Source organism: Apodemus sylvaticus, chromosome 1 (genome assembly GCF_947179515.1).
Source record: "Apodemus sylvaticus chromosome 1, mApoSyl1.1, whole genome shotgun sequence".
Lineage (NCBI taxonomy): Eukaryota > Metazoa > Chordata > Mammalia > Rodentia > Muridae > Apodemus > Apodemus sylvaticus.
The window spans coordinates 21,921,262-21,993,350 of record NC_067472.1 but is presented as its reverse complement, the minus strand read 5'-3'; the positions used below and the strand labels follow the sequence as shown (position 1 = coordinate 21,993,350).

Sequence of the window (72,089 nt, the reverse complement as noted above, 5' to 3'; positions counted from 1 at the left end):
TATCTCCCCACGAATCCAGCCTTACAAAGGATAATTGATGGAAAATGCCAACACAAGGAGGGAAAATATACCCTAGAAAAAGCAACAAAGTAATCTTCCAACAAACCTAAAGGAAAATACACACAGAAACATAAAAATAACATCAAAAACAAGAAGAAGCAACAATCACTATTTCCTAATATCTTTTAACAACAATGGACTCAACTCCCCAAAAAAAAGATATAGACTAATAAAATAGTTCTCATGTAAATCTTCAATTTTATCAGAAAATGTTTGCAATTCACCCTTTTAATTAATTTAGTAATTTCTTTTATGTCTACCATTTTATCTGCATTATTTTTCATGATAGTCTTCAATTTTAATGTTTCTATACACTTTCTCTATTTTACCAGAAATGTTTTCAATGTAATTCTTTGATTTTATCACCATTGTTTCTAATTCCACCTTTAATTAATTTAGAAAGAGTTTTTACATCGACAATTCTTTATGTAAAATATTCCATGAAATAGTCACTTTTAACATGTTTGTCTGTTTATTTCTTGAATTTTACCAGAAATATTTTCCATGTAAATCTTCAATGTTATCTGAAAAAATGTTTATACTTCCACCTTCAATCAACTTAGAATTTTCTTTATGCCAATCATTTTATCTATTTTTTTATTTTCTATATTCTTTGTTTACATTCCAAATGATTTTCCATTTCCTGGTTCCCCCCCTCCCCATAAGTCCCATAAGCCCTCTTCCCTCCCTCTGCCCATTCTCCAATCAACCCCCTCCCACTTCTCTGTCCTGGTAATCCCCTACATTGTTGCACTAAGCCCTTCCAGGAACATCTCCTTCCTTCCAGGTCCCTCTCCTTCCTTCTTCTTGAGGATGATTTGATATGTTAATTGTGTCTGGGGTATCCTGAGCTTCTGGGCTAATATCCACTTATCAATGACTGCATTCTATGAGTGTTCTTTTGTGATTGGATTATCTCACTTAGGATGATATTTTCTAGATCCAACCATTTGTCTAAGAATTTCATGAATTCATTGTTTTTAATTATGGAGTAGTATTCCATTGTGTAAATATACCACATTTTCTGCATCCATTCCTCAATTGAGGGATATCTGGGTTCTTTTCAGCTTCTGGCTATTATAAATAAGTCCACTATGAACATAGTGGAGCAAGTGTCCTTATTGCATGCCAGGGAATCCTCTGGGTATATGCCCAAAAGTGGTATAGCAGGGTCTTCTGAAGTATCATGCCCAGTTTTCTGAGGAACTGCCACACTGATAAAAGGGACCTCATAAAATTGCAGTTTCTGTAAGGCAATTGTCAATCGGACAAAATGGCAACCAACAAATTGTGAAAAGATCTTCACCAATCCTACATCCAACAGAGGGCTAATATTCAAGATATACAAAAAACTCAAGAAGTTAGACTCCAGAGAGCCAAATGACCCTAATAAAAATGGGGTACAGAGCTAAACAAAGAATTTTCACCTGAAGAACTTCGAATGGCTGAGAAGCACCTTAAGAAATGTTCAGCATCATTAGTCATTAGGGAAATGCAAATCAAAAAAACCCTGAGATTTCACCTTATACTACTAGTCAGAATGGCTAAGACTAAAATCTCAGGAGACAGCAGGTGTTGGCAAGGATGTGGAGAAAAAGAAACACTCCTCCACTGCTGGTGGGAATGCAAGTTGGTACAACCATTTTATCTATATAATTTCTATGATAATCTTTAACATGTTTTTCTATTTATTTCTACAATTTCATCAGAAATATTTTCCATGTAAATTTTGAAGTTTATCAGAAAATGTTTATAATTCCACTTTTAATCAACTTAGGAATATGTTTATGCCTATCATTATTATATCTATATAAAATTTCCCATGATAATCTTCAATTCTAACATGTTTTTCTATATTTTTCTACAATTTTATTAGAAATATTTTCCATGTAAATCTCAAATTCTATCATAAAAATGTTTCTATCCCATATTTCAACTAATTTAGCAATGTTTTATATGTCTGCCACTTTACTCCTTAGTTTTCTATGAAAATTGTTAATTTTTCCATTTTTATCTGATGTTTTCCATGTAAATCTTTAATTTTATCATAAAGTGTTTTTACTTCCCTTTACTTCTCTTCTCAATAAATAAAAAATTAAAAAATAAATAAAAAATAAAATAAAATTACCACAGTCTTTAAATTTTTCAAAAAAATGATAAAGTATTAACATTGCAATCATGAACAGAATTGTCATAAATATATGTCAACATATATAATAATTTCAAATATCAAAATAAATGATTTACTTATAATTTTGTTTGTAATTTTCAGGATTGTTTAACTATGTGTGTGTGTGTGTGTGTGTGTGTGTGTGTCACAGTGTGTGCGTGTCTCAGTGTAAATACATACACAGGAATGCAAGTGGCCTCATAGGTCATAAGTACTGAAACTTCTGAAGTTGGAGTTACAGGCAGTTAGATGCTACTTGAAAGTAGATGCTGGAAACTGAAATTAAATACTATTATTCTGTTGGTTAAAAAAAGATTACTGAGAATTCTAGTTTATATCTATACAGTTTTTTAAAATAAATTCATTATTTGGTTTGTTGATATCTAGTCTTTTTTAATATATAGTTTAGATCTTAGTGCTTTGTCAGATGTGAAGTTTGTGAAAATCTTTTTCCCATTTAGAAGACTGTCCTTTTGTCCTATTGTCTTTGCCTTAAATAAGCGTTTTACTTTTGTGACTTCTCATTTATTAATTGTCAGTATTTGTGCTGACAATTTCAATGTTCTGTTTAGGAAATTGTCTCCTGTGCCAAGGCATTGAGGGCTATCCCCTACTTTTTCTTCTATCAGGTTTACTTTGTCTGGTTGTATGGTGATGCGGGTCCACATCTCCCCTGCTGCTAGGCAGGGCCTCTTGGGGAAGTAGAACATGGGAAGTTTGTGCTTATCCCACACCACTGCCAGGGCAGGTGTTGGCCTGTAGGGAGCACCAAGACACTGTTCCAGGGTGGGAAAGCACAGTCTGAGATGTGATAAAGCTGGGGCCTAGGGAAGAGCTGAGAACAGACCATGGGACCAAGGGAATGAGGAGCTCCAACATTTTACAATGGAAACTGTACTTAGCTTGGTGGCAGTTGTGACTGGGAGCACAGAGAGGCTTTCTACTAGGGAACTAAGTTCAGGTTCTATAAACAAATACCTTTCCAAGGCTTCCTGAGGCAGAACTTAATGAAAGATACAGTCCATGGTTCTACACTGTTTATTGACTGTTCATTATGCAGAATGGATGTATGCTGTGTGGTACCCACTTCTAAGAGTGGACCTGAGATTAAATAACTTTTTCAGGGGGAATGCCTGGGAAGGGAAGTTCACTGGCTTAGCCCTCTGTACCACTAGGTACCTCATTAGCATGGAGAACTCTGTTCTGAGCTACATGACTATATTTTCTTCTGTGAGGAGTGTGGCACCTGTTCCATGCCAGAAATCTGGCAGGAAGTGGGAAGTCACCTAAGTCTCAGGTGTGTGCACTTGTTCTCCAGGTGTCAATCTGCTCTACATTACCAAGGTTCCTGGAATGTTTTTACCATCAAAAATGGTGAGACATTTGGTACATTTTGTGCTTGAATTTTTGCAGGGTGATAAATATGTATATATTTGCATTCTTCTATGCTATGGCAGCCAGTTAGACCAACAACATTTATTTCCAATGTATGTTTCTGGCTTCTTTATCAAAAGTCAGATAGTCATAGGTATGTGAATTTATGTCTGGGTCTTCAATTTGACTGTACTAATCAGCATGTCTGTTAATATAATTACCAGATGTTTTTTGTTACTATGTCTCTGTATTACAGATTGAAATAAGGGATGGTGAGATCATTGGATTTTTTTTTTATTTTTCAGGATTATTTTAACTATCAGAGGCTTTTTGTTTTCAGTATGAAATTGATAATTGTACTTAAAACGAATGAGAAGAATTGTGTTGGAATTTTGATGGAGATTGCATTGAATTTATAGATTGAGGTTTTTTTGTAGATTGGGTATTTTTACTATGTTATTTCTAGCAATCTGCAAGCATTATGTGACTGTTCACCTGTTATTTAAATGTTAGTAACATTCTTTTATAAATAAGATGCACTTGTGTTTTGGGCATAATAGTTAAGAAATAAAATATCATCTTGGAGCATTATTCTTTAAATGAATATGATGTGTCCTTCCTCATTCCCATTTTTTAATATTTTAAAAGTCTATTTTTTAGATATTATAATGTCTACACAGTCTTGCTTCTTAGGTCTCTTTGCTTGGGAAATATTTTTCCAACCATTTACTCTGAAGCGATGCCTGTCTTTGATGATGAAGTGTGTTTATTGCATGCCCGTGAAGAAGGAGAGGTCCTGCTTTTTCAATCATTCAGTTAGTCTAAGTCTCTTGAGGTAGAATTGAATCAATTAATATTGAGGAATATCATTGACCAATGATTGCTAATTCTTGTTGTATCATTGTTTTGGGTGATAGCGTTCACGGTGTATGTGTGTGTGTGTGTGTGTGTGTGTGTGTGTGTGTGTGTGTATGTGTGTGTGTGTGTGTGTGTGTGTGTGTGTGTGTGTGTGTGTGTGTGGTGTGGTGGGGGTCTTTCCTTATGTTGTTTTGCTGTGTGGAATAATATGTTTTCTATTTTCATGGGTATAGTTAACTTTCTTGTACTGGAGTTTTCTTTCTAGTATCATCTGTAAGATGGGAATTTTACATAGATAAAGTTTGAGTTAAACTCTATCATAGAATATCTTGTTTTCTTTATGGTGACTAAAACGATTTCCTAAATCTAATAGCTTTGACTGACATCTGTGGTTTCTTAGGCTCTGCGGCACATCTGTGTAGCCCCTTCTCCCTTTTAGGGTATCCATTGAGAATTCAGGTATAATTTGCATGTCTATATTTATATGTTATTTGATTACCCCCGCATCTCCTAATATTATTTCTTTGTTCAACACATTTAGTATTTCAATTCTTATGTTGGGAGGAGACTTTCATATCTGGCACAATATACTTCATACCTGCTTCTTTCTTGTATTCTTATAAGAATCTCCTTTTTAAAATAAGAAAAATTCCTTCAGTGATTTAGTTGAAAATATATTGGGGGATCTTTGTACTAATTTCTTCTTCTATGCCTATTATTATTTGGTCAATTAAATTTAGTCTTTTCATAGTACTGCAGAGTTCCTGGATGTTTTATTTCAGGATTTTTTTTAATTTCACCTATTCTTTGACTGATGTACACATTTCTTATATTGTGCTGCCAATGCCTGAAGTTCATTATTCCATCCTAGTCGATGATGCTTTTTATCTGTAACTCCTCTTTACATACCTAGATTGAGAATTTGCTCTCTCTCTCTCTCTCTCTCTCTCTCTCTCTCTCTCTCTCTCTCTCTCTGTCTCTCTCTCTCTCTCTTCTTCAGTGCTTATATTTCCATTTACATCAGCTGTTTTCTCATTTGTTTTTATTTTTGTTTGGCTGTGCTATTCTTTTCTTTTGGTAAGGGATTTATTTCCTCCAATGTTTTGTTTGTCTTTTCCTCAATTTCTTTAAGGAATTACCACTTCTTAAAGGTACTCTGTCTTGTTAATAATGATGATACTGAGGTTTTGTCCTGTACTTTAACTAGGTTAGAGCATTCTGAGCTTTATGCTGTACCCTAATGGTGCTCTAATGGTGAAATAATTCTCTGGCTATTGATTTTTTTTCTTATTCTGGCATCTAGGCACCTGAATTTGGTGTGATTACATATCTAGGTGCAGATTTTCAGGCTTAGTGTGCGTATATATCTAGGTGCTGATTTTCCAGAAATGTAGATACATAGGATTGTTCTAATACAAATTTATACAATCATCCTATTACATAGCTAATATGATTCATTATTATATGCCAATTGTTTTTATCTTTTGGCTACAATGTAATCTAATAAATCATTTTCCAAATCATCTAAAGTCTTTGAAATTGACAGAGAAATGTTAGTTATCTTAATCATAAATGATATGAATGTGCCTGTATTCCAGGTGTTCCCATTCATTTATTCATCTTTACCTCATAAGATTTATGTCAATCTCATTATTTCTCTAGATGAATCATGAATTAATAGTATAATTTACATTTTGAGTTTCTGTGGTCTTTTCTATTCTCTGATTGCACATATATCCCAAATATCCTGATAATCTTCTATAAATATTTTATTCTCATGAATTTAGAAATTAATCACAGTTCAAATTAATGATTTCAGAAATTCATCAATAATAATTTAATGGATCAATAATAACTTAAATGGTAATGAGGTACAAACAAATAAAAATGAAAGTATAGGTAAAATGTTAACCAGAAGCCACCTTGGATTCTCGATATATTTTCAGAGAAAACATCAGTAACTAGTAAAATTCAATAGATTAGGTAAAATAAAATCACATAATGATTAATTCATTTCTATACACCATGTTTAAAAGATAATAACAAAAGAATATTCATTACTCTGTAAAACTCAAAAACTAAATGCAAGCTATATCATTGAAATGATATTATTATGGTTAAAATAAATCAAACATAAATCAAAGTATGCTATAGCTTTTTCTTAAGGTGAAAAAATAAGAATATAAACCACTTTTAATTAATTGTTGATTTTCCTCTCAATAATAAAAATTCCAAAAGGTATTGGTTGAATAAAACTCAAATTGTAAAATATACATGAGGATATAAACAATGAATCTTTATCCAAGTAATCTTTGGAAGTCAAAGCAAATGTCAAATTGGCACTCCAATGTCCCTGCCTGCTTATAGCTGCTTTCACAATTATGAGCCAGGGAAAGCAATGGAAAGTACAGTGTGATGGAGAGGACTGGAACCCCACTGAAGCTGAGAACATCAAATGCATAGAAGTATAGCAGCAAGAAACAAGCTTAACTTGGGGATGAAATAATTTCTGAACTTAGTGTCATAGGTCACTTCATGTACCACACTGTTTGGGGCTAGGTCAATGAATCTCTGAGCCTCATGTGTCATGGCATTTGTGTAGGGAGTGTGACTCCTATCCTGAATACAGGGCCTGTGATGCCTGCCAATCATATGATCAATCTTTTCCTGGACTTTTGCTAAATACAAACAACGACAAATATGGGAATAGGGAAAATGCTGCCTGTATCCCCCATTAATAAACAGCTACCTAGGCCATTAAGAAAGTGGCCCAGAATCAGTTGGAACATACATTTCATGCTGAGGAGTAAGCTTAGATACAAAAGATTGTACTAATACAGATTTATACCATCATCTTTTTTTTTTCCAATCAAGCTGTTAATCTTTAATTTTCACACAAGGCGTTATAAAGGCAAGCAATCAGATATGGGGAGGGGTGAAAGGAGAAAGTCATTGTATTAGGGAACAATCTCAGGTGGCTAGCATTATATCTCAGGAACAGTTTCTCAGAATTGTCTCTCAGGATCTCAGCAAAGATTTGGCAGGTGCAGTAGGAAATTGGCATCATATTTCAATCATGAGGAGGTAAAGTGGAAAGGAGTTGCTATGGTAACCTAACCACAGGTGAGCTTTCTTTGTTCGAGCCCACTTGGGTGAGCTCTGTATATACTGACCATCTAGCTTACTTAATTAATCTTTAAACTAGTACATTTCCTTCTAAAGGCAGCCTAGAGAAAGCAAGCTGGAAATGGCTGAGAGGTGGGGGTTTTTGAGATCTCTGTGAGAATAGCTAAGATTCTTCATTATTATATTCTAATTGGTTTTATCCATGCTATGAAATATGAGATATAATAAATATTGGTAACAATAAAACAGAGTATGATTAATTTAATATCAATAAAAGATTTCAGAAAAAAATTGTTACATTAGTGAAATAATACTGATTTTAAAATTATATATCTGAAGGCCTTTCTACAATTTTATTTTGTCTTATTTTTAACTATCAGTGGGCAGGTTCATCACCAACAACTGCTTAGAGATATATTTGTATTTAAACAATAAATGTCTTGTGTGCTCAATTATACAGAATATTTATTGAGATAATGGTATCAGGAAAGAACATATCAGTTATGGCTATATGGTATTTATAAATAAATATCTGCAAGTAGATAGTAAACACACATATATAACATATATACATGAATACCAACACATGCACAATTCTTATATTACCATATTTGGTGATAAAAACAAATTGTGGAAAGAGTTGCATATATGTAAAAATGATTTCTTATCTCCAGTATGAGTTTGTTTACATTATTGATATACATTTTAATTAATGTGTGCTGTTCACTTTAGTTTGTAATTTTCTCTTTCGTGATTTAGAATTACTTCCAAGTATACAAGTTGATGTATCAACTCCAAGAATAAATGTGCACTTAATGAAGACATGGGAAAACACATTATATCTGTGTTTTGCCTCATTCTCTGTTCATTCAGGCAGCATTCCCCCCCCCCCCCAGTGAATATCAATCTGAGGCTTTCTAATTCTAGTGCCAGAACACTCTCTGTAAGTGTCAAATTTTCTCATAGGCTTTACAGGTATCTGGAGTTAATTGTTTCGTGAAAACTTACTTTAGACAATTGGATGGAAAACCTCATGCAGGGTTTGATAAAGAATACAAATTAGTGAGAAAAATTCACAGTTGATCTATCTTCACATTTTTGCTTTTCAGTGTATAAGACAATCACCAACTGCTCTTGAGAATTCTGGTATAGTGTCAGTATTTTAAGTGTGGATTATAGAAAAACCAAATATCTTTGTGCTTTCGTTCCATTGTTTAAATTCTGATCTTTACATTTTTATTTCTGATTAGTATTTGAAAAAATGTCTATGCAAAACACAGAGATATTTATTGTGCATTACAGTTTGGGTGGGAGATCTAGCAATTGATATTCGTGAAAGAGTGGAGAAAAGAACTCTGATACTCTCTCTTCAACATTTCAGTTTCCCACTATCATCCTGTACATTATCCTTTCCCTGCCAACCATTCAATAATCTTTTACACATGGATTTATGTTTATTTGTTAAAGTAATTCTATGCTTTATGTTTTGGATACTCTCAAGGAAGGATTAAGTAATTAAGGGAATAGCAGGCAGGGCAGCATTTGATTCCCAACCTGGTCTTCTACATGCTCCATTATGTTCATAGCAGCCTTATTTATAATAGCCAGAAGCTGGAAAGAACCCAGATGCACCTCAAAGGAGGAATGGATACAGAAAATGTGGTATATTTACACAATGGAATACTACTCAGCAATTAGAAACAATGAATTCACAAAATTTTTAGGCAAATGGTTTGATCTGGAAAATATCATCCTAAGTGAGGTAATCCAATCACAAAAGAATACACATGGAATGCAATCTCTGATAAGTGGATATTAATTAGCCCAGAAGCCCTGAATACCCAAGGCACAAATTGCATAACAAATGACTCCCATGAAGAAGTATGGAGAGGGTCCTGATCCTGGAAAGGATTGATCTAGCATGGGAAGGGATTATAAGGACAGAGAAAAAGGAGGGATGTGATTGGAGAAGGGATGGAGAGAAGAAGGTTTATGGGACATACGGGGAGGGGGTATCCGGGAAAGGGGAAATCTTTTGGAATGTAAACAAAGAATATAGAAAATAAAAATATTAAAAGAAAAAGAAAAAGAAAAAAAAGAGGGGCAGAAGTAAAAATGGAGCAGAAATTGAGGGAAAGGCTAACTAATGACTGGCCCATCTTGAATACTATGCCATGAGGGAGGGTTCATACCTAAAACTACTAATGATATTTTCATAAATTGTAGACAGGAGCCTAGCATATCTGTCATCTGAGAGGCTTCATGCAGCAACTGAAGAAAACTAATATAGAAACCCAAGACAAGCATTAAGCACAGCCTAGGAAATCCTATGGAAGAGGGGGAAGGAGTATTGAAGAATCCAAAGAGGCCAAGGACACCATGGAAAACCTACAAATTCAACTAATCTTGGCCCATAGGGGCTCACAGAGACTGAACTGCCAACCAGAGAGCATACATGGGATGGACCTAGGCCCTGTGCGCCTATCCAACAGCTGTGCAGCTTGGACATCATTTGGGACTACTAACAGCAGGAGCAGGGGCTCTGGTGCCTGCCTTTGGATCCCTTTCCCCTAATTGGGCTGCTTTGCCTAGCCACAATAGGAGAAGATGTACCTAGTCTTACTGCAACTCTATATACCAAAGGAAGATTGTTATGCATGGGAGGCCTCCCCTTTCCTGAGGAAAAGGGGAGGGGACAAGAGGATGGGGGTAGGAAAGGGGAGAAGAAGGTACTGGGAGGAGAGGAGGGAGGGGAAGCTGCAATCCGAATGTAACATAAATAAATTAATTACTTTTTTAAAGTTTAAACTAAAATAAAAATAAAAATAAAAATAAAAATGTTAGATACAAAGAGGAGCCCTTAGAGATGCTGGAGAGGCATAGTATGCTTTTTCCTATGGTATAGCTATTCTTCAGAAATATGTTTCCCCATCATCTTCCAGGATCTTCTCCCTGGCCCATTACTATTGTCTTATAGTTATATTGTGAAGAATTCTCTAGTTTACTGTTGTCTTCATTTGCTAACCTAAATTAACTAATTTGGTTTCATAATTATGCTATTGTCATTTCAGTGGATATTGACACAGGATGGAAGGTGTGTTTTTTAATGTAGCATAACAGTAATGTTATTTGTAATATGAAACTTTTGGTATATTTGCAAAAATATTGTTCATCAGAACTCTTATGGAACATGATAAAACTCTCTATTCTATAAATTTGGCTTCATAACCTTGACATCAAGGACAATACAATTATAATGAACCAAAAAATTTAAAATGCTTCACAGAATAAAATATTTCCCAGGAAATCACATTAAGTACTGGACTTTATTTTATGTTTTAATGAGCAGAGTTTTCTTTAATCTTACCCAGAATTAGATTCATCACATTAAGAAAGCAACTGCAAGTATTCATCTGCTCTGAAGGCCTGACTTTGGAGAAGAAAACATGGCCCTATGTATGGTAAACCATAGATGACCTGCCAGAAATCTCAAAGGTCTAGCCATAGTGGCTTTTTAAAACAGCTAAGGTCTATTCATTTCAGTGACCATTCTGATTAAAGCCAATGGAACAGAAAGTTAAATGCTGATATTTTGAATGGCAATGCTCAGCACACAATCTGCATCAAACTAGCATCTTCCAGGAATGCTGTGGCTCATCATCTATGTCCTTACCTGTGATATGTGGGTGCTTCATCAAGAGCAGGAGAGCAAATCTCATTGTTGTGCTTAATGTCTCCATCACAGCCAAAAACATATCAGTCACAAATGATGCCAGGTGTTCGAGGGTATAGTTCATCTGATGATTGCCATTTTCCTAAGAATGTGTTGATATAAATAATCTGATTAATATTGTCCTTGCACCATCAACTACAATTCAGTGGATAATATTGGAAAATCTATATTGTTGATAACACAGAATCTAGAATGTTCATCAGTGGCAAAAACTATCATGGCATTTCAGAGATTGTGGTGTAGATGGTCTAAACTTCATTTTTCCACACTTATTTTTCCTTTTTGTCAAAATTGCATTCTTAATATAATGTTCTTGTGTGTGTGTGTTGTGTGTGTGTGTGTGTGTGTGTGTGTGTGTGTGTATTCAATGCATAATAAGTCTACAAAAATATAAAGGAAAGCAAATTTTATTTTATATTCCTATTAAAACACATGTCATAAAGTTTTAGATTTCACCTTATCTGAGCATAAGATGCATTTATTAAAAGAAAGCCTGCACATTAAACTTTGTAAGGGTATTGAAAGGCACTTAACTTTAATGCTTTGCATCTCCTTCACTATATCAACATTGGGTTACAATGAGTTTCTTCATACCCGGGTTCCACAGATCCTTTATATTTTTAAGGCATCTGTAACTAGACTTCCACTTATTTGTTAGGAAGCACAATTTGATTTAGTACAAATAGGAAAGGTGGCGTCATTATGCTAGCTGCTTCAAGTCTGTATAAATAGCTTTCAATTTTTTTCTCAAAGTTTTTTGTGGACTAACAATAGCTACGGACTCTGCAGAAAGTTCACATTTTATAAACAATGTCATGAATCACTCCTAGCAAGATTAGATATGCTCACAGCCAGTGCAACCAGGCCCCACTGTCAACAAGGTTATATCTTTAAATGTTGAGACAGGAGCAGAAATCAAACATAATTGTTTTCTAATTGTCATCTTGATATCTCTAGATGGCCTTCAGTGCATCTAATAGTGTATAACCAACATTAGAGAAAACACTAGCATTCTCTGTATTGATACCAACTAGACAAAAACACTCATCTCCATTTGTAATGCAGTGTCACGTTTTTCTAACTGTAAATGTGGCATTTATGGCTTGAAAACGTCTTCAATAAATGGTGTTGGTCTAACTTGAAGTCTGTATGTAGGAGCATGAGTATAGATCCATATTTATTGTCTTGCACAATGCTCAAGTCCAAGTGGATCAAGGACTTCAACATAAAACTAGATACACTGCATCATTTTTATTAATCATTTTATTTGTTTCAATTTTAAATGTTATCCCCATTTCTAGTCTTTGATCCTCAAATTCTTTACCCCATTCCCCTCTACTTTGTATCTACAAGGGTGGTTTCCCCACACATTCATTCCCTCCCTCCTCACACCTCTGGCATCTCCATACTCTGAGGAATCAAGTTTCCACAAAACCAAGTCCCTCCTCTCTCACTGATGCCAGATGAAGAATTCCTAAGATACAAATGTAGTAAGAGCCATGGACCAGATCCTGTGTACAATTTTGTTGATGGTTTAGTCCCTGAGGCCTCTAAGAGGTCCTGGTGATTGGTACTGTTATTCTTCCAATGGATTTGCAATCCCATTCATGTCCTTCAGCCCTTCCCCTGACTCTTCAGTTATAGTCCCCAGGCACCGTCCAATGGTTGGCTTGAATAACTGCATTGGTCTTAGTTGGGTGCTGGCAGAGACTCTCAAAGGACAGTCTTACTGCAAGCTCATCTTTGAATCATCAATAGTATTGGGGTTTTGTGTCTGTGAAAGGCATGCCTTCCGTGGTGGAGCAGTCTATGCATGGCCTTTCCTTCAGCTTATGCTCCATTTTTGTCCCTGAATTCCCTTTAGACAGGAAATATTCTGGGTTCAAAATTTTGAGATGGACAAGGGGCCACATCCCTCAACTGGGTACCAAGTCTATATACTGGACGTGGTCTCTTCAAGATCAATTTTTCTGTTGTTGGGTATTTTGTTAATATCATCCCTATTGGGTACTGGGAGCCTCTTGTAAGTCTAGCGTCTGGGACTTTCTATTGCTTCCCCAAGTTCCCCAGCACAAACTCCTGTTTATTTTTATTCCTTCTCCTAGCCCTCTGGACTTCTCTCCTGTTTCTTCCCATACCTGGCCCTGCCCCCCTTTTTCCTTCCTCTACCCTCTTCCAGCCAGACATCTCCCTCCTTTTGTCTCCTGTGATTATTTTGTTACCACCTCTAAATGGGCTTGAAGCATCTAAACAGTTGCCATCTATCTTGTTAAGCTTTATATGGTCTTGGAGTTATATGATGGGAATATTGAGCTTTTAATGCAATATCGACTTATCAGTGATTAATCACTACATATGTCCCTCAGGTACTGGGTTATCACACTCAGGATGATATTTCTAGCTCCATCCATCTTCCCTCAGTTTATGAAGTCATTATTTTTAACAGCTTAGTAATATTTCATTGTGTAAGTGTGCCTCCCTTCTTTATACATTCTTCTATAGAGGGACATCTGGCTTATTTCAAGCTTCAGGCTGCATGTGACCCTGTGTTGGAGCATCTTTTCAGTATATGCCCAGTAGTTGTATAGTTGGATCTTCAGATATATCAATTTAAACTTTTCTGAGAAACCACCAGATTGTTTTCCAAAGTGGTTTTAACAGCTTGCAATACCACCAGCAATGAAGGACTGTTCCTCTTTCTCCAAATGCTCACCAGCATGTACTGTCACCAGAGTTTTTAGTGTTAGCCATTCTGATTGGTGTAAGGTGAATCACAGGGGTTTTAGTTTGAATTTTCCTAATGACTAAGGAAATTGAACATTTCGTTAGTTTTTTTTTCTCTCCTCCATTCAAAAATCCTCAATTGGGAATGCTTTGTTTACTTCTTTAACCCATTTTTTAAATGAGTTATTTGATTTTCTGGAGTTTAGCTTCTTTAGTTCTTTTTATAGATTGGATTTTAGCCCTCTATCAGATGTAGGGTTGGTGAACATCTTTTCCTATATGTAGGTGGCTGTTTTGTCCTATTGACAGTGTCCTTTGCCCTACAGAAACTTTACAATTTTATGGGGTCTTATTTGTCATTTGTTGATTTTAAAGCCTGAGCTATTGGTGTTCTGTTAAGGAAATTTTCTCTTGTGGGAATACATTCCAGGCTATATTCCACTTCTGTTTATACTAGATTCAGTGGATGTGATTTTATATAGCAGTTATTAATCCTCTTAGACTTGGATCAATTTGGATTCATATACATGCATGCCACAAGTCATTCCTGCACCATTTGATGAAGATAATTTCTTTTTTCCACTGGATGAGTTGATTCCTTTGTCAAAGATTATGTGTCCATAGGTTCATTTCTAGGTCTTTAATTCTATTCCATTGATCAATCTGTCTGCCTCTGTACCAATATCATGTGTTTTTTCATCACTAGTGCTCATTAGTACAGCTAAGTTCAGTGATGGTGATTCCCCCAGATTTTATTTTGAGAATGGTTTCATTATCCTGGGATATTTTTTCCATATGAAGTTCAGAATTGTTCTTTTCATGTTTGGGAAGAAGTGAATTGGAATTTGGTGGGTATTGCATTGAATCTGTAGATTGCTTTTCGTAACATGCCATTTTTACTATTTTAATCCTACCAAACAATGAGCTTAGGAGATCCTTTCATATTCTGTGGTCTTCTTGGATTTCTTTTTCAAGGAACTGTGGTTCTTGTCACAATCTTTGATTTGATAAAGTTACACCAATGTAGTTTACAGTACTTATAACTACTGTAAAGGTTACTGTTTCCCAGAATTCACTCTCAACCTGTTTATCATTTGAATAAATGAAGGACATTGATTAGTTTGAGTTAATTATTTATCTAGCTACTTTGTTGAATTTATTTATTGTGTGTACCATTTCACTTGTATAACTTTTGGGTTCACTTATGTATACTATCATATCTTCTGCAAATAGTGATATCATTACTCCTTCCTTACAAATTTTACCCATTTGACCTCCTGTTGTTTTCCAATACTTCTAGCTAGAACTTCAAGTACTATATTGAATACATAGGGAGAGAGTGGGCAGCCTTGTTTTGTCCCTGATTTTAGTGGGATTACTTCAAATTTGTCTCCATTTAATTTGGTGTTAGCTGTTGGTTTGCTGTATATTATTTGTGTTACATTTGGGTATGTACTTGAATTCCAGATTTTTCACTTTTAACCTGAAGAGGTCTTGTATCTTGTGGAAGACTTTTTCTAAATCTAGAACATAAACATGAACATGAGGTTTTTTCCTTTAAGCTTATTAATACAGTTGATTATGTTGATAGATTTCTATATATTGAACCATCTCTGCATCCCTGGGATAAAGTCCAATTGATCCTGGTGTATAAATATTTTGATGTGTTCTTAGATGAGGGCAATGAGAATATTATTGAGCTGTTTTTCATTGATATTCATAAGTGAAATCAGTCTGAAGTTCGCTTTATTTGTTGTGTCTTTGTGGGCTGAGATATCAGCATAACTATGGCTTAATAGAATAAATTAAGTAGTAGTCACTCTGCTTCTATTTTGTAGAATAGTTTGAGAAGTGTTGGTATTAGGTATTCTCTAAAGGTCTGAAGGAGTTCTGCACTAAAATTATCTGGCTTTCAGAGGTTTTGGGGTTTTATTGGGCGTTAGACTTTTAATGGATGCATCTCTTTCCTTAGGGGTCAGGGTCTGTTTAGATAATTTATCTGAGAGAACATGGGAAAGGGCCTCAAACTCATTGATCCAGGGAGAAATTTCTTGAACAAAACACCAATGGCTCAAGCTCTAATACCAACAATTGAAAAAAGGGACCTTGTGAAACTGAAAAGCTTCTGGAAGCTTTTATTAGGACAAATCATCAATCTACAGATTGTGGGGAAAAAAATCCTTAATCCAACATTAAACGCAGTGCTAATATCCAAACTATATAAAGAAGTCAAAAGTTAACTTAAGCCTTTCTGCTGGGACAGACTGCTAGCTAGTCTCCCTTGAAGACACCACATCCTAAGGCATCCCAGGAGATCATCTGCACTCAGAGCATTTGGTAAGGACCCTCCCAATGTCCTACAGCTGCCACTGGAAGCTCAGTGAACTCAGAACACATCACCCTCCAAAATACCACCTACTGAACTCTACTCACCTTCCTTCTGGTCCTGTTTCTTGGGACAGAATGTTATGTAGACTGTTCCCCTGAAAACACCACATCCTGAAGCATCCCAAGAGATCTGCTGCACACAGGGCATCTGACACCACATCCTAATGCATCCAAGGAAATATGCTGCACACAAAGCAACTGAGCAACTGATCTCATGCTCATCTGCAACCCTGAAGAAACCTCAGCTTGAAGTTATCCCAGAGTTCCTCTGTACACTGGGCAATTGGGCAACCAATATCACATTCTAGGAACCTCCCAGGGGGTTCACAGCATGCAGGAAAACTGACCAAAAAGAATGAAAGCCACCCTGGAGTACTGTTGCATGCAAGGAACCAGAAACCACAGTCCATAATGCCCCCAAATAACAGCTTCAAGGAGAACAAAAGCTTAAATACTCCTCTGAAGACGCAACAGTCTGAAGGGCCCCCAAGAGATCACTGTAGATGTGGCAGAAGAGCAGCAGCTTCTCTGCACCTCTGGAGACTTCACAGTTGTACGACTGCATAGTAGGTCTGCTACATCCAGGGTTGAAGGCTTATCAGGAGCCCTGAAGCAACCCAGGTACAAAGGAAGTAGGCTGCAGACAGAGACACTCAGACCAGCTAACACTAGGGATAGCAAGATGTCAATCTTGAGAGGAAAACACAAGAAGATAAGCAACAGAATTCAATATACCTGGGCATCATCAGAACTTACTTCTCCCACCACAACAAGCCCTGAATACACCAATACACTTGAAAATCAGGAAGTTGACCTAAAATTCTATCTCATGAAAATAATAGGGCCCTTGAAAGAAGATATAAATAACTCACTGAAAGAAATACAGGAAAACAAATAAATAAGTATAAATCCTTAAATGAGAAAGAAATAAATCCCTTAAGGAAACACAGGAAAACACAATCAAGCAGGTGAAGCAATTGAATGAAACAGTCCAAGACCTAAAAGTAAAAGTAAAATAAAAATAAAGAAAACACAAATGGAGGCACATCTGGAAATAGGAAACTTAGGAAGGTCATGACTTACATATGTAAGCATTACCGACAGAGTACAGAAGATAGAAGAGAGAATGTCAAGTGTAAAAGATACTACAAAAGAGATTGACACAACTGTCAAAAAATCAAAAACATAAAATACTCCTAACCCAAAACATTCAGGAAATTTAGGACACAATGAAAAGACCAAATATAAGAATGACTGGAATAGAGGAGAATGAAGATTCCTAAGTCAAATGACCTGAAAACATCTTAGATAAAATCATAAAAGAAAACTTCCCCAACATAAAGAAAGAGATGTCCATAGAGGTACAAGAAACCAATAGAACACCAAATAAAATGGACCAGAAAAGAAAATTCTCTTGTCACATAATAATCAAAACACTAAATGCACAGAACAAAGAAAGAATATTAAAAGCTGCAAGAAAAAAAGGACATGTAACGTTTAGTGGCAGGCCTACCAGAATTGCATCAAACTTCACAAAAGAGAAAATAAAAGTCAGAAGAGCCGGAAGAGATCATGGATATCCTTAAATAACATGAATTAGATCCCAGACTATTATATCAAGTAAAACTCTCAAACAACATCAATGTATAAGACAAAATATTTCAGGACAAAACCAAATTCAAACAATATCTATCTACAAATCCACCCTACAAAGATTCTAGAAGGAAAACTCCAACATAAGGTAACTACACCAAAGAAAAAACAAGATATTAATCATCTCACAACAAAACAAAAAGAGAATCACTTGCACACAATGATACCTACAACAACAAACATAATAGAAATTAGCAATCATCTCTCTTTAGCACATCGTAATATCAATAGACTCAACTCTCCTATAAAAAGACATAAGCTAACAGACTAAATACCACGTGGTTTTAGTGCAAAATTCTATCAGACATCCTAAGAAGAACTAAAACCAAAACTTCTCAAACTATTTCATAAAATAGAAGCAGAAAGAACACTACCGAATGCATTCTATGAATCCACAGTTATAATGATGCCTAAACCACACAAAGACCCAACAAAGAAATAGAACTTCAGACCAAATTTCCTCATGAACATTGATGCAAAAATACTCAATAAAATTCTTGTAAACCAAATCCAAGAATAAATCAAAATGATCATTGACCATGATCAAATAGGCAGCATCACAGGGACACAGGGATGGTTAAATATTTGGAAATCCATCAACATAATTCACTATAAAAACAAACTAAAGAAAAAAAGAAAAAACCAACATGATCATCTCATTTGATTCTGAAAAAGGCCGCCTTTGACCAAAAAATAAATAAATAAATAAATAAATAAATAAATAAATAAATAAATAAATAAAAATAAAAAAGAAACCCACACACAGAGAGACACACAGACATTAATGCTAAAAGTATTGGAGAGAATAGGAATTCAATGTTTAAATATAAAAGCAATATATAACACAATATCCAAAATATGTAAAGAATTCAAGAAACTACACACCAAAAAAACAAAACAAAACAACCTGATCAAAATATGGGCTATAGTCTGAACACAGACTTCACAACAGAGGAATCCAGTGTAGACTGGAAAGAAATGTTTAAAGTCCTTTCTCATAAGGGAAATGCAAATCAAAACAACCCTGAGATTCTACCTTACACAAATCAGAATGGTTAAGATCAAAAACTTAAGGAACAGCATATGTTAACAAGAATGTGGAGAAAGAGGGATACTCCTGTATTCCTGGTGGAATTGCAAACTAGTACAACCACTCTGGAAATCAATATGGGGTTTCCTCAGAAATTGGGAATAAATATGCCTAAAGACAAAGCTATGCCCCACAGTGCCACAAGGGCACATCTTCCACTATGTTTACAAAACCCTTGATTGTGATAGCTAGAAGCTGGAAAAACCCAAATGTTCCTCAAAGGAAGAATGGATACAGAAGACGTGGTCCAATAACCCCTACTACAACTGTTTTTCTTTTCCTGTTGGCTTGAGAATCTCATAAGTCCAAAGTGGCCATGGGAACTCTGACCTTTCAGTTCAATGAATTGTTTACATTGGCTCCAGGTATGAGCACTCCCTGCTCTGGAACCAAATCTCTAAGCAGAATGTCAGGTTGTTGGAATATAAAAGAAAACTTTCCTTTTCAATCTTTATATCTCCCGCTTGGAGGAATCACAGATAGGGTCACCACTAAAGACACCCTTGAGCATCCTGATTTCAAGGTTTCCAGCTAGTCATAGATATGCCCCCCCCCACTGATTTCCATTCTTTCTCCTAGACCTCTCCCATATCCCACCTGAATCCCATATCCATTCTGTTTCTTATCCCCTCTCCCACGCACTTCTCTTCATCCACCTCTAATAACAATTTTATATCCACTACTGAGTGATATTCATACATACTCCTTTGGGCCCTTCTTATTCCTCAGGTTCCCTGGGACTGTGGCTTGTGGCATGATTATCCTGTACTTTATGACCAATGTATATATCATAGGTGAGTATATACCATATGAGCTTTTTCTGGGTCTAGGTTACCTTACTCAAGATTATATTTTCTACCTACATCCACTTGCCTGAAAACTCCATGATATCCTTGTCTTTAATGGCTGAATAGTATTCCATTGTGTGCATACACCACATTTTCTTTATCCATTCTTCAATTGCAGAATCACAGATAAGGTCTGGAAACCTAGGTTGTTTCCAGTTTCTGGATATTACAAATAAAGCTATTATGAACAAAGCTGAGCAAGTGTCCTTGTCTTATAATAGGATATCATTTGGGTATATTCCCGGGAGTTGTTTAGCAGAGCTATCCCAATTTTGTGATAAACTGCCAAATTTATTTCTGAAGTGGTTGTACTTAACTTCTGCAAGCAGTGGAGGAGTGTTCACCATTTTTCACATCCTCTCCAACATGTGCTGTCCAATTGGGGTTTTTTTGTTTATTATTTTTACTCTTAACCTTTCTGATGGGTGTAAAACCAAAATCTCAGTCATTTTGATTTCCATTTCCCAGATGGCTAAGGAAGTTGAAGATTTCTTTAAGTGCTTAAAGATTTTCTTTAAGTTGCAGTTTTTTTTTTAATTAGAGATTCCTCTGTTAAGAGTTCTATGTTGGCGGCAGCGGCAGTGGCAGTGCAGCAGTAGCTGGTCCAGCTGAAGGGCCATCAGCAGTGGAGCCAGGGCGACACAGGGACCAGTTAGGCCCTGCGCCCACGACCACTGACCTTCGCTGACCAGCCGGGCGGCAAGCAGCTGCAGTTGTGCTGCGCCTTTCCTGCACGGAGGCCACTTCAGAACTCGGCCTCCCACCAGTCAGGAGAGGTGCATCCATCTTGGTTCCGGACTCCGGGGATCGGACAGACTGAGGTACACAAACATAATCCAAGGCCAACACTGCGGTGGTCTGAGCCCGACGGGCATTGGCCTGCACCGAGGCCCTGGGCTTGTCGGGGGGGCCATCGGGGTTGCCAACCCAGCCAGGGGTTTTTTTGCCCAGGCCTGCGCACGCGCCGCCGCCATTTTGCCTGCAGGACAACAGAGAGCTTTGGCGGGCAGACCTGTAACAGGCATAGCCTGAGGCTAACAAAGCGAGGGTCTAGGCCCCAAAAGGCACAGGACTGACCCCAAGGACTGGGCGGCTTGGTGGGCCATCTGTGAGTCAGCCCACCCAGGGGATTGTTAGCACAGCAGACTCTCCCGGTGCTTTCAGGGAGCGCGGGCGCGCACGCCGGCCATCCAGGTCACCGGGCGGACCCAATTAACAGTCATAGCCCTAGGGGAACTTTGCTCGGACCTTGGCCTCCCAGGCTTTTGCCTGGACTCAGGGACTGGGCGGCCAGGCTAACCTTGTGTGCGACAGCCCGGTTGGCGGATCGGCTGCCCAGCGGAGTGAGCGGAACACAGGGGAGATCACAGCAGCATACATCATCGGCACTCCCTGGGGGTGCACATAGGCTCCATCTGGTCCACAGACACAATCTGGGGCAAGGCCTCAGGCTGAAGCCCTCAGCTCTACTCCCTCCGCTTCCGGATCCAGATCAGCCTGGGCGGCAGCACCACATCTCCAAGTCCTGCAAGTGGCTAGCTGGGCTTCCGGGAGGCCAGCTGGGAGAAGTCAGTGTGCTCCAGTGAATCCAGCGGGCCCCAGCGGGAGCCTTCGGGTGCCTGCTTTGGGATTTGAACAGCCTGGGCAGCAGCACCCTGTCTACAAGCAGTGCAGGAGGTAAGCTGTGCACCAGAGGCCAACTGGGAAGGGGCAGCTTACACTGGTGAGTCCAGCACTGACAAGACAAACTAACATCAGTGAGAACTAGATGGCAAAAGGCAAACGCAGGAACGTCACTAACAGAAATCAAGGCAATATGGCAACATCTGAACCCAAATCTCCTCTACCAACATGTCCTGGATACCCCATCACACCAGTAAAACAAGATTTGGATTTAAAATCACTGGTCATGATGCTGGTACAGGAACACATGAAGGACATACTTAAAGAAATTCAGGAGAAAATGGACCAAAAGTTAGAAGCCCTTGCAAGGGAAACACAAAAATCGTTGAAAGAAATCCAGGAGAATACAAAAGCCAACAAGGAGGAAATGCAAAAAACACTTAAAGAAATACAGGAGAACTTTGGTCAACAGGCTGAGGTCATGAAAAACGAAACACAAAAATCTCTTAAAGAAATACAGGAGAACTTTGGTCAACAGGCTGAGGTCATGAAAAAGGAAACACAAAAATCTCTTAAAGAATTACAGGAAAACACAAACATGCAAGTGAAGGAGCTAAGCAAAACCATCCAGGATCTAAAATCAGAAGTAGAAACAACTAAGAAAACTCAAAGGGAGACAACTTTGGAGATAGAAAGCCTTGGGAAGAAATCAGGGGACAGAGATGCAAATTTCAACAACAGAATACAAGAGATAGAAGAAAGAATCTCAGATGCTGAAGATTCCATAGAAACCATGGACTCAACGGTTAAAGAAAATGCAAAATGCAAAAAGCTTGTAACCCAAAATATCCAAGAAATCCAGGACACAATGAGAAGACCAAACCTAAGGATTATAGGCATAGATGAGAGTGAAGATTTACAACTTAAAGGGCCAGCAAATATCTTCAATAAAATTATGGAAGAAAACTTCCCTAACCTAAAGAGAGAGATGCCCATGAATATACAAGAAGCCTACAGAACTCCAAACAGACTGGACCAGAACAGAAATACTTCCCGTCACATAATAATCAAAACACCAAATGTTCTAAACAAAGAAAGAATACTAAAGGCAGTAAGAGAAAAAGGCCAAGTAACATATAAAGGAAGACCTATCAGAATCACAGCAGACTTTTCACCTGAGACTATGAAGGCTAGAAGGTCCTGGGCAGATCTCATGCAGACTCTAAGAGAACACAAATGCCAACCAAAACTACTATATCCAGCAAAACTCTCAATCACCATAGATGGAGAAACTAAGATATTTCATGACAAAACCAAGTTTACCCAATATCTATCCACAAACCCGGCCCTAAAAAGGATAATAGGAGGACAACACCAATACAAGGAGGGAAACTTCACCCTGGAAAAAGCAAGATAGTAACCTTTCATCAAACCCAAAAGAAGATAAACATTCAAATTTAAAAAATAACGGCAAAAATGATAGGAAGTAACAATCACTATTCCTTAATATCTCTTAACATCAATGGACTTAATGCCCCAATAAAAAGACACAGACTAACTGACTGGATACGTAAACAGGACCCTACATTTTGCTGCTTACAGGAAACACACCTCAGGGTCAAAGACAAACACTACCTTAGAGTAAAAGGCTGGAAGACAATTTTACAAGCAAATGGTCTCAGGAAACAAGCTGGAGTAGCCATTTTAATATCAGATAAAATTGACTTTCAACCCAAAGTCATCAAAAGGGACCCTGAGGGACACTTCTTGCTGGTCAAAGGAAAAATACAAAAAGAAGAACTGTCAATCCTGAACATCTATGCCCCAAATGCAAGGGCACCCTCTTTCGTAAAAGAAACTTTATTAAAACTAAAAGCATACATTGCACCTAGCACAATAATTGTGGGTGACTTCAACACTGCACTTTCCTCAATGGACCGATCAGGAAAACAGAAACTAAACAGGGACACAATGAAACTAATTGAAGCTTTGGACCAATTAGATTTAACAGATATATATAGAACATTCTATCCTAAAACAAAAGAATATACCTTTTTCTCAGCACCTCATGGTACCTTCTCCAAAATCGACCATATAATTGGTCACAAGACAGACCTCAACAAATATAAGAAGACAGAACTAATCCCATGCCTCCTATCTGATCACTATGGAGTAAAAGTGGTCTTCAATAGCAACAGAAACAACAGAAAACCCACATACACGTGGAAACTGAACAATACTCTACTCAATGATACCTTGGTCAAGGAAGAAATAAAGAAAGAAATTAAAGACTTTTTAGAACATAATGAAAATGAAAACACAACATACCCAAATCTATGGGACACAATGAAAGCAGTGCTAAGAGGAAAACTCATAACCCTGAGTGCCTCCAAAAAGAAAATGGAGAGAGCATACATTACCAGCTTAATAACACACCTGAAAGCCCTAGACCAAAAAGAAGCTATTTCACCCAGGAGGAGTAGAAGGCAGGAAATCATCAAACTCAGGGCCGAAATCAATCAAGTAGAAACAAAGAGAACCATACAAAAAATCAACAAAACCAGGAGCTAGTTCTTTGAGAAAATCAACAAGATAGATAAACACTTAGCCAGACTGACCAAACGACACAGAGAAAGTATCCAAATTAACAAACTTAGAAATGAAAAGGGAGATATAACAACGGAAACTGAGGAAATCCAAAAAATCATCAGATCCTACTACAAGAGCCTGTACTCAACACAACTGGAGAATCTGGAGGAAATGGACAATTTCCTTGACAGATACCAAATACCAAAATTAAATCAGGACCAACTAGACCATCTAAACAGTCCCATAATGCCTAAAGAAATAGAAGGAGTCATAGAAAGTCTTCCAACCAAAAAAAGCACAGGACCAGATGGCTTCAGTGCAGAATTCTACCAGGCCTTCAAAGAAGAGTTAACACCAATACTCTTCAAACTATTCCACAAAATAGAAACAGAAGGAACACTACCCAATTCCTTCTACGAAGCCACAATTACGCTGATACCAAAGCCACACAAAGATCCAACAAAGAAAGAGAACTTCAGACCAATTTCCCTTATGAACATAGATGCAAAAATACTCAATAAAATTCTTGCCAACCGAATCCACGAACACATCAAAACAATCATCCACCATGATCAAGTAGGCTTTATCCCGGGAATGCAGGGTTGGTTCAATATACGGAAATCCATCAATACAATCCACTACATAAACAAACTCAAAGAACAAAACCACATGGTCATTTCATTGGATGCTGAAAAAGCATTTGACAAAATTCAGCATCCCTTCATGCTTAAAGTCTTGGAGAGAACAGGAATTCAAGGCCCATACCTAAACATAGTAAAAGCAATATACAGCAAACCGGTAGCCAGCATCAAACTAAATGGAGAGAAACTTGAAGCAATCCCACTGAAATCAGGGACCAGACAAGGCTGCCCCCTTTCTCCTTATCTTTTCAATATTGTACTTGAGGTACTAGCTCGGGCAATTCGACAACATAAGGAGGTCAAAGGGATACAAATTGGAAAGAAAGAAGTCAAACTATCATTATTTGCAGACGACATGATCGTCTACCTAAGTGACCCAAAGAACTCCACTAGAGAGCTCCTACAGCTGATAAACAACTTCAGCAAAGTGGCAGGTTATAAAATCAACTCAAGCAAATCAATGGCCTTCCTATACTCAAAGGATAAGCAGGCTGAGAAAGAAATTAGGGAAATGACCCCCTTCACAATAGCCACAAACAGTATAAAATATCTTGGGGTGACTCTTACCAAACATGTGAAAGATCTGTATGACAAGAACTTCAAGACTCTGAAGAAGGAAATGAAAGAAGACCTCAAAAAATGGGAAAACCTCCCATGCTCATGGATCGGTAGAATCAATATAGTTAAAATGGCCATTTTGCCTAAAGCACTATACAGATTCAATGCAATACCCATCAAAATCCCAACTCAATTCTTCACAGAGTTAGAAAGAGCAATTATCAAATTCATCTGGAACAACAAAAAACCCAGGATAGCTAAAACTATTCTCAGCAACAAAAGAAAATCTGGGGGAATCAGTATCCCTGACCTCAAGCAATACTACAGAGCAATAGTGTTAAAAACTGCATGGTATTGGTACAGTGACAGGCAGGAGGATCAATGGAACAGGAAAGAAGATCCAGAAATGAACCCACACACCTATGGCCACTTGATCCTCGACAAAGAGGCTGAAAACATCCAATGGAAAAAAGATAGCCTTTTCAACAAATGGTGCTGGTTCAACTGGAGGTCAGCATGCAGAAGAATGCGAATTGATCCATCCTTGTCTCCTTGTACTAAGATCAAATCCAAAAGGATCAAGGACCTCCACATAAAGCCAGACACTCTGAAGCTAATAGAAAAGAAACTGGGGAAGACCCTTGAGGACATCGGTACAGGGAGAAAGTTTCTGAACAGAACACCAATAGCGTATGCTCTAAGAGCAAGAATTGACAAATGGGACCTCATAAGGTTACAGAGTTTCTGTAAGGCAAAGGACACCATCAAGAGGACAGATCGGCAACCAACAAATTGGGAAAAGATCTTCACCAATCCTACATCAGATAGAGGGCTAATATCCAATATATATAAAGAACTCAAGAAGTTAGACTCCAGAAAACCGAACAACCCTATTAAAAAATGGGGTACAGAGTTAAACAAAGAATTCTCACCTGAAGAACTTCGGATGGCAGAGAAGCATCTTAAAAAATGCTCAACTTCATTAGTCATTAGGGAAATGCAAATCAAAACAACCCTAAGATTTCATCTTACACCAGTCAGAATGGCTAAGATTAAAAATTCAGGAGACAGCAGGTGTTGGAGAGGGTGTGGAGAAAGAGGAACACTCCTCCATTGCTGGTGGGGTTGCAAATTGGTACAACCACTCTGGAAATCAGTCTGGCGGTTCCTCCGAAAACTGGGCACCTCACTTCCAGAAGATCCTGCTACACCACTCCTGGGCATATATCCAGAGGATTCCCCACCATGTAATAAGGATACATGCTCTACTATGTTCATAGCAGCCCTATTTATAATTGCCAGATGCTGGAAAGAACCCAGGTATCCCTCAACAGAAGAGTGGATGCAAAAAATGTGGTATATCTACACAATGGAGTACTATACAGCCATTAGAAACAATGAATTCATGAAATTCTTAGGCAAATGGATGGAGCTAGAGAACATCATACTAAGTGAGGTAACCCAGACTCAAAAGGTGAATCATGGTATGCACTCACTAATAAGTGGTTATTAACCTAGAAAACTGGAATACCCAAAACATAATCCACACATCAAATGAGATACAAGAAGAAAGGAGGAGTGGCCCCTGGTTCTGGAAAGACTCAGTGAAACAGTATTCGGCAAAACCAGAACGGGGAAGTGGGAAGGGGTGGGAGGGAGGACAGGGGAAGAGAAGGGGGCTTACGGGACTATCGGGGAGTGGGGGGGCTAGAAAAGGGGAAATCATTTGAAATGTAAATAAATTATATCGAATAAAAAAAAGAGTTCTATGTTTACCTCTGTGCTCCATTTTTAGTTGGGTTATGAAATTTGTGGGTGTTTAACTTCTTAAGTTCGTTATATATTTTGGATATTAGTTTTCTTTTGAATGTAGGATTAGTGAAGATGTTTTCCATTTTAGGCTGCCCTTTTGTCCCATTGATGGTATCCTTAACTCTGCAAAAGCTTTATAGTGCTGAGACCCAACCCTGGTGGTTCTTCTTGTTTGTTATTCATGAGACAATGGAGGGAAGAATGTTGGTGGGTAAAACTGGGTCTTAGGAGATATTTAGGGTTTCTGTATAATAATAAAATATTTACCTGTCCTATGTCTAAGTCACTATGCTTAAGTAACAGACCTGCGTTCTGTGAGTACTTCTGAGGGGAGAAACTGTCTAGCACCTCATCACAAAACAACAGGGAATAAGTGAAAGGATTTATTTCTAGTTCTTATTACTTTAGTGCTTCAGCTAGAAGCCTTTCTGGCTAAGGTGGTTAACTCTTTGTGAAACAGAGATGAAGGAGAGGGAAAAAGTTAAGATTCTCTGTACAGGTAAATATGCACAGATATATATGCATTCAAACATTCATACACCCTTACTCTGGCCAGGCCTGATCATCTGTCACAATCAATTCCACAGCTATTCATGCCTGTGTACCCATATACACATATACCTACACACAAACATACAGACAAAAAGACATACATATTTGGATGGATGGAAGGAAGGATGGATGGATGGATGGATGGATGGATGGATGGATGGATGGATGGATAGATGGATGGGACAAAGCTAACCATACAAAGCCATTGAACTAAAAACTTTATTTCTTGTTTCTCTTCTTTTTATACATTCTTACACAGAAAGTGCTTTAGAAAATTAGCCCAGACCTTAAATGTTACATAAAATGGGAGTTGCAGAAGGATGTTAATGTTCAGTTCAAAGAAGTCTTTCATATTAGTAAATCTATTAAAAATTAAAAGCAAGATTTTACATAGCCTTGCCTTAACAATGTACCTATCTGTGACTTTATCCTATGCCAAAGCATCTAAGTGCTTTTCTATGAACACAAAATTCTCCCAAGTCTATCTCTCTTTTTGTTGTGATTATGAAAGATCTTTGGATTTATTATGCATCATTTGCTATTCTGATGAGTGCACACATTCTATTCTTGATTCTAGACTTATATTCTTATAGCAACTAAGACCATCCCTAAAATTTTTCTTCCCAAAATTGTTTGAATTGAATTAGGAATATTTCAAAATCATTATCTAGTTGTCTATATAGCATCACTATAAGTCATACATCTTTGTTATATATATTCAGAGATGTGAACAAAAGATGAGATACTACCTGGCAATTGTTGTTGTTGTGTATATATATATATATATATATATATATATATATATATATATATATATATATATTGTGTGTGTGTATATATATATAATATTTATAATAACAAGCATATTAATAGCAGGAATCTTTACTAAAATGGATTTTTCCTGGAGTTTGCCTACTGGAGCAAATCTGTCATAGTTTTTTTTAATCTAAGGTTAACTCATTTCAGGAAGATCACAAGTTAGTTTTTGGCTTCTATTTGTTGGCTCCTGGCAATTCAGGATCATGAAGTAACATTTAATAATTATTAATCTCACTGCGTGAGCGCTTCATGTTATGTACAGGAAATTGTCTCCTGTGCCAATGAGTTCAAGGAATTTACCCCATTTTCTCTCTTATGAGATTTAGTGTGTGCAGTTTATGTTTAAATCTTTCATCAATTTGGAAATAAGTTTTGTGAAGGGTGATAGCTATGGGTCTGTCTACGTTGTTCTACATACCATTATCCAATTAGACTAGCATTGTTTCTTGAAGATACTTTTATTTTTCAACTGTATTGTCAAATGTCAAGTGTCCATAGATGGGTGACTTCATTTCTGTGTCTTCAATTCTGTTCCATTGACCAACCTGTATATTTCTATGCCAAAGCCATGTGTTTTTATTACTACTGCTCCATAGTTTAGCCTCCAATCAGAAATAATCATACTTAAAGAAGTTATTTTATAGTCCAGGACTGTTTATATCTGTCTTGGGGGTATTGTGGAATAGTTTGAAGAATACTGATATTAGCTCTTCTTTAAAAGTCTGGTAGAGTTCTGTGCTAAAACTATCTATTCCTGAGCATTTTTTTTCTTGGGAGACTTTTAATGATGGTTTCTATTTCCTTAGGAAGTTACAGGGCTATTTAGATCATTTACCTGATTTTTTAAGTTTGAATCTGAGTTTATTTTGCATCTCTCAAACAAGGGTTTTTATACATTAGAAAAAAAAACAAATATTACAACTCTTACAAAATGTGTACAGTGAAGCAGTCACAGATACCATCATTATCATTTGTTAAGTACAAGAATCAAGCAAACATTAATCTCTAAAAAATATGTATTCAGTGAATCACAACCAAAACAGGTAACATCATAATTAATAGAAATCATCCAAGTATAACAACTCTGAAAGGCTATAATCAGTGGGGCAGTCATCCAAAGCTAGTGGCATATTTCCAAGAACAGGTTAATAAATCTTTATGATCAAATATTGTTTAACATCTAATGACAGATTTTTTATAAATCTTCAACAAATAAATTTAAACAATTCTAATTATTTTAATATAAGGCTTTCTTTACCATATACCAAAGCCTACCCCTAATGACACACGTGTAGCCATATGAAATTTTGTTATCAGGAAAGTCTTTATCCTTTATAATATTATTCTGTAATTTTGTAAATGATTTATAAATAAAGTGTTGGTTTTCCCAAAGATAAGGTCATGTTAGTGACCCCAACTCAAGGGATAGTTTCTTATCCATTATTGTCACTTGAGATCTTGGCCTATAAGCACTGGTTTGCACTTATTAAACCCTGTTAGTTCACTACATTGGGTCAATGTTGATGCCAAGGCTACAGGAATGATTATTCTTTTCCTTCTTTTTCCAATCATCTTCTGACTGGTCTTTTTCTCCAACTCTACAGCCAAAAGAGATATTTATGAGCTTCAATTTAAAAAATAAAAAAGGGGTCTGTCTGCTGCTGGAGATCCTCTGCCACAAGGCTCCATACCAAGGTGGCACAGAGAGATACATAGCCTCCCAGGGGTGCAGACAGGCCTGTGAGTTCAGGTAGGAACAGCACTACTGCTCAGAGGAACCTTCCTGGAATTCTTAAGGCACAGGAACCTAGGGGTGGCTTGAGACCAGAGCCCTCCAGTTTTTGTCTACAGCTAGAGATGATTCTCTGCCACAGGGTTCAATACCCAGGAGGCACAGGGAGACAGCTAGCCTCCCAAGAGTGCAGAAGGCCTGGAAGGACAGGACCACTACTGCTGCTCAGAGCAACAGGCCTGGAACTTTCAGGACACTGGAACCAATGTGTTGCCTGGGACAGGAGGCTTCTAGTTTCTCTCTGCTCCCAGAGCTTATCCTAGGCCACAGAGCTATGTACACAAATACCTCCAGGAGAGAACTGGTCTCCCAAGAGTGCCTATACACCTTCAAGCACAGAGCTAACCCTGTACCACAGCTCTCCATACCTAAATTCCATGAGGAAAGAACTGGTCTCCCAGGAATACAGATGCACAGGCTTGCAGAACAGACAAGTCATAGTCAAAGACAGCAAGACCAGTTACCACCAGAGATAACCAAAGGCAAGCACAAGAACACAAGCAACAGAAACTATGGCTACATGGCATCATCAGAACCCAGTTGTCCCACCACAACAAGCCGTAGACAACCCAACACACCAGAAAAACAAGACTCTGATTTAAAATCACATCTCATGGTGATGATAGAGGACTTTACAAAGGACATAAAAAGCTCCCTTAAAGAAATACAAGAGAACACAGGTAACAGGAAGAATACCATAAAGAGGAAACACAAAAATCCCTTAAAGACTTACAGGAAAACACAACCAAAGAGGTGAAGAAACTGAACAAAACATTCCAGGATCTAAAAATGGAAATAGAAACAAGAAAGAAATCAAAAATGGAGAGAAGACTGGAGATAGAAAACCTAGGAAAGAGATCAGGAGACATAGATGCAAGTATCACCAAAAGAATACAAGAGATAGAAGAGTGAATCTCAGGTACAGAAGATACTATAGAAAACATTGACACAACAGTCAAGATGCAAAATGCAAAGAGCTCTCAACTCTGAACATCTATTCTCCAAATACAAGGGTACCCACATTCATAAAAGAAGCTTTAATAAAGCTCAAAGCACACATTGCACCTCACACAAAAATTGTGGGGGACTTCAACACCCCACTCTCACCAATGTACAAATCAAGGAAAGACAAAATACACAGAGACACAGAGAAACTAACAGAAGCTATGGGCCAAATAGATTTAACAAATATCTATAGAACATTTCATCTGAAATCAAAGAATATACCTTCTTCTGAGAATCTCATGGTACATTCTCCAAAATTGACCATATAATCAGTCAGAAAACAGACCTCAACAGATGGAAATAAACCCATGCCTCCTATCAGACTACTGTGGATTAAGGCTTGTTTTCAATAGCACCAAAAACAAAAGAAAGCTCACATATATGTGGAAGCTGAACAACACTCTACTCAATGATAACTTGGTCAAGGAAGTAATAAAGAAAGAAATTACACTTTTTAGAATTTAATGAAAATGAAGCCAAAACATAGCCAAATCTACGAGTCATAAAGAAAGCAGTCCTAAGGGGGAAAAACCTCATAGCTCTGAGTGACTCCAAAAGGAAATTGGAGAGAGCATACACAATCAGCTTGACAGCATATCTGAAAGCTCTAGAACAAAGGGAAGCAAATATGCCCCAGAGGAATAAACAGCAAGAAATAATCAAACTCAGGGCTGAAATTAACCAAATAGAAATGAAAAAAAAAGCTATGCAAAGAAACAACCAATCTAGGAGCTGGTTCATTGTGAAATCAACAAGATAAATAAACACTAAGTCAGACTAACCAGGGAGCACAGAGATGGTATCCAAATTAAAAAATTAATCAGAAATTAAAAGGAAGACATAACAGAAACCAAGGAAATCCAAAAAAATTATCAGATTCTACTACAAAACACTTTACTCAACAGAACTGGAAAATCTGGATGAAATGAATGATTTCCTAGACAGATACCATGTACCAAAGTTAAATAAGGATTAGATAAATGATCTAAAAGTTCCCATAACCTTTAATGAAATAGAAGCAGTCATCAATAGTCTCCCAACCAAAAACAAAATCCCAGTGCCAGATGGGTTTAGTGCAGAGTTCTATCAGTCCTTCAAAAATGATGTAATACCAATACTCTCCGAACTATTCCACAAAAGAGATGAATACTATCTAATTCATTATCTGAAGCCACAATTACTCTGATACCTAAACCACACAAATACCCTACAAAGAAGGAGAACTTCAGATGAATTTCCCTTATGAATAACCATGCAAAAATATTCAATAAAATTCTCACAAACAGAATCCAAGAACACATTCAAATGATTATCCATCATGATCAAGTAGGCTTCACCCCAAGGATGCAAGAATGGTTCAACATAATCCACTATACAAACTCAAAGATTAAAAACCAAATGATCATTTCATATGAAGCTGAGAAAACATTTGACCAAATCCAACACCCCTTCATAACAAAAGTCTTAGAAAGATCAGGGAATGAAGGCCCATACCTAAACATAGCAAAAGCAATATACAGCAAAACAGTAGCCAACATCAAGCTAAGTGGAGTGAAACTTGAAGCAATGCCATAAAAACAGTAAATAGACAAGGCTGCCTGTTCTATCCCTACCTATTCAACATTGTACTTGAAGTCCTAGCAAGAGCAATTAGACAACAAAAAGAGGTAACAGGGATACAAAATGGGAAGGAAGTAGTCAAAACATCACTATTTGCATATGATAGTATGCTTAAGTGACGCCAAAAATTCTACCTAAAAACTCCTAAACCTGATAAACAACTTCAGCAATGTGGCTGGATATAAAATTAACTCAAACAAATCAGTTCCCTTTCTGTACTCAAAGGGTATAAAGGCTGAAAAAGAAATTAGAGAAGCAACTCCCTTCATAACAGACATTAATAATATAAAATACCTTGGTGTGACTGTAAATAAACAAGTGAAAAATGTGTATGACAAGAACTTCAAGTCTCTGAAGAAAGAAAGAAGATCTCAGAAAATGGAAAGATCTCCCATGCTCATAGATTGACAGGACTAATACAGCAAAAATGGTCATCTTACTGAAAGCAATCTACAGATTCCATGCAATGCCCATCAAAATTCCAACTCAATTCTTCAAAGAGTTAGAGCAATTCTCAACTTCATCTGGAATAACAAAAAAAAAAAAAAAACAACAAAAAAAAAAACAGGATAGCAAAAACTATTCTCAACAATAAAAGAACTTCTGGGAAAATCACAATCCTAGACCTTAAGCTGTACTACAGAGCAATAGTGATAAAAACTACATGGTATTGGTACAGTAATGGGCAGGTTGATCAAAGGAATAGAATTGAAGACCCAGAAATAAATCCACACACCAGTGGTCACTTGTTCTTTGACAAAGGAACTAAAAATCATCCAGTGGAGAATAGATAGCCTTTTCATCATATGGTAATTGTTTAACTGGTGGTTAGCAGGCAGAGAGATTAAGTAATATTTGATTAGTCAATAATGTCCCAAAGTGAAATGTGTTGCTCTGTAGCTGCACTACAAATATAAACTGCCCACAATCACAGCTGTCCCATTCAGAAGAATCTCCATGGATCCAGTCCTGGTCCTGGTGTTCAGCTTCTCCTGTCTGTTTCTCCTCTTATTATGGAGTCAGAGATCTGGGAGAGGGAAGCTCCCTCCTGGCCCCACTCCTCTTCCAATTATTGGTAATTTACTCCAGATAGATGTGAAGGATATTCACAAATCTTTCACCAATGTAAGTATGTCTTATGCTCCACCACTATTTCAAACAGGAAGATATAAGTCATGCTGCTTTCAATGAAATTTATTACTGGAGACAATACTATTTTAAAATGTTCATTAAGTAGAAAACTATATAATGTGTCTTTTCTGTCTTTTGCCTCTACTCCTGGTAAAGAAATTAATAATGAGCAAGGTTTCAAGTTGAAGAAATGTTATGCCATTGCATTTTATAATATGATCACTGAATTTTAAAGTTATGGTTATTCAAATCCTTATTTTCTGAACATTTTCTATTATTTTGGCTTGAGGTAAACTGTTGAATATTTCATTGAATGCATCAGAAGTTTAGACGTTCCTTGTTCTTAGATGAGCATGTGGTCCTTGAATCTGAAGAACTAATTCATGCCTAATATGAAGTAAAACCAGTGAACATGGGCTCACATAGGAAATGAAAGCAACAAACAGTGCCATAGTATATATGGGAGCTTCCCAATCTATTTTCATAACTTAGAAGACAGTCCCTTGTGCCAAGAACACTTCATGATGATAATGTGTTTTGTCCACAAGTGCTGCATTCTGTGGTGCATTTGCTATGATGCCTGCCTTCTGTAGTTTTGTAACAATTGTTAAGAAATAGGCACTTTATTTCACTAAATTACTAAGATTTTAGGTTACATTATCAGAGGGTTCTGCGGTTTCCACAGAAGTTTCACATCTGATCCTGCAGCAGTCATATGACTACTTATGTCGATTTCTATGTGAAGTGAGCATGAGCATCTATAGTGAATAAGAAGAGTGCCAAGATAATTCTTTTTTTTTTTTTTTGCAATATTGCCCTGGGAATGAATGTAGAATTACCATTCTTCAGTTTCTTTGTGAAATAAGATGAAGAAAACTGCAGAATATCATAGTGTGATATTTTACTGTCATCAGTGTGTCAGCTGACTGAGTGGTTTCTTGCTACACTATACATCATCCACATATGATAATTACTCAAAATTCGAGATATATGCACATAAAACTGAGTCTTTCTTGATAAAAATATTATACCACAGCAATATTACCAGTCTAAAAGGGTATTAAACCATTAAAAATAAGGTGACATTTTCCTAATATTTCCATTTTCTTTCTATTTCTAGTTATCAAAAGTTTATGGCCCTGTGTATACTCTATACTTGGGCAGGAAGCCCACTGTGGTGTTGTATGGCTATGAGGCCGTGAAGGAAGCTCTGGTTGATCATGGGGATGAGTTTTCTGGAAGAGGAATGCTCCCAGTGTTTGAGAGAGCTACTAAAGGAATGGGTAAGTGTAGATGGACTCACCTATGTGCTGCACAGTATTCATGGAGAGCTAGAGGATGGAAAGCAGAGGCCATGCTTGCTCCTGAGGCACAGTTTGGGATTCTATGGCTTCCATCAGGCATCTTCTCTGTCTTCTGTCTCTGGGTTATACTCTCTACTGCATGTTCTTATTTTTTTAGGCATTGTATTTAGCAATGGAAATATATGGAAAGACACAAGGCGTTTCTCACTCAAGACTCTGCGGAATTTAGGCATGGGTAAAAGGAGCATTGAGGACCGTGTACAAGAGGAAGCGCGGTGCCTTGTGGAGGAACTGAGGAAAACCAATGGTAAGTGCAGGTTTAGAATCTGACATTTACTTCCTGATCTAGGTATGGCTTTATGAGTGATGTTGATCCTATCCTATTTAAAGTATTTTTCTAATGAGATGTATAGGTCTCAAGTTAATGTTCCAATGCATTGTCAAGCCATGTGTTCCCCTTAGCATAAATGTGGCATAAAACTTCTAAAGCATCTTAGTATGTTAACAAGGGCAAGGTTTCTTCTATGTATATTTTAATGAATTTTACACTTGTTTCCCATTTTTCAGGCTCACCGTGTGAACCCACATTCATCCTGGGCTGTGCTCCCTGCAATGTCATCTCCTCCATTATTTTCCAGAGTCGTTTTGATTATAAAGATCAGGATTTTCTTAACTTGATGGAAAAAATGGATGAAATAACCAAGGTTCTGAGTACCCCCTGGCTCCAGGTGAAGCCATGATCCTCTCCTTCTGAGAGCACATTTATGCTCTGTCTTACTCACAGGTCGAATTCAACAAGTAGCAAATGGTGAAGTGACCAGACACCACAGTTCTGAGTAACAAATTTTGGAAAGAATATTTGAAACAAGTTCTAAACCTTCTGCTATAGAAATGGAAAATCAGAAGGGCCAATGCCAGGACTGCTTTCACCTGCTAGCTTCCTATCCATTGATTTCACTATTAACTTCCACAGGAATCTTTTGATTAAATACTGTATTCACTTCTAGAAAGCTGGCAAGTCACTCATAGGACATTCTTCTACTGTGTGAATTTATTGACATCCTTTAAAAAAATTACACATATCTTCATCATATTACCAGGAAAGGATATCTTAGTATAGAAAGACTATTCTCTTAAAGGATAAAGAATATGTGTGCCAAAGATAGCTGCCAAGAAGCAGTTACTTCAGAGGTTTGATTCATCAGCTACAATTCTAGTTATCAGGGTAAGAGGAAGAAGTAACAAGGTGCATGATTTCATTCTATGTGGATTATAAACATCCTCCCAGAATTGTCTTAGGCTGAACTGGCCTTTCATACAAACTGCATAGAGAATGTAATGTGGGAAAATCCACATCGGTTTAGTTATATAATTTATTTTAATGCATATACTCTATTTTGCAAAGAGCTGCTTGGTAGAAATAAACTCTTCAAGTACCAAATTTCTTCTGTAAATCAAGTCTCGCAGCCATCTTAACTTCTTCAGTAGAGTATGAGTAGAAGTATTTTACATATGTGGTATTTCAAACATGAGATTAGAGTTTATTGGAGATACTAAAATACTGACATGAGCATACTTTGCACTAAAACGATATGTGAGTGAGAATTTTTTACTATGATCTTTGGTCATTTGTACAGTTATTTCTCCCTCAAATCTCTATATTAAAATAGAAAATTAGAAAAAATAGAGAATTATTGTGTATGAAAAAACTACCTGCTTAGGATTAATTCTGTGCATAATTTGATCTATCAATGTTAATCAGCCATGTGGCATGATATAAGTATACCTTAATTATTTCAGTACAATGTACTCATTTAGTAAACTCTTGGATTTCCCTATAGGTTTGCAATGCATTTCCTGCTCTGATTGATTATCCAGGAAGTCATAACATATTTTTAAAAAATTATGCTAGTATTAAAAATTACATTTTGAAGAAAATAAAAGAACATGAAGAATCATTGGATGTTACAATTCCTCGGGACTTTATAGATTATTTCCTAATTAAAGGAGGGCAGGTAAATAGTTTATATACATTTATACAATTACAAAATTGATCAGGTTCTTTATAGTTCATGAAATACTCACTAATTTCCAATGATGTCTAAAATCATAACAATATCATTTGAAAAGCAATTTAGTATTTAATATTTTGTTTGAGTATGCTTGGAAGAAATAGATGAATATGTTAATTGACACTGATTTTTTAAATTACAAACAAAAAGGAAAATTTAAAACAGTGTTGTGAGTAGAAAAAGAAACACGAAAGGCAGATGAGACAAAATAAATTCCAATTTGGTCACACATCATAAACTGTCCTGTCTTTTAACATGAACATGGATATCATCATCCCACAGTTATGGATCACCAGCATATCCTACATGTTAAAATTGATCGTGACATACTTGAACTGACCTACAGGGAATCTTGAAAGGACTGAATGGTGTAGGGAGAGGTAGGTGTAGCTTGATAAGAGTGGGTAGATGAAAGAGTAAAGCTTTGAGAATAATTTCCAAAAAATTTGGCCCAGTGGGGTTAGAGATGTGAATTATTTGGTATGCTGTCATAATTAAGTATTGGTATTGTGTAATTTAGGAAAAACACAATTTCCATAGAGTTTGTGAGGTACTCTCACTTAAAAAACCAATCAATGATAAATATCCATGTTTATTGATTTTAATCAGTTCTGCTCCCTTTATCTCTTTTTCTGTCTTTTGCTAGCAGTACTGTGTTCACATGCATTCATTCCTGAAATATTTTAACACGATATAAAATGTGAGTTCCTCAACTTGAGTACTTGCTTTTGCCAGACTGCTTAACTATTCTGGATCCTTTACATTTTCATTTGAATTTTAAGATATATTAACACTGTCTACAAAGAGGCCAATGGGTATTCAAACATCAATTGCACTTAATCTCTCAATCATTTTAAAAGTTGTTCCATTTTCAAAACAGAGATAAAACTAGCATGATGCTAATAAGTGTATTTTGAATGCACTGCATTATTATTTAGTGCATTTACAAATATTGCAACTACCAATTATCTAGTTTCAAAATGCTGTATCCTTCTGCAAGACATACCTGTCACAGTTATTAACAACCACTCCCCGAACTCCACCACATTATTAGTGAGAGTTTGAGTGAACTCTATCTTTATAGACTTCCTCTGTCTCTGTGACTGAGTAAACTGACATCTACATCAGCTCTTCATGTATAATAACTTTCTGTCTTTTGCACTTACATAAAATCTTAGATGTTCCTATAAATGTAGTTTGCTTCCATACTTCCTACTTTAGTTACAACAAACTTCATTTACAAGGATGAGAACCACAATGGAGATATTCATCAAATATGTATCTTCCTGTTGTTTTTACATCCAACTTGCCTAAGTAATTTATCAGTGATTATCTGTGCACATGATTTTAACAGAAGTTTTTATTTTATGCATTCATATCTTCAATAAATGGGGTTTTTGATACAAATTGTAATTTCATATTTATCTGTGTAAAGAACAGCTGAAATTTTCAACAGACATTATATAATTTAATAGATGAAACAACCTTGATTTTTAAGTGCCATTTCATGTTTAAGAGAGTTTTGGCTGCACTTGAGGTTGCGCATCCAGACACCTAAGTTCTTTGAGTTGTTATTCTGGTCTATTGGTCAACACTACAATGCTTTCACTTGTGTAGTCTGTAGTAGGTTTCAACATTTCACGAATTTTTTCCAGTTTCATTTGAATCTGTGGATTATATTTCTCAAGTTAACTTTATTCCAGATGGAAGTGAATAATTAGATTACTTTAAGGAATATTTACCTTATTTTAAAACAATTCCAATTCAGATACATGTGCATGAGCAGTTTTCCACCTACTAATGTAGTTTTTGTTTCTTAATATTAGAAATGGTTTGAAGTGTGTACATCTTTAATGTCTTTGATTATGAACTTTATGTCTTTTTTCTAATACTGTGTGATTATTTCTTTGATTTCATTTTAGTTCACTAATTTCTATTGTAGAGAGACATAACTAAGTTTAATTTTTAACCTTCCATTATGCTGACACAATTTATTAGTTTTATGAGTTTTTACTTTTTTTGCTTTCCATGGGATTTTTTATTTATTCTTTGTATGACATTGATGCAGTAAATTTTATTGAGATTAGGCAAAGTTAACATTTGTCTTAACTGAAGAATATTTAGTTCTGTGTCAAATGGAAGTTTCCGTACATGTGCTTTAGGTTTAGATAATTTCTTTTTTTTTTTTAATTTTTTTTATTCGATATAATTTATTTACATTTCAAATGATTTCCCCTTTTCTAGCCCCCCCCCACTCCCCGAAAGTCCCGTAAGCCCCCTTCTCTTCCCCTGTCCTCCCACCCACCCCTTCCCACTTCCCCGTTCTGGTTTTGCTGAATACTGTTTCACTGAGTCTTTCCAGAACCAGGGGCCACTCCTCCTTTCTTCTTGTACCTCATTTGATGTGTGGATTATGTTTTGGGTATTCCAGTTTTCTAGGTTAATATCCACTTATTAGTGAGTGCATACCATGATTCACCTTTTGAGTCTGGGTTACCTCACTGAGTATGATATTCTCTAGCTCCATCCATTTGCCTAAGAATTTCATGAATTCGTTGTTTCTAATGGCTGAATAGTACTCCATTGTGTAGATATACCGCATTTTTTGCATCCACTCTTCTGTTGAGGGATACCTGGGTTCTTTCCAACATCTGGCAATTATAAATAGGGCTGCTATGAACATAGTAGAACATATATCCTTATTACATGGTGGGGAGTCTTCTGGGTATATGCCCAGGAGTGGTATAGCAGGATCTTCTGGAAGTGAGGTGCCCAGTTTTCGGAGGAACCGCCAGACTGATTTCCAGAGTGGTTGTACCAAGATAATTTCTAATGTTCTAAAAGTCATTTATTTCCCAATCAATTAATCTCTTTCTAGACATAATGTATATAATTGAATATTAATTATGGTGAATTTTATACCTTTATTGTAAAAAGGTTCATTAGTCTTTGGGATGTCTGCTTTGTGTTTATTGAAGGTCATTTATTTGATGCATACACATTTACATTTCTATTTTTTTTAATTTGATATATTCTTTATTTACATTTCAAATGATTTCCCTTTTCCTGGCTCCCCACTCCCCAAAAGTGCCATAAGCCCTCTTCCCTCCCCTGTTCCCCCATCCACCCCTTCCCACTTCCCTGTTCTGGTATTGCCCTACACCGTTGCACTGAGCCTTTCCAGAACCTTAATTTAGCACATTTATAAGATCAGCTCTGCTCTTTATTTTGTTTTTTAAACTATCCCAATTAATTCTTTGAGAAGTCAACAACTGTTTTGACTACATTTGTTTCTAACTCATCGCTTCTTTTATTCATTCCTGATCCATGTCCACATTCTTTGCCCAAATTCTTGTCTTATTTCATACTTTTGTTTAATTTTTATTTTAATTTTTGAATTAAACAATGAATGAATTTTAATTTTTGCTGTCAGTTATTCTGGGTGTGGGTCTCTCAATTAGAAAGTGGTTGACCTACCTAAAGCTTCATTCTTTAAGAAAATTAACTCTCCTACCTATAGAAGTCATCAAGTGACCCTCAGTTCAGTGTTGTAGTTCAGACACCCTTCCCTCTCCAGACTGGATTGTTCTTAAGCATGTCTTGTGGAAATAAGCACAGTGAGTAACTATGAGTTCTTGAGGACACTGTTTCTCTCATATACATAAGACACAATAGTAGGAAATTGTGTTAAGGTGATGAAATGACCACATGATTATTATCCTAAAGGATAGATTACATGTGTTTTAGTTCCCTTTCATCTCTGAAATAAAACCGACTTGTTCGTGGTGGATGATCACATTGAGGTGATCTTAAATTCAACTTGAAAATATTTTATTCAAAATTTTTGCAACTTTGTTAATCACAGAGATTGGCTTATAATTTTCTCTTTTTTTTTCCTTTGGTCTTTCTCTGCTTCGGGTTACCAGGACAATATTAGATCCTTACAAACAACTTAAAAATTGTCCTTCCTTGACATTTTATGAAGTAACATGAGAAGCAGTGGTGTTATCTTTTTTTCGAAAGCTCTGGTAGAATTCTGCACTAAAACTAACTCTAGGCTTTTGGAAATTGGAGAAATTTTGATTACTGTTTTTATGCCATTGATTATTACACATCTGTTGACTTTATTCCTTTCATTTTTGTCTAACATTGGTAAGGCATTGCATCCAAAATTCATCATTTTTATGTTTTCCAGTTTAGTGGAATATACATTTTTAGGGTATATCTTTATGAATCTCCATATTTTATAGTGTCTGTTGTTTTGTCTCCTTTTCTTCTCAGATTTTATTAAATTGGACTTCTTTCTTACTTCTGGATATGTTAGCGAAATGTGAATCTTGTTCATTGTTTCCTTTTCAATTTAATTTTTACTTTTTAGATTATAAATCATGGCATTACTCCCAAACTGTTACTCTCACCAAAACCTCACATTCATTTCACTACACTCCTATTTAGATTCATGGTACTATCATCAAATAAGCATCTCCTCTTTTAATCGATCCTCTGTATAGTTTTTGTTCCTTTGTTCACTATTATTTTATTAATTTAAGTCCTGATATTAATTATATCTTACTATCTACCTTTTGGAGGTGGTTTCTTTCCCCCAAGGCTTCAACTGCCTCATTGAGTTATTAATTTATTTCACTTGATTTTTTTATTCGATATATTTTTTTATTTACATTTCAAATGATTTCCCCTTTTCTAGACCCCCACTCCCCGAAAGTCCCATCAGTCCCCTTCCCTCCCCCTATTTTCCCACCCAACCCTTCCCACTTCCCTGTTCTGGTTTTGCTCTATACTGCTTCACTGAGTCTTTCCGGAACAAGGGGACACTCCTCCGTTCTTCTTGTACCTCATTTGATGTGTGGATTATGTTTTGGGTATTCCAGTTTTCTAGGTTAATATCCACTTATTAGTGAGTGCATACCATGATTCATCTTTTGAGTCTGGGTTACCTCACTTAGTATGATGTTCACCTCACTTCCAGAAGATCCTGCCATACCACTCCTGGGCATATACCCAGAAGATTCCCCAGCATGTAATAAAGATACATGTTCCACTATGTTCATAGCAGCCTTATTTATAATTGCCAGAAGCTGGAAAGAACCCAGGTATCCCTCAACAGAAGAGTGGATGCAAAAAATGTGGTATATATACACAATGGAGTACTATTCAGCCATTAGAAACAATGAATTCATGAAATTCTTAGGCAAATGGATGGAGCTAGAGAACATCACTTGATTTTTATATAGCCATTTATAGCTATAATAATTCCTTTTATGAATTATAACTATATTTCTTCCTCTCACCCTTTCTATCTACCAACATTTCCCATGGCCCTATGCCCTTTGATATTAACAGACTCATATTTTTAATTATGATTTGTGTGTGTGTTTCTGGGTGCATGTGTGCTACATTGAATTTCCATGCCATCTTCCTCATCGACATCCTCTTTTCCACTGATGTTATCATTATTCAGATCATTTTTAGCAGCAATGTTTTTAATATTTCATGGCCATCGCTTACCTCTCATATCTAGAAGAAGCAATCTTGCAGCAGATATCCTATTCACATGTTTCTTATAATCTTTCTTTCCTTTCTTCCAAGATATGCCCAAGTTTTAAATATAAGACTTGTCTTGTAAATGTTATAATTTGGGAGAGGAAAACCCCTAGTAAGTTGCTCTCTTCCACTTAATTAGGTGATCCTTCTGCTCCACAAAGAAGCTTTAGTGATGAAATGTGAAAGTTGCACTAGGCTATTGATACTAAGAAAACTATATATAATACAGTTAAGAATTTTCCCAGTTGAAAAACTATCACCTCAATAGAATGTTTGCTTAGGTTTCCAGTGACAGCATGACCCCACTATTGTTGAGCAATCCTTAAATACACATAGACAGAGCTGTTTGGTACTGTTAACATATAACTTCCACAATTGCAACATTTTGTTTCTAGATGAATTCCAACATTTGGAAATAAAATTACCATTTGAACATATGGAAATAAAATTATTAGTTTTTTAGTGTAAATGTGTATAGGTATTTGAGGATAATTTTGATGCAAGCAATGCTATATTTGTGGGTAGAAAATGACTTGGAGCTGCATTACAAATAGAGATGAGTGGTTTTGTATGGCAGATATAGTGTTGGTTATACAATATTAGATGCACCAGAAGCCATCTAAAGAGTATGAAATAATCAGTTTGATATTTAAAAAATGATAATGATGTTTTATCTATAATCTCCTATCTGAACATTTGAAGCTGTGGCTTTGTTGATAATTCTGTAGCACATCATCTTCTCAGCTTAATGAACTGCATTTCTCCTAGTGTCTCTGTTATCCCTTGAGGGGCATAAGTAGTTCTTCCTCTTTCCTTATGACCTATGTCTCCTCGGATCAGGTAGTCCTTCCATCCCTCCCTATTTCACAAGCCATGTTGCTAGTTGATAACATATTCGACGGACCCAGGTCATCTTCACTGTGTCAATGTAATCTTGCTAGCTATGCTTTCTTATCTCTTTTACGCAATTTGAACTTTATCAAAAGTGTACAGCAATTTGAGTCCTTGAATAACCTTTTAAAATACTAATAGAAAATTCTTCATAAAAGCTTTGCAACACTTATATCAGGTCTGTAATTTTCCACTTGCTATTAATTTAAATTATGTTTTCTCACAAATGAAAATAAATCTAGTTACAAGCGCTCTATCAAGAATCTATTAAACTCATGTACAAAGAGACTTCTTGTAACCCAGTTTTGAAATAGTAGATTAGGCATAAAGCATTAGAGTCAGGTGTCTGAAAAATGTTTATATTATGTTTATTGTATAACTATTAAAACAGATTTTAATAAAAGAAAATAGATATAAGTAAACAAAATCTTCCTTTTTTTCCAAATTTTCTATAGAATTATAAAGCATTGTATACAAAAACATACACATATCTGGGCAGACAATCTTTGGAATGCAATTTTAGACAAACAAGAAATATAAATATAAAAAATGAAATTTAGACCATCTATACCACAGTCTCTGAAATATCACATTAGTTTCCACAACTGCTGTACATTCAGAGACTCTGTTGGCCACAAAATAAAGTTGTCTAATAGTGCAGATTTGTTGTAGTTTGGTGTTCAATAAAAATAAATAAATAAATCATATTATTGTATCAAACCATTCTTAGGAAGACTGCAATCAACCATTGAAAAATATGCTCGAACACATGGCAATAACAATGACTGATCTATTTACTGCTGGGACAGAGACACTAAGCACAACGCTGAGATATGCTCTTCTACTCCTGCTGAAGTACCCACATGTCACAGGTGAGGATGATACAGGTGATGAACCGCTGCATTCCTGTAAAATACTGATAAGATGCTGGCTAGTGGCCTGCATGTTGTCCTTTAACATCTCAGTATTTCATTTCCTGTTCTACTGGCTGTAATGTGGGTGAATGAGAAATGTAGCAACCATGTGTTCTGGGTTCCCAGGCAGGTGGTAGGTACATCTGAATATATCAGATGGTGGTTGTATATTGTTTTATTCCCCAAACTGAGGATTTTGGAATGTACAAATAGTTGTTACTTGAATCTTGTCATTGTTGCATAATGGGAAAATAGTTGGAGAAAATACTTTCAAAGTACACATGTATGCACATAAATTGAAAATAAATATTGACTTTTAACATGTATCTGATTTCAAATGTCTTTCATCAATGACTATAATAATAGATAACTATATTTAAATCTATTGTTTTTTATATTTTAGCTTTTTTCCTTTTTTAAGATTTTTTTTATTATATGTAACTACACTGTAGATGTCTTTAGACACTCCAGAAGAGGGCGTCAGACCTTGCTAAGGCTGGTTGTGAGCCACCATGTGGTTGCTAGGATTTGAACTCAGGACATTTGTAAGAGCAGTCAGCGCTCTTAACCGCTGCAGTCACTGATAAGTGGATATTAGCCCAGAAGCTCTGAATACCCAAGACACAATTCACATATCAAATGATTCCCAAGAAAAATGAAGGAGAGAGTCCTGGTCCTGAAAAGGCTTGATGCAGCAATGTAGGGGATTACCAGAACAGAGAAGCAGAAGGGGGTTGATTGGGGAATGGGCGGAGGGAAGAGGGCTTATGGGACTTATGGGGAGGAGGGAACCAGTAAAGGAGAAATCATTTGGAATGTAAACAAAGAATATAGAAAAGAATAAATAAATAAATAAATCTATTTAAAATATTTAATTACTTCCATTGTATTCTGACTCTAAATAATAAATATATGCTAATGAGTAATAATCCTCATTTTATAGGACAATGTCATATATGTCATAGCAGTTCTGTATAGCTAAATTTATTCATGATCATAAAATGTATATTTATAATGCTGCTGAGGCAGACTCCATGCCCTGGGTAAACTTTCATTAATGCAACAACATGCCACATTTCCCAAAGCCCATTTTAAAATGTCTGACATGGTGGCACATGTTTAATATCTTAGCACTGGAGATATGAAGACAAGAGAACTGAGGTATTCACTGGGTAGATGGTCTAGCCTAATCAGTTCACTGAAGATTCTTAGAGTCTGAGAAGAAACAAGAAGATTGATTCCTGAAGAATATGATTGTCATCCTGCATCCAATGCTTAAGTAAATGAGTGCAAATGCATATCTAGAAATGTGTATTTATAGATACACACACACATACAGAGACAACTGTTTTACACACAAGTAGTAACTGATCAGTAGGTGAGTGGTATGAATGCAATTGCAGTGTAAATGGTGTGGTATGGTCTGTGTGTGTGCATATGTGTTTGTGTGTATATGTGTCTGTGTGTGTGTGTGTGTGTGTGTGTGTGTGTGTGTGTGTGTGTACTGAACAGAGGTCTTTTCAAAAATTCTATTAATAAATAACACTTTAGGGCACCTTCATTATGGCCTGCATTGTGAAAAACATGTCACTTCTCTCCTTTTCCAACACATCTCACTGTGACTAAATAGCTAAAGTCCAGGAAGAGATTGAGCATGTGATTGGCAAGCACAGAAGTCCTAGCATGCAGGACAGGAGCCACATGCCCTATACAGATGCCATGATTCATGAGGTCCAGAGATTCATTAACATCACCCCAACCGGCCTACCTCATGAAGTAACCTGTGATATTAAATTCAGGAACTACTTCATCCCCAAGGTAAGTTTATGTTTTTGCATCTCTATGCTTTTGATGCTTGTAGGCTCACAATATGATCCCAGTCCACTGAGTCATAGGGTGCTATGAGTGCCTTATGATGATTCATGATTGGGATGGCAGTTCTACAGCAGGCAGGGACAGAGTTGTGACATTTCCACATTTGCTCTGCTTTCCAAATATTTTAGTAAAGCTTAGGTGCTTACATTTCCACATTTATTTTCCAAATTGTGTTGATTTCTCCCCCCCCCCAAAAAAAAACCCTCTGGAAATTTTAGAATTTTAAAAAGTTACCAATTATTTACAAAGAGTTTATATCCTGAATTCTTCAATTCATCCATAAGTTTGTGTCATTGTTTTATTTGGGCTATTTATTTTTTGGTGTAATACTTTCTTTTCAATGATATAGCTTATTTTCTTACACTTTTTTTAAAAAAAATTTATTCGATATATTTTTTTATTTACATTTCAAATGATTTCCCCTTTTCTGGTTCCCCACTCCCCGAAAGTTACATAAGCTCCCTTCCCTCCCTATGTTCTCCCACCCATCCCTTCCCACTTCCCTGTTCTGGTTTTGTCTTATACTGCTACACTGGGTCTTTCCAGAACTAGGAGCCACTCCTCCGTTCTTCTTGTACCTCATTTGAAGTGTGGATTATGTTTTGCATATTCCAGTTTTCCAAGCTAATATCCACTTATTAGTGAGTGCATAGCATGATTGATCTTTTGAGAGTGGGTTACCTCACTTAGTATGATGTTTCTTACACTTTTATTGAAATATTTTCTCAGACATTTACTGAAAAGTTAATGCTCTCTTACTATCATTTTTTAATGCCTTTGCATTTCTTTATATGGTTTGTAGAAACAATTGATTTCACTATTTTTCTTATTTTAATTACCCTTGCAAAATTACCTAATTATTTCTAATTATTTATATGTATGAATATGTGGAATTTCAATGTGGTTTCTGAGTTAATATTTCTATGGATGTTTTTCCTATTCTTGTTAATTTCTGCTTATGTTCTTATCGTACCAATCAATAAATAACAGCAACTAACAGACTGCTTTATGATTTCTTCACTCTCTAAATTCCAAGTATAATGATACATAATCAAATAGAAAGAAGCAAAATAACTTAAATTAATACCTCAAGCTATTCATTCATATAACCCTCCCAGAAAAGAGCTGGTGTTTACATAAATGTTATAAGATAGAAATGATTGAATGAAGAGGTTCAACTCTAATGGAGAAAACAATTTTATTTCTGATCAAAAAAGAGTATAACTTGATGGCTCAATCCTGTAGTCAAAGTTGATGTCTTAAGAATTTTAGTTGTTATCAGAATAGGAAAATGGGCTTTAATCTCTTGTTTTGGCATGAATTTTAGTTGTACAAGTGTGGACATTCTTTCTAAGTTTTCTTTCTGCACCCATGATTACAATCAATATATTGGCTAGTGTTTTGTCACTAAGTATAACTACTATAAGCTCATGAATTCATTTGAAATTGATCTAACACACATTGTGTTTGTCAAATCTATTGTATTTTAAGAGATTTGAGCCCATTAGTATTTTCCTTCAAACTTGATAAGTGAGAATTTTGATACTGAAACAAAGTTGATTGTTTTTAAAAGAAGTGTTGCATTATATGGCTGGATCTATTTCCATCTTCTTCCTTTTTATGTCTGGTTGTTGGAATAGATGAGATGCAGAAAAATTTCTGATTGAGTATCAGACACTACACATAAAAATATGCAGAATACGGTGACATATTAATCCAGAAAGGGGTCATTCTTTCTCCCTTGGGATTTCATTAATGTAGAATCTCTGGCCCTAATCTAGAATTGTATATGACTTGAAAATATCATATAATATATAGAAATATTATATAAATAAAATTAAATAAAATGTAAATATACACTTATCAGAGAGTCTACTAAGTATAGAATGATAATGTTTGATTAACATCTTTCAGGTAGTCTCAAATTCATACCTATTTTGCCAGACATTTTAGTTAACAATTTAAAGGTTTTCTATTGTGAGACAATATATAATTATTTTTATCATTTTAAAATAATGTGTGCAAAGATTTTATCTTGTAGGAAACATTAATACCCATAATAAGGTCACAGTTACTAATTTCATTCTGTGGCAAAAGTTGAATTAATCTTAGAAAGTTGTAATGGGTCTTACCCTATGATCAGATTTGGTAGAATGCTCATTCTCTGGTTTGGTCAAAGCACCTACCTAGGATAAAACTTGTTTTTCAGGGGTGAAGTCTATGCTATTATAACATAACTTGTTTATGCCTTTATACCTAACTAAATGCTAAATAAAGAAAGAATAAGACAGAAATGGCCTACCTCCATTATCCCCTCCTCAGGTTTACTGTCTTATTTAGAGTGTTACATCTGCTGAGCTCAAACACCTTCACCCCTTTGCTAGCTGTTCCTGATGTGATTGTTCTCTTTTGGGTCTAGAGAGCTAGATTAATGCATTCTTTTTTTCATAAAACTTGTGGTACAGAAATAAACATCTCTGTGCCGCTGTGATCACAGTCATTGACAATTACACTGCTGTCACAAACATGTGACTTGCTCTGTCTGCCCGGAGCCAAAGATCTCAGCAAATACTAGACTAAGAAGAGAACAAATTAACTTTACCTATGGCTTTCCCACTGTAATAGGGAATGGAAATGCTACTGATACTCTGAGTTCTGTCACTGTAGGAGAGAGCAGTCACGGGTGCTGTGCAAATAAATGAGGATGTCTGTAGACAATGCTTATGCAGTCTGAAATGCAAGTTTTATATGCTTTCAACAAACCAAAAATAATGTTTCATTTTTCTTTTTATTTGAAATACATTTATTTAAGTTGCCATGCTCAGAGGCAGGTGGAGAGAGACAGAGAAAGAGACAGACAGACAGACAGACAGACAGAAGAGAGATGATCACAGCTTGTGAAAGGATTGTACTGAAAATTCCCATCTGTTACAAGTTTTTGAGGATTATGTAAGATCATTCTTATTTTATTATGTGAAGAGAATGTGCCAGTACCAGCTCCAACCATTTACATGCATCTTCAGAAGCTTTTTCTTATTTAGCTGTAATTGCACTAAAAACATGACCATCACCTCTTTTTTTAATTTAATTATTTTTATTTTTATTTTTCACTTTATATCATGCTCACTGAAACCCCATCCCAGTCACCTCCTCCCACAATCCTTCCCCTATAACCCCTTCCCTTCTACTCTGCGCAGATGCCCACCCCACACCAACTCCCCACCCCCACATAGCCCCACTTCAAGTCTCTGCAACACTAGGTGTTTCCTCACCTACTTAGGCCAGACAAGGCTGCCAAGCTAGAACAGCTCCCATGTATAGGGAAAAGCTTTTGGAGATAACCCCTGCTCCAGTTGCTCAATACCCACATGAAGACTGAGCTGCATATCGGTTACATAAATGCTGGGAGGCCTGGGTCAGGCACGTGTACTTTCTTCGATGGGTGGTTTAGATTCTGAGAACCCTGAGGGTCCAGATTAGTGGACATTTTTGGTCTTCCTGTAGAGTCCCTGTCCCCTTCTGGCCCTGAAATTCTTCCTCCTATTCTTCCATAAGAGTCCTTAAACTCCACCCACATTTGGCTGTCAGTTTCTGTATCAATCTGAGCCTCCTGTTGGGTATAGCCTCTCAGAGGACAGCTTGCTCCTGTCTGCAGGCATAAGAAACTACCATTAATAGTGTTAGGTATTGTTACTTGCTGATGGAATGGGTCTCTATGGGGGCTGGTTATTGGATGGCCATTCCTTCAGCCCTATCCCAAGTGCCTGCATTTCTTGTAGAGAGGATAGATTTGGAGATGAACATTTTAAAGGCAGGTTGATGTCTCTATTGCTCCTCTAGGGTTCCTGCCTAGATACAGAACTTCTTGAGGTTCCATGTCCCAAATGTAGTGAGTCACAACTAAGGTCGCCCCAATTGATTCTTGGGTATCTTCTGTGTCCCAGTTCTCTGTCTCATCCGGGAGATGCCTCTTATCTCTTTATGCTATTGATTGCAGATTTCAATTCATTTTTACAGCCATCTAGTCATCTCTTCTGCCCTTACCCACACCTAATCCTGAACCCTTATTTCCCTCCTGATCCTGTCTCCCTTCCTCTTCCCTCCCTCCATCTGCCTCTTATGACTATTTTATTCTCCCTTCTAAGTGAGATTCAAACTTCCCTGCTCCGGCCTTTCTTCTTGTTTGGCTTCTTTAGGTCTGTGGACTGTAGCATAGTACCTACATTTTATGGCTAATATCCACTTACAAGTGAATACATTCTATGCATGTTCTTTTGGAATTAGATTAGGGATTGATGCTTGCCTGTGGGAGGGATTCCCAGTTGGACTGCTCCATTTTTTATTAGATATTTGCTTTATTTACATTTCAAATGTTATCCTCTTCCCTTGTTTCCCCTCAAAAAAAAAACCCTATCTCATAATACCTCACCCTGCTCACCAAATCAGCCACTCCCACTTACCTGTCCTGGAATATCCGTACACTGAGGCATTAGGCCTTCACAGGATAAATGGCATCTCCTCTCATTGATGTTTGAAAAGGCCATCTTCTTCTACATATGCAGCTGGAGCCATAGGTCCCTCCATATGTACTCATGAGATGTGATTTAAAATCCAAATCTTGCTTTTCTGGTGTTTTGGGGTATTCAAAACTTGCTGTTGTGGGAGAACTGGGTTTGGATGATGCCATGTTTTCTTGGTTTCTGTTGGGAATGTTCGTGTGTTTGCCTTTCGACATCTGGTTATCTCTGGTATTAGTTTGTCCTGCTGTCTCTGGCAAGAGTTTGTCCCTCCTGTATGCCTGCAAGCCTGTCTCAGTACCACTTGGAGGCCAGCTCTCCCTGGTACAGAGGACTGTGAAATAGCTCCTGGGTGCAGATGGAGACCAGAAGGACCCTGTCCAAGCTGCTCTGCCACTCCTGTGCCCTGTGTGCTCCTCTCTGGACAGGCTTCAAACAATCACCAGAGAGAGAAAAATTCTGCAACACTTTTGACCCTACATTTCTTTTAGACAGGAACAATTCTGGGTTACAATATTTGAACATGGGTTGAGGAGCCCATCCCTCCACCAGTGGTCCTGTCTATCTACTGGAAGTCACCTTTTCAAGTTCCATCTCGTCATTGATGGGCATTTGGCCAAGGTCATCCAAATTGAATCCTAGAAGTCTATCACATATCAAGTCTCTGGGACTTTATAGACATCTTCTCATGCCCAATGCCACTTGGCTGCTTATTCCGTTCATTCTCCAGGCCCTCTGGCCATCTTTCCTATCTCTTCCCATACCCAATACTGTACCACTTTCCAGTACATTTCATCTCTCCCAGACAGATCCTGCCCTCCCATGATTCTAAGTGGGGTTGAAGAGTCCACAATTTGGCCTTTCTTCTTAAGCTTCATACAGCCTGTGAGTTTTATCATGGATGATTCTGAACTTTTTATGTTATATCCACTTCTCAGTGAGTACAGTCCATCCATTTCTTCTTGGATCTGGGAACCTCATTCAGGATTATGTTTTCTATTTTTCTTTTTTTTTTAAAGGAAGTTATTTTCTAGTTCCATTCATCTACCCGAAAAATTCATGATGCCTTTGTTTGTAATAGCAGAATAGTTCTTTACTGTGTAGATGTACCATATTTCCTATATCCATTCTTAAGTTGAGGGACATCTAGGTTGTTTCCCACTTCTTAGCTACTCTTTTTAACTTATTTTGTTTTATTATTTAACTTAATCTTATTTCCCATCTCTGCTCCTTCCTATCCTCTTCTATTATTCCTCTTCCATCCCATAAAGTCTTAAGTATGTATTTATGCTATATATATATGGAATTCCATATAAGAAAGTAGACTCCTCTCTATCACAGGATTATTTTTGTATATATGAGTTATACAAAAGATCAAAAACAAGTGATATTTGTCCTCCTAAATTATGTATACTTTGCTTAAGTAATCTTTTCATTACTAACCACAGAAAACACAGTGTTTCATTTGAAAACATAATCTATGTGACTTGTGAAGACTACTTGATGAACTAGACATGCAGGTGGTGAGACTCTCATGTCCAAACTTGAGGCTAAGTAGAACAAAATCAGCAGTATTAGCACCAGATTCCAAAGTTCTAAATTTAAATATCATTGATGGCATGTTAGCCACATTTCTGGGACTGATCTCAGATTCCTCTTTGTTCCTTACCTAATATGTGTGCTGAAATATCACTGTTCTCCTTTATGTTAATGCCTTATTTTTCTAGGTCTTCTATTCTACACCATTGGTCAACCTGTCTGTACTAATACAATGCCGTTTTTATCACTATTGTTCTGTAGTACATCTTGAGGTCAGGGATGGTGATTCCTCCAGAGACTCTTTTATTGTTCAGGATTAATTTGGTTATCCTGGATTTATTTATTTATTTATTTATTTATTTATTTATTTATTTATTTATTTGGTTTTCTGTATGAAGTTGAGAATTGCTCTTTCAATGTTTCAACACTGAAATTTTTATTGGAATTGCACTAAATTTTTAGACTGTTTTTGTAAGATGTCCCTTTTCAATATTAATCCTACCTATCCATGAGCATGAGAAATCTTTACACCTTCTGAGGTGTTCTTTGATTTCTTTCTTCAGTGACTTAAAATTCTTGTCTTTACGGTCTTTTACTTGCTTGGTTAAAGTTACACCAAAATATTTTATATTATTTGTGGCTATTGTGAAAGTTATTGCTTCTCTATTTTTTTCAACCCAATTATCATTTGTACAAAGGAGGGTCAATAATACGTTGGACTTAATTTTATACCCAAACTCTTTGCTGAAGTTGTTTAATACCTGTAGGAGTTCTCTGGTAGAATTGGGGTCACTTATGAATACCATCATATCATCTGAAAATAGTGAAAACCTAACTTATTCTTTTCCAATTTGTATCCCCTTGATCTCCTTCTGTTGTTTATTCCTCTAGCTAAAATTTTAAAGTACTATGTTGAATAGATATGGAGAGAGAAGTCAGCCTTGTCCTATCCCTGGTTTTAGTGGGATTGCTACACGTTGGCTATTGACTTGCTGCATATTGAGTTTATTATGTTTAGGTGTGTACATTGATTTCCTGATCTTTCCAAGACATGAAGGGTCATCGGCTTCTCTTGGAGGCTCTATCAGTATCTATGAAATTATCTTCTGATTTTTTCCCTTTGAGTTTGATTATATAGTGTATTGTGTGAAATAAAACCATGCCAGGAAGCATAGTAGGCAGAGCAAATTGAGATCTGAGAGACTCAGTGGGCACACACATGAGACTTTGGCAACTCCTAGTTCCATGACAATCTCATAGCCTGGAAAAGATGTCATGCTCCTCACATAAAAGAAACTTGTCTTATGGTCATATAGACCCAAAACAGAGTTCTCCATGCTAATGAAGTACCTATAGGTGCTGTTTTGCTAAGTATAGGTTGAAGTAAAACCAGGTGCGGTTTTTTTTTATAAAAAATATTTAACCCCTTTTATGGAGCAGACATTGAACGAGGTTATTTTCCTAATATGTTTATTTCCTTGATTTCTTTGTAACTTGGTATCTATGTGCGTTGTTTCAGGGAACAATGGTAATCGCATCATTGTCATCAGTGCTGCGTGACAACAAGCAGTTCCACAACCCAGAGATGTTTGACCCTGGTCACTTTCTAGATGATAATGGAAACTTTAAGAAAAGTAACTGCTTCATGTCTTTTTCAGCAGGTAATGCAAACTCATTTTCATATGTCTGATTTACAGTTTGACTTGTTATGATAAAAATTGATGAATAAAATCAATTTGGAGTTAAAAACTTGATGTTGTTTAACATCAGGAAAGTGTGGACAGAAATTCAAGACAGGTACTTGGAGTCTAAAATTGATGCTGAGGTTATGAAGGAGTGTTGCAAATAAGCTTCTTTCAGCGTGCTCTCTAATGTAAGCCAGGACCTCCAGCCCAGAGGTGGTACTACCTACTGAGAGCCGGTTCTTCCTTCACCAATCATCAATCAAAAAATGACCACACAGGCTTGCCTAAAGGACAACCTTGTCAGGAATTTTCTTGTTTGAAGTTCCCTGTTTCCAAATGACAGTAGCTTTGGTCAAGTTGACATACAGAGAGCCAGAATAAATTGGCCCAAGGGCATGCATATCTTAGCTATGTTTGGACTTACATGGTGACTCCTATAAGGTTAGTAGAAATGAAATGTATGTATAATTTGGAGTTGATTCCAAGTGCCCATGCAGTGCCCATGTAAAAATATGATCCCAGTCAAATAAAAAACAAGTGAGATATTAATATTCACAATCTTTTATGTCAAGTATATGTCATTTGCATTCCTCCTTTAGCTATATCACAAAGACATCAAAGAAGTTCTTAATGACTTGTGAAAATTAAACTTTATTTAGGTTTTACTCACTTACCATGAACATGGAGATTGCCATATTTGGCTTCTTCATTCTTGTAGCTCCTTCCTCACCTCCTGGTTTAGTTAAGCTGAAACAAGTTTCTCAAAACACATAAAAGCTCCAAGAATCAATCTCAGAAAAGCTGATGAATGAATGTGGTGATATAGTTGGCCTAGTACAGTGACATTTCACTATCCAAGGTGACTGTTAAGAATCACCCACTCGGAAGTGACATGCCCAGTTTTCTGAGGAACCACCATACTGATTTCCAGAGTGGTTATACCAATTTGCAACCCCACCAGCAGTGGAGGAGTGTTCCTCTTTCTCCAAATCCTCGCCAACACCTGCTGTCTCCTGAGTTTTTAATCTTAGCCATTCTGACTGGTGTAAGGTGAAATCTCAGGGTTGTTTTGATTTGCATTTCCCTGATGACTAATGAAGTTGAGCATTTTTTAAGATGCTTCTCCGCCATCTGAAGTTCTTCAGGTGAGAATTCTTTAACTCTGTACCCCATTTTGTATTAGGGTTATTTGGTTTTCTGGGGTCTAGCTTCTTGAGTTCTTTGTATACATTGGATATTAGCCCTCTATCTGATGTAGGGTTGGTGAAGATCTTTTCCCATAAGGATATATGCTCCACTATGTTCATAGCAGCCCTATTTATAATAGCCAGAAGCTGGAAAGAACCCAGGTATCCCTCAACAGAATAATGGATGCAAAAAATGTGGTATGTATACACAATGGAGTACTATTCAGCCATTAGAAACAATGAATTCATGAAATTCTTAGGCAAATGGATGGAGCTGGAGAACATCATACTAAGTGAGGTAACCCAGTCCCAAAAGATCAATCATGGTATGCAGTCACTAATAAGTGGATATTAGCCTGGAAAACTGGAATACCCAAAACATAATCCACACATCAAATGAGGTACAAGAAGAACAGAGGAGTGGCCCCTGGTTCTGGAAAGACTCAGTGTAGCAGTATAAGACAAAACCAGAACAGGGAATTGGGAAGGGGTTGGTGGGAGAACAGGGGGAGAGAAGGGGGCTTATGTGACTTTCGGGGAGTGGGGGGCCAAAAAAGTGGAAATCATTTCAAATGAAAATAAAAAATATATCGAAGAAAAAAGAAAAAAGAAAAAAGAGAAAAAAAAAGAATCACCCCATTCTTGGCTTAAATTTGTTAGAGACTGAATTTATTTATTTTTAGTTGACATCTCTCTCTCTTTTTCTTGTTCTTTAATCTTTTTTCTCACAATCCAGACTTTATCCCCCTCCTAGTCAACCCTCCTACTGTTCCAAGTCCCATTATTTTATTTATTTACATTTCATGTTATTTTTCATTCCGGGTTTCCCCTCTGAAAATCCCCAGCATATCCCCCATTCCCCCGCTTCTATGAGGAACTCCCACCCACCCCCATCCATTAGTGATAGAGAACAAAAAAATAGAATATTTAAAAATATATATTTATTATGTTTTTTTGCATGAATCCAATACAGATTTTTTTGTTTTCTTTGGTTTTCTTTTGTTTTCTATAATTTTATTATGATTAATTAATTAATTAATTTATTATTCACATCCCATATTTTATTTCCCCCCACCCCACCAACCTGTCCACCCTCTGACTGTTCCATATCCAGTACCACCTCCCCACCCTCAGTCTCCAGGTGGATGTGCCCATACCTTACCCCACCTGACCTCTAAACTCCCTGGGGTCTCCAGTCTCTTGAAACACAGGATGTCCTCGCTCTTAATAACTGAGTAGAATTTCATTATGTGAATGAACCATATTTTCTCAGTATTTCTTACTTGGATTCAATATGTTTTAAACAAGTACATTCCCACTACATCCCTCCAGTCTTCCCATAAGCCCCAGCACCATTCTCTCTCCCAGTTTCATATGCCCACTGGGACCTCTACATGCTGTTACTGTGTATATAAGTATAGAGTTGTCCATTGCAAATTTGGTAACCTATCAGGGGCCACAACCATGACTAAACTAGCTCTCCCTCTCCAAATAGCCATCAGTTGCCAATAGCTCCTCAATTCGGACAAGCCATTGTGAGCCTATTCCTAGAATTTGCTACAATGGACCATTTTTACAAAAGTAAGAAATGGTTTGAAGACATGATTAAGTAGTAAGGATAACTTGTTCTTTTGTAACAAACCTGGGTTGAATGCTTTACCATTACCTTTTGATCAAATACTTTTTAGGAAAAAAATGTGACACACTTTTGTCTACTTAACTGATTTTGTATTCTTTCTGCAGTTCATCCATCTAACCACACATCTAATAATTCAACAGCTATTCTTAATCTTCAGTATTAGTTAAGAGTACTGTGTGTCTCAGGCTCACACTTGTGAATAAGGCATACTTACCTCTTTGACATTTTTTCACAGGGAAACGGATGTGTGCAGGAGAAGGTCTGGCACGCATGGAGCTGTTTCTCTTCCTAACCAGCATTTTACAGAACTTCAACCTGAAACCTCTGGTTCACCCAAATGACATAGATATAACCCCAGTGTCCAGGGGATTGACCGTAGTTCCTCCTGCTTTCCAGCTCTGCTTCATTCCCATCTGAAAATCAAATGCCTGGGACATCTGTCTTGATGATGCTGAGGCTTTAATTCACTCTTTCCACACTGGACACACTGCCTTTTTTCCATTTCTTTTGCCTCTTCATAATTTCATAAGGTTCTGTGAAGATACATTTTCCAATCTGGAGTTTCTGCACAAATGTTTCTGACAGGATCTATTTTCTCAAACACAGTTACCATATGCTAGGATGATATATACTTAATCACACATTAAATATGCTCTCATTATGAAACAGAAATTACTATTGTATAATTCACAGTCACTTCTGTTCTTCATTTTTAATAATAAATTATTTTGATCCACCTATTCTCAGACTTCTCATCCAATTCTGTCTTAGTCAGGGTTTCTATTCCTGCACAAACATCATGCCCAAGAAGCAAGTTGGGGAGGAAAGGGTTTATTGAGCTTACACTTCCACATTGCAGTTCATCACTAAAGGAAGTCAGGACTGGAACTCAAGCAGGTCAGGAAGCAGGAGCTGATGCAGAGGCCATGGAGGGATGTTTCTTACTGACTCGCTTCCCCTGGCTTGCTCAGCCTGCTCTCTTATAGAAACCAAGAGCACCAGCCCAAAAGTGGTACCACCCACAAGGGGCCCTCCCCACTTGATCACTAATTGAGAAAATGCCCCACAACTGGATCTCATGGAGGCACTTCCCCAACTGAAGCTCCTTTCTCTGTGATAACTCCATCCTGTGTCAAGTTGACACACGAAACTAGTCAGTACAAATTCAAATAATAAATGAAAGAAAATTGAGTTCTAATACATCATTTTGGTACATTTAGAGACACATATGTAGGATGTAATAAGAATGTGACAGAGAACACAACTTGATTCACCTGCCACATTCTTCTTCCAAAATGTTACACTAGTTTATGCTTCCTAGCCTTGAAAGATTACTTTGGACCGTCCCATGGACAGCATATTTAGCATGCTGTACTATGAGTTCTGAAACCAGCATAGTATTACAGTAAAGAAAACTCTACACTACCATACAACTGCACCCCACCCTGTAGACACTGTGAGGACATGTCACCAGAAAGAACACACACCTGCAGGGTGGTGACCATGGTCTAGATTGCTTTTACCAGGAAAGTATACATTTCAAATGTGTTTTTCTCCCCCTAGTTCCAGTGTAGAACCAAGCATGTTATTGCTAGCCATATGTATAGTGTGCCTCTCTTCTCTCTAAGCAAGAATAACGGTCCAAGGAAGTGTCAATTTGCTATTATTTCTAGTTCCTACTTTCCTTTCCCCATTGAAAATCACTAAATGGAAAATGATATCACTCATGAGCCCTTTCTGAGTCAATCCCAAAGGAACGACTTTGCCTGTTCTCACTTAGCCATTGTGTTACTACATAATACAGACATACATCTGCATATACATTAGAGGGCAGACATAAATTCACACATGGTATGTAACTGATGTGCAGATAGTTGTTATATAAAATTCAGGTATTTAAACTCCAAATAATTATACTTTGAAGAATTAGCTAGATATTAGTTTAAAAGGTATGCCTAAAAGTCCTTCCCAAAATTAGAAATATGGATTCAATTACTACATATTTAAATTTATTTCAATTGGTTATTTCAAACCAATATATGAAGAATTAAAATCAGATTTGACATGTCTGTACTACTATTACCAATTGACCATAATACACTGCAGAAACACTACTGGACAAAAGACAATTAAAACAAGATAAATTGAAGTCAGTATTAGAGACAATAGCAAAGGTAACATTACCAATTAATAAAAGATTAGGTGGGGTAATGCATGATGTTACATTTACCTTAACCCTAGAACCTGTTCCATTTTTGTTCTACATTGACTGTCTGGCAGGCTCTGGCAGCTATAGTTTCTTTTTCATAGCATTTAAAGTAATATGCCCTCTGTGAACCTAGTCTGCTAGGTGATATCCGCTCTGCAGGGAGTCCCATGATTAGAGGTCAGACCACCATTTTCACTTCTGCAACTGAGTGGGCTGTTATAACCATGAATTCAGCGAACACCCAAGTATAAGATCACATGGGACTTGGTCTGCCAGGGCCTCATCTGCACTGAGGAACTGGGCATCCCCACAGCAATCTGTGCCAAGGGAAAGCCAGTCACCCTGGGATGCTAAGATAGGCTTACAAGCACACAGGAGGTACAAGCACCAGTCAGTGACAGCAGAACCAACTAACACCAGAGATAACCAGATGACAAAAGGCAAATGTAGGAACATTACTAAAAGAAATCAAGGCAATATGGCGCCATCTGAACCCAATGTTCCAAGGGCAGGAAGTCTTTGATACCCAACACACCAGAACAGCAAGATTTGGATTTAAAATCTCAGCTCATGATGCTGATGGAGGGCTTCAAGAAGGACATAAATAACTACCTTAAAGAAATACAGGAGAACAAAAGTAAACAGGGAGAATCCCTTAAAGAACTACAGAAAAACACAACAAAACAAGTGAAGGAATTGAACAAAACCAACCAGGATCTAAAAATGGAGCTAGAAACAATAAATAAATCAAAAAGGGAAACAGCTCTGAACATAGAAAACTTAGGAAAGAAGTCCCAGTCATGGATCCAAGCATCAACAACAGAATACAAGAGATAGAAGAGAGAATCTCAGATGCAGAAGACACCATAGAAAGCATTGATACAACACTCAAAGAAAATGCAAAATGCAAAAAGCACCTGACCCAAAACATCCAGTAAATCCAGTACAAAATTAGAAGACCAAACCTAAGGATTATAGGTATAGAAGAGGGTGAAGATTTCCAACTTAAAGGGCCAGTAAATGTCTTCAACAAAATAAAAGAAAACTTCCCTAACCTGAAGAAAGAGACACCAATGAACATGCAAGAAGCCTACAGAACTCCAAGTAGATTTGATCAGAAAAGAAATTCCTCCTGTCACATAATAATTAAAACACCAAAGGTACTAAACAAAGAAAGAATATTATATGCTGTAAGGGAAAAATATCAAGTAACATATAAAGGTAAACTTACATAATTACACCAGACTTCTCACCAGAGACTATGAAAGCCAGATGAGCCTGGGAAAATGTCATACAGACCCTAAGGGACCACAAATGCCAGCCCAGGCTGCTATACACAGCAAAACTCTCAATTACCATAGATGGAGAAACCAAGGTATTCCATGTCAAAAACAAATTTACACAGCATCTCTCCACAAATCCCGCCCTTCAGAGGATAATGAATGGGAAAGATCAACAAAAGGAGGGAAACTACACACTAGAAAAAGCAAGAAATTAATCTTCTTTCAACAAACCCAAAAGAAGATAACCATACAAACATAAAAATTACATCAAAAATAACAGGAAGCAACAATCACTATCTCTTAATTTCTCTTAACATCAGTGGACTCAATTCCCCAATAAAAAGACATAGACTAACAGACTGGATTCGTAAACAAAACCCAAGATTTTGCTGCATACAAGAAACATATCTCAGTGTCAAAGACAAACACTACCTAAGGGTAAAAGGCTGGAAAACAGATCTCCAAGCAAATGGCTCCAGGAAACAAGCTGGAGTAACCATTATAATATCCAATAAAATAGACATTCAAACAAAAGTCATCAAAAAAAGACACAGAAGGACACTTTGTACTCATCAAAGGAAAAATCTACAAAGAAGAACTCAAATCTGAACTCAACATCTATGCTCCAATTACAAGGGCACCTCATTCATAAAAGAAACTTTACTAAAGTTTAAAGCACATACTGCAGCCCACACAATAATTGTGGGTGAATTCTACACCCACTCTTCTCAATGAACAGATCAGAGAAACATAAACGAAACAGAGATTCAGTGAAACTAACAGAAGTTTTTGGACCAAATGGATTTAATAGATATCTATAGAACATTTCATCCTAAATCAAAAGAATACACCTTCTTCTCAACACCTCATGGTACTACCGTCTCAAAAATTGACCTTATAATTGTTCAGAAGACAGACCTCAACACATATAAGAAGACCAACCTAATAGCATGCCTCCTATCAGATCAATATGGAGTAAGGGCTGTCTTCGATAGAAACAAAAACAACAGAAAGCCCACACATACACATGGAAGCTGAACAATGCTCTACTCAATGATACCTTGATCAAGGAAGAAATAAGGAACGAAATCAAAACCTTTTTAGAATTTAATGAAAATGAAGGTACAACATACCCTAATTTATGTGATACAATGAAAGCAGTGCTAAGAGGAAATCTCATAGCTCTGAGTGCCTCCAAAAAGAAGCTGGAGATAGCATACACTCGCAGCTTAACAACACAGTTAAATGGTTTAGAACAGAAAAAAGCTAATGCACTCAAGAGGAGTAGAAGGCAGGAAATCATCAAACTCAAGGCTGAAATCAATCAAGTAGAAACAAAAAGAATGATACAAAGAATCGACAAAACAAGGAGCTGGTTCTTTGAGAAAATCACAGATAGATAAACCCTTAGCTAGACTAACCATGGGGCACAGAGACAGTATCCAAATTAACAAAATCAGAAATGAAAGGGAAGATATAATAACAGAAACTGAGGAGATTCAAAAGTCAACATATCCTACTACAAAAGCCTATACTCAACACAACTGGAAAATCTGAATGAAATGGACAATTTCCTAGAGAGATAGCCAATACCAAAGTGAAATCCAGATCAGATAGACATCTTAATGGTCCCATAATCCCCAAAGAAATAGAAGTGTTCATTGACAGTCTCCCAACAAGAAAAAGCATAGGAGTAGATGTTTTAGTGCAGAATTATATCATACCATCAAAGAAGACCTAACTCCAATACTCTCCAAACTATTCCACAAAATAGAAACAAAAAGAACAGTAACCAACTCATTCTAAGAAGCTACAATTAGGCTGATACCAAAACCACACAAAGATCCAATAAATAAAAAGAACTTTAAAACAATTTTTCTTAAGAATATTGATGAAAAATACTCGATAAAATTATTGCAAACAGAATCCAAGAACACATCAAAATGATCACTCACCATGATCATGTAGGCCTCATCCCAGGGATGCAGGTATGGTTCAATATGCAACAATCCATTTACGTAATCCACTACATAAAGAAACTCAAAGAAAAAAACACATGGTTATTTCATTACATGCAGAAAAAGCAGTTGACAAAATTCAGTATACTTTCATGTTAAAGGTCTTGGAAAAAAGAGGAATTCAAGACCCATACCTAAACATAGTAAAAGTAATATACAGCAAACCAGTAGCCAACATCAAGCTAAATGGAGAGAAACTTGAAGCAATCCCTCTAAATCAGGGACTAGACAAGAGTACCTTCTCTCTCCATATTTATTCAATATAGTACTTGAAGTTCTAGTTAGAGCAATTAGACAACAAAAGGAGGTCAAATGGATACAAATTGAAAAGAAGTCAAATTATCACTATTTGCAGATGATATGACAGTATATTTATGCGACCCTCCCAAAAAACTCTACCAGAGAACTCCTACAGCTGATAAACAACTTCAGCAAAGTGGTTGGATATTAAATTAAGTCAACCAAATCAGTAGCATTCCTATACTCAAAGGATAAACAGGCTGAGAAAGAAATTAGGGAAATGACACACTTCACAATAGCCACAAAAAATGATAAAGTATCTTGGTGTGACTCTAATCAAACAAGTGAAAGATCTATTTGACAAGAACTTCAGGTCCCTGAAGAAAGAAATTGAAGACCTCAGAAGATAGAAAAATCTTCCATGCTCCTAGATTGGCATAGTAAAAATGGCTGTCTTGCCAAAAACAATATACAGATTCAACGCAATCCCCACCAAAATCCCAACTCAATTCTTCATTGAGTTAGCAATAGCAATTCTCAAATTAATCTGGAACGACAAAAAACCCAGGATAGCTAAAACTATTCTCAACAGTAAAAGAACTTCTGGAAGAATCAGTATACCAGACCTCAATCAGTACTACAGAGTAATAGTGTTAAGAATTGCATGGTATTGGTACAGTGACAGGCATGTAGATAAATTGGATAGAATTAAAGATACAGAAATTAACCCACACACCTATGGTCCCTTGATCTTTGGCAAAGCAGCTAAAACCATCCAGTGGAAAAAAAATAGCCTTTTCAACAAATGGTGCTGGTTCAACTGGAGATCAGCTTGCAGAAGAATGTGAATTGATCCATTCTTATCTCCTTGTACTAAGCACAAGTCCAAGTGGATCAAGGACCTCCACATAAAACCAGATACACTAAAACTAATAGAAAAGAAACTTGGGAAAGGCCTTGAGCACATGGGCACAGGGGGAAAATTTCTCGAATATAACATCAATAGTTTATGCTCTAAGATCAAGAATAGACAAATGGAACCTCATTAAATTACAAAGTTTCTATAAGTCAATGGACACTGTCAATAGGACAAAACAGAAAACAACAAATTGGTAAAAGGTCTTTACCAATCCTACATCCAACAGAGGGCTAATATCCAAGATATACAATGAACTCAAAAAGTTAGACCACAGAGAGCCAAATAACCCTATTAAAAATGGGGTACAGAGCTAAATAAAGAATTTTCACCTGAGGAATATAGAATGGCTGAGAAGCACCTTAGTCATTAGGGAAATACAAATTAAAAAACACTGAGATTTCACCTCACACCAGTCAGAATGCCTAAGATCAAAATCTCAGGTGACAGCACATTCTGGGGAGGATGTGGGGGAAAAGGAACACTCCTCCATGGCTGCTGGGATTGCAAGCTGGTAGAACCACTCTGAAATCAGCCTGGTGGTGCCTCGGTAAACTGGGCATGATACTACTGGAGGACCCTGTTATACCAATCTCGGGTATATACCCAAAGGATTCCCAGCATGTAATAAGGACATGTGCTCCATTATGTTCATAGAAGCCCTATTTTTTTTATTTGATCTATTCTTTATTTACATTTCAAATGATTTTCCCTTTCCTGGATCACGCCTCCCCAAAAGTCCTATAAGCACTCTTCCCTCCCCTTGTTCCCCAATCCAACCCTTCCCACTACCCTGTTCTGGCATTCCCCTACACTGCAACACTGAACTTTTCCAGGACCGGGGGGCCACTCCTTTCTTCTTCTTGGGCACCATTTGATATGTGCATTGTGTCTTGGGTATTCCAAGCTTCTAGGCTAATATCCATTTATCAGTGAGTGCATACCATGAGTGTTCTTTTGAGACTGGGTTACCTCACTTAGGATGATGTTCTTCAGTTCTATCCATTTGTCTAAGAATTTCATGAATTCATTGTTTCTAATGGCTGAATAGTACTCCATTATGTATATATACCACATTTTCTGTATCCATTCCTCCGTTGAGGGACATCTGGGTTCTTTCCAGCTTCTGGCTATTATAAATAGGGCTATTATAAATATTAACATAGTGGAGCATGTATCCTTATTACATTCTGGGGAATCCTCTGGGTTTATGCCCAGGAGTAGTATAGCAGGGTCCTCTGGAAGTATCATTCCCAGTTTTCTGAGGAACTGCCAGACTGACTTCCAGAGTGATAGTACCATATTGCAACCCCACCAGCAATGGAGGAGTATTTCTCTTTCTCCACATCCTCACCAGCACTTGTTTTCTCCTGACTTTTTAATCTTAGCCATTCTGACTGGTGTGCAGTAAAATCTCAGGGTTGTTTTGATTCGCCTTTCCCTGATGACTAAGGATGTTGAACATTTCTTTAGGTGCTTCTCAGCCATTCGATATTCCTCAGGTGAAAATTTTTTGTTTAGCTCTGTACCCCATTTTTGAAGAAGGATATTTGGCTCTCTGGAGTCTACCTTCTTGAGTTCATTTTATACCTGGATATAAGCCCTGTGTCGGATGTAGTGTTGGAAAAGATCTTTTCCCAATTTGTTGGTTGCCCTTTTGTCCTTTTGACAATGTCCTTTGCCTTACAGAAACTTTGCAGTTTTATGAGGTTCCATTTGTCAATTCTTGATCTTAGAGTATAAGCAATTGGTGTTCTTTTGAAGAAACTTTCCCCTGTGCCCATGTCCTCAAGGGTCTTCCCCAGTTTCTTTTCTATTAGTTTCAGTGTGCCTGGTATTATGGTGAGGTTCTTGATCCACTTGGACTTGAGCTTAGTACAAGGAAATAAGAATGGATCAATTTGCACTCTTTTGCTTGCTGACCTCCAGTTGAACCAGCACCATTTGTTGAAAAGGCTATCTTTTTTCCACTGGAAGGTTGTACCTCCTTTATCAAAGTGATCAAGTGACCATAATTCTGTGGGTTCATTTCTGAATCTTCAATTCTATTTCATTGATCTACTTGCCTGTCGCTGTACCAATACCATGCAGTTTTTAACACAATGGATCTGTAGTACTGCTTGAGGTCAGGGATACTGATTCCCCCAAGAAGTTCTTTTACTGTTGAAAACAGTTTTAGCTATCCTGGGTTTTTTGTTATTCCAGATGAATTTGAGAATTGCTCTTTCTAAGTCTATGAAGAATTGAGTTGGGATTTTGATGGGATTGCATTGAATCTGTAGATTGCTTTTGGCAAGATGGCCATTTTTACTCTATTAATCCTGCCAATCCAAGAGCAAGAAAGATTTTTTTCATCTTCTGAGGTCTTCTTCAATTTCTTTCTTCAAAGACTTGAAGTTGATGTCATACAGATCTTACACTTGTTTGGTTAGAATCACACCAAGATACTTTATCATTTTTGTGGCTATTGTGAAGGGTGTCATTTCCCTAATTTCTTTCTCAGCCTGTTTATCCTTTGAGTATAGGAAGGCTACTGACTTGCTTGACTTAATTTTATAATCAGTCACCTTGCTGAAGTTGTTTATCAACTGTAGGAGTTCTCTGGTGGAGTTTTTTTTTTTTTTTTTTTTTTTTGTCACTTAAGTATACTATCATATCATCTGCAAATAGGGATAGTTTGACTACTTCCTTTGCAATTTGTATCCCATTGACCTCCTTTTCTTGTCTAATTGCTCTAACTAGAACTTCAAATACCATATTGAATAAATATGGAGAGAGAGGGCAGCCTTGTATAGTCCGTGATTTTAGTGGGATTGCTTCAAGTTTCTCTCCATTTAGTTTGATATTGGCTACTGGTTTGCTGTATATTGCTTTTATTGTGTTTAGGTATGGGCCTTGAATTCCTGTTCTTTCCAAAACCTTTAACATAAAGACATGCTGAATTTTATCAAATGCTTTTTCAGCATCTAATGAAATGTCCATGTGTTTTTTTCTTTGAGTTTGTTTATATAGTGTATTACATTGATGGATTTCCATATATTGAACCATCCCTGCATCCCTGGGATGAAGCCTACTTGATCATAGCAAATGATTGATTTGATGTGTTCTTGGATTCAGTTGGCAAGAATTTTATTGAAGATTTTTGCATCGATATTCATAAGGGAAATTGGTCTAAGGTTCTCTATTTTTTGTTGGATCTTTGTGTGGTTTTGGTATCAGTGAAATTTTGGCTTCATAGAACAAGTTGGAAATGTTTCTTCTGTTTCTATTTTGTGGAATAGTTTGAAGAGTATTAGCATTAGGTCTCCTTTGAATGTCTGATAGAATTCTGCACTAAAGCCATCTGGTCCTGTGCTTTTGTTGGTAGGGAGACTGTCAATGACCACTTCTATTTCTTTAGGGGTTATGGGTCCATTTAGATGGTTTGTCTGATCCTGATTAAATTTTGGTAATTGGTATCTGTCTAGTAAATTGTCCATTTCATCCAGAGTTTACAGTTTTCTTGAGTGTAGGCTTTTGTACTAGGATATGATAATTTTTTGGATTTCCTGAGTTTCTGTTGTTATATCACCCTTTTCATTTCTGATTTTGTTAATTTGGGTACTGTCTCTGTGCTCTCTGGTTAGTCTGACTAAAGGTTTATCTATCTTGTTGATTTTCTCAAAGAACCATGTCCTACTTTTGTTGATTCTTTGTATAGTTCTTTTTGTTTCAACTTGGTAGATTTCAGCCCTGATTTTCATGATTTCGTGCCTTCTACTCCTCTTGGGTATATTAGCTTCTTTTTGTTCTAAGCTTTCAGGTGTTCTGTTAATCTGTTAGTGTATGCTCTCTCCAGCTTCTTTTTTGTAGGCACTCAGAGCTATGAGTTTTCCTCTTAGCACTGCTTTCATTGTGTCTCATAAAATTGGATATGTTGTGTCTTCATTTTCATTAAGTTCTAAAAAGTCTTTGATTTCTTTCCTTATTTCTTCCTTAACCAAGTTATCATTGAGCAGAGAATTGTTAAGCTTTCATGTGTAAGTGGGCTTTTTGTTGTGTTTTTTTTTTTTTTTTTTTTTTTTTTTTGCTATTGAAGATGACCCTTACTCCATAGTGATCTGATAGGAGGCATGGATTAGTTCAATTGTCTTATATCCATTGAAGTCTGTTTTGTGACCAATTATATGGTCAATTTTGGAGAAGGTACCATGCTGTGCTGAGAAGAAGGTATATCCTTTTGATTTAGGATGAAATGTTCTCTAGATATCTGTTAAGTCCATTTGGCCAAAACTTCTGTTAGTTTCACTGTGACTCTGTTTAGTTTGAGTTTCCCTGATCTGTCCATTGGAGAGAGTGGGGTGTTTAAGTCCCCCACAATTATGGTGTGGGGTGCAATGTATTCTTTAAGATTTAGTAAGGTTTCCATTAGGAATGCAGTTACCCTTGTATTTGGGGCATAGGTGTTCAAAACTGAGAGTTATTCCTGGTAGATTTTTCCTTTGATGAGTATAAAGTGGCCTTCTGTGTCTTTTTTGATGACTTTTGGTTGAAAATCTATTTTATCTGATATTAGAACAGCTACTCCAGCTTGTTTCCTGGGACCATTCGCTTGGAGAACTGTTTTCCAGCCTTTTACCCTTAGGTAGTGTTTGTCTTTGACACTGAGATGTGTTTCCTGTATGCAGCAAAATCTTGTGTTTTGTTTACAAATCCAGTCTGTTAGTCTATGTCTTTTTATTGGGGAATTGAGTCCATTGATGTTAAGAGATATTAAAGAATAGTGATTGTTGCTTCCTGTTGTTTTCGATGTAATTTGTATGTTTGTGTGGTTATATTCTTTTGGGTTTGATGAAAGGAGTTTACTTTCTTGCTTTTTCTTGTGTGTAGTTTCCCTCCCTTTGTTGGTGTTTTCTATTCATTATCCTTTGAAGGGCTGGGTTTGTGGAAAGATACTGTGTAAATTTGTTTTGTCATGAAAAACCTTGGTTTCTCCATTTATGATAATTGAAAGATTTGCTGGATATAGCCGTTTGGGTTGGCATTTGTGTTCCCTTGGGGTCTGCATGACATCTGCCCAGGCTCTTCTGACTTTCATAGTCTCTGGTGAGAAATTCGGTGTAATTCTGATAAGTCTATCTTTATATGTTACTTGATCTTTTTCCCTTAATATTTTTAATATCCTTTCTTTGTTTAGTATATTTGGTGTTTTAATTATTATTTGATGGGATGAATTTCTTTTGTGGTCAAATCTATTTGGAGTTCTGTGGGCTTCTTGTATGTTCATAGGCATCTCTTTCTTTTAGGTTAGGAAAGTTTTCTTCTATAATTTTGTTGAAGACATTTACTGGCCCTTTCAGTTGGAGATCTTCACTCTTCTATGCCTATAATCCTTAGGACTGGTCTTCTCATTTTGTCCTGGATTTCCTGGATATTTTGGGTCAGGAGCCTTTTGCATTTTTCATTTTCTTTGACTATTGAATCAATGCTTTCTATGGTATCTTCTGCATCTGAGATTCTCTCTTCCTTCTCTTGTATTCTGTTGTTGATGCTTGCATCCATGACTCCTGACTTCTTTCCTAGGTTTTCTGTCCCAAGTTGTCTCCCTTTGTTATTGTTTCTACCACCTTATTTAAATCATGGATGGCTTTGTTTAATTCCATCACCTGTTTTCTTGTGTTTTCCCTTAGTTCTTCAAGGGCTTCTTGCTGTTTACATGTGTTCTCTTGTAGTTCTTTAAGGGAGTTATTTATGTCTTTCTTGAAGCCCTCCATGATGCCTTCCATCAGCATCATGACCTGTGATTTTAAATCCAAATCTTGTTTTCTGGTGGGTTGGGGGTATCCAGGACTTGCTGTTGTGGGCGAATTGGATTAGGATGGTGCCATATTGCCTTGATTTCTATTGGTAGCATTCCCACACTTGCCTTTTGCCATCAGGTTATCTCTGGTGTTAGTTGGGCCTGCTGTCCCTGGGAAGAGCTTGCCCCTCCTGTGTGTGTGCCCATAGGTGAGCTGCTTTCTCCTGGCATGAATTGCTGTGGTGCTGCAGAGTTCCTGGGTGCAGGTGGAGTCCTGCTGTGATGTGTCCCAAGTGATCCTCTACTCTGGTGGAACCTGCCTTACCAATCTGTTGCACAGTCACAGAAGCAAAGATGACAGCCGAGACCCACTCTCTTGTAGTTGTATTTGGGTATGTACCTCTGTGGCCATAATCTGCTCTGGATGCAGGCTGTGCAGGCAGATCCTCCACTCTGCAGGGCCGGACTCACCAGTATAAGCTGCCTCTTCCTAGCTGGCCTCTGGGTGTATAGCTGGCTTTCTGTACTGCTTGGAGATGGGGCACTGTGGCCAAGGCTTTCTGAACATTTAGTTATTAGAATTTTGACTATCATTATTTTCATATCTATCACAATATAGTGCTTGAAAGCCATACCCCTTGGTTAAATTTAGGCACCTTAAATATCTGAAGTTGGTTCTTAAGAAAACTGGGCATGATACTACCAGAGGACCCCATTATTCTACTCCTGGGCATATGCCCAGAGGATTCCCTAGTATATAATAAGGACACATGCTCTACTACATTCATAGCAGCCCTATTTATAATAGGCAGAAGCTGTAAAGATCCTCGATGTCCTTCAAATGAGAAATGTATACCAAAAATGTGGTATATTTACACCATGGAATACTACTCAGCTATTAAAAACAATGAATTCATGAAATTCTTAGGCAAATGGCTGGAACTGGAAAATATCATCTTAAGTGAGGTAACCAAATTACAAAAGAACACACATGGTATTCACTCACTGATAAGAGGATATTAGCTGAGAAGCTTGGAATACCCAAGACCCAATTCACATATCAAATGATGTCTAAGAAGAAGGAAGAAGCCCATGGTACTGGAATGGCTGATGCAGCAGTGTAGGGGAATACCAGGGCAGGGAAGTGGGAGCAGGATGATTGGGGAACAGGGGGAGGGAAGAGGGCTTATGGAACTTTCAGGGAGGGGGGAACCAGGAAAGGAGAAATCATTTGAAATGTAAATAAAATATATCTATTAAAATAATATTAAAAATAAAAAAATTGATTCCTAATGGCTGTAATGAGAATGCAAGACAATATCAAATAGGTAATTACATCTGTGATGGAAATATTAGGAAGAATCTAACAGAAATACACAAAAAAGACCCATGGCAAACCAAAGGATTTTTTTTATAGGATTTTTTTATTCGATATAATTTATTTACATTTCAAATGATTTCCCCTTTTCTAGCCCCCCCCACTCCCCGAAAGTCCCGTAAGCCCCCTTCTCTTCCCCTGTCCTCCCACCCACCCCTTCCCACTTCCCCGTTCTGGTTTTGCCGAATACTGTTTCACTGAGTCTTTCCAGAACCAGGGGAGACTCCTCCTTTCTTCTTGTATCTCATTTGATGTGTGGATTATGTTTTGGGTATTCCAGTTTTCTAGGTTAATAACCACTTATTAGTGAGTGCATACCATGATTCACCATTTGAGTCTGGGTTACCTCACTTAGAATGATGTTCTCTAGCTCCATCCATTTGCCTAAGAATTTCATGAATTCATTGTTTCTAATGGCTGAATAGTACTCCATTGTGTAGATATACCACATTTTTTGCATCCACTCTTCTGTTGAGGGATACCTGGGTTCTTTCCAGCATCTGGCAATTATAAATAGGGCTGCTATGAACATAGTAGAGCATGTATCCTTATTACATGGTGGGGAATCCTCTGGATATATGCCCAGGAGTGGTATAGTAGGATCTTCTGGAAGTGAGGTGCCCAGTTGTCGGAGCAACCGCCAGACTGATTTCCAGAGTGGTTGTACCAATTTGCAACCCCACCAGCAGTGGAGGAGTGTTCCTCTTTCTCCACATCCTCTCCAACACCTGCTGTCTCCTGAATTTTTAATCTTAGCCATTCTGACTGGTGTAAGATGAAATCTTAGGGTTGTTTTGATTTGCATTTCCTTAATGACTAATGAAGTTGAGCATTTTTTAAGATGCTTCTCTGCCATCCGAAGTTCTTCAGGTGAGAATTCTTTGTTTAACTCTGTACCCCATTTTTTAATAGGGT

General features: G+C 37.0%; 1 protein-coding gene across 4 annotated transcripts; it reads left to right on the top strand.

Moving 5' to 3' along the window:
• The first annotated feature begins 33,992 nt into the window (after window positions 1–33,992).
• LOC127676918 (cytochrome P450 2C50-like) lies at window positions 33,993–57,768 on the top strand. Of its 4 annotated transcripts, none has more exons than XM_052172327.1 (9): window positions 33,993–34,160; window positions 35,287–35,449; window positions 35,628–35,777; window positions 36,038–36,198; window positions 37,312–37,485; window positions 44,726–44,867; window positions 46,540–46,727; window positions 54,360–54,501; window positions 57,587–57,768. In XM_052172327.1, exons 1-9 carry the CDS (start codon window positions 33,993–33,995, stop codon window positions 57,766–57,768), a joined length of 1,470 nt encoding a protein of 489 aa, XP_052028287.1. The 4 variants fall into 4 exon arrangements, with proteins under 4 accessions (XP_052028287.1, XP_052028286.1, XP_052028288.1 ...); XM_052172326.1 differs by having other exon boundaries at window positions 37,312–37,492; window positions 44,730–44,867; XM_052172328.1 differs by lacking the exon at window positions 35,628–35,777 and having other exon boundaries at window positions 37,312–37,492; window positions 44,730–44,867.
• Window positions 57,769–72,089: the final 14,321 nt, after the last annotated feature.

Coding starts and splice junctions, on each gene's coding strand:
- LOC127676918 (XM_052172326.1), top strand. CDS start 33,993: ATGGATCCAGTCCTGGTCCTGGTGTTCAGCTTCTCCTGTCTGTTTCTC. Junction 36,199..37,311: donor TGAGTACCCCCTGGCTCCAG/GTGAAGCCATGA, acceptor ATTTCCCTATAG/GTTTGCAATGCATTTCCTGC. Junction 46,728..54,359: donor GGAACTACTTCATCCCCAAG/GTAAGTTTATGT, acceptor GCGTTGTTTCAG/GGAACAATGGTAATCGCATC.